We start from the raw sequence: 67,058 nt of genomic DNA, 5'->3' as shown, positions 1-67,058 counted from the left end.
ATCTATTATGATTCACTGAAATAAACAGTGTTGGTGGGTAATTATTACGCCAAGAATTATGACAGGAAAACAAATGAAGTCAAAATAATGAGAGGGTTCATGGACTACTTTTGCATGGTGTACAATTCATGAATTCGATGAGAGGGCGCTATATCGACTAACACCAATCGTTATTCTGCTGGTGAATTTTCAAAGTAAAATTTGTGATTTTTTCAACTTTTATATAATTTCGGACTCATTGTATCAAACTATTTGGTTGGAGTAACCCTACAACATACTTCGAGAGAAATTTTGGATATCAGCATGTATCCTAGAAGTGCGAGTCAACGTCACAAAAAGAAGCGAGGATCATCCAAAAAAAGACCATGATGTCATGGGCAGCCCAGTGGCCCGGGGGCAGCTCACATGTCCGAAGAGGATGACCACTCTCCTTCTTTTGCTGGTCAGCCACCCAAATCGCCGTCAACTCCAGGGCCTATTCATCTTGAAGACTTGAATGAAACTCTCCATGAACGCATTGTTAAAGCCCTTGGTAATCAGAAAGTGATTGATACAATAACAAAGACTGTAACAAAAGCTATCCTGGATACAGTGACCCAAAGGGTGTATCAATCACTGGACCACGACGTCCAAGCGAAACTTTCAAAGATCCAAAAACTCGAAAAAGAAATAGATGATCTACAGAGAAAAATAGCAATTTCGGCAGCAGAAATCGAAGAGCAGGAAAGTTATAGTCGACGGAACTGTCTTCTCATTCAAGGATTAAAAGAATCAGCCAACGAAGATACCAACGAAATGATTGTGAAACTTGCGAAAGAGAAGCTGCGAATCAACATGGTCGTCGAGGACATCGACAGATCCCATCGTCTTTACCCAAGGAACCCTGATGGGCAACGCATAACCCGAAATTTGCGCGATACAAAGTGTAAGATGATTTCTACAGGTCTCGCACAAAACTGAGAGGGAGCAAGATCTTCATCAACGAGCATCTAACTAAGAAAAGGCAAATACTTTTCAACAAAGCTCGCAAGTGTGAAAAGGTGACGAAAATCTGGACAAATGACTGTAAAATCACTGTTCTCACGAGGGATGACAAAAAGGTGAGGATCTCATCTGAACGTGATATTGAACAGTTATTAACACCTGTGTCCCGTACGTTCTCCCATCCGACTAAAAACCCACTGACTAGAACTTATGTCCCCAAAATATCCTCGCCTCGAATGTTCGAAATCTGTCAAGAATAACCAAAATGCTATTCTTTGTGTGAGTTGCTCACATTGGATTCACCTCTCGTGTTCATCGGTTGATCATGACTTTTTTCATTCTTCATTGGGTTGGGTATGTAACAAATGTATCTATGGTTGACGATCCTGGTAGTACTGTGACCAGAGACACAATAAGCAATTTTTCTGGAAAAGGATTGATAAGTAAAAATATTAGTATTGGTAAAGGGTTTGTACTATCTCATTTGAATGTACGAAGTCTCCGAAACAAAGCAGACCATATCTGTATTTTTTTATCGCAGAATATGATTGAAGTATTTACAATGTCTGAGACCTGGTTAGATGAAACATTCGATGACCAGCAGGTGAATATTGAGGGATATATTTTAGAACGAAAAGATCGCAATGCTAGTGGTGGTGGAATAGGATGCTATATCAAAGAATCAATTTCTTACACTAGGAGGTATGATATTGAACAAGGAAATTTAGAAGTGTTATGGATAGAGATTAAGATGAAGCAATCGCAACCATGGCTTGTATGTATTGTATACAGGCCTCCTAACAGTAGGCCTACTATGGATTTCTTTGAAAAGTTGGAAAATAATATTGAAAGGGCTCATGATATTACATCCAAAATAATTGTTCTAGGTGACTTAAATTGTAATATGTTGGTAAAAAACGTCTTTTCTACAAAGATTCAGAATATGTGTGATTATTTCAACTTCCATCAGCTCATTAATGAACCAACGAGAGTAACACCCACCACTCGATCCTGTATTGATCTTATTTTCGTACCGTCCATTGAAAGTAATTTCAATTCAGACGTAATCCCTTTGGGGATTAGTGATCACTCCTTGGTATATGTCAATTTGAAGAAAGATTGTAATAGGAATAAGCCAGCGGTCAGTAAGTTCAGATCTTTCCGCAATTTCGACCGAACCAGGTTTTTGAGTGATGGGGAAAAACTAAATTGGTCCTTTTTTATAGCATTTCGGATGTTGAATATTTATGGCAATATTTCAAAACGTGTTTTAATGAGATATGCAATACGCATGCACCCTTTGTAAGTGTTCGTAGAAAAATCAACGGGTCTCCTTGGATATCTGACGATTATTTGAAATTAGCAAGGGAACGAGATTTCTTGAAGGCAAAATTTGATAAATCTGGTATGGACTGTGATAGGAATATACAAAAAGAAAAGAAACTCTGTAAATAATTTAAATAAAAAGTTAAAAAGAGATTACTATTTTTCTGAATTTAATGAGAACGTTGGTGACCCTCGCAAAACGTGGAAAACATTGAAGAAAGTTTCGTTCAAGAAAAGTTCGGGAGGCGTTATCGAGTTGATCCAAGATGGACAGGTGATTGATGAATCTAAGCGTGTTGTATCTATATTCAACGAATATTTCACTCAAACTCCGGGTCGATTAAACATTGAACCCAACTCGGAGGAATTACATGAACTGACTGATAAAACCTTTGCATACGTTCCAATAACTCTCAAAATTATCTGTTTTTAAATCTAGTGGCATTGATAATTTACATCCACGTCTTTTGAAGCTTGCTTCACCATTCATAGCAAAGCCTCTTACCCATTTGTTTAATTGTTCAATCTCAAGTGGTATTGTTTCGGCTGAATGGAAGAGTGCACGAGTAACGCCCATTTTTAAGGACGGTGACAAGAAAATCTCTTCTAATTATCGGCCGATTTCGGTTCTTTCACATATTGTAAAAATCTTAGAAAAAGCAGTACACTCGCAATTGTATGATTATCTCAATGATAATGGCCTTCTAAGTGACAGGCAATCGGGCTTCCGCCCACTCCACTCGACAGGAACAGCACTAGTTGATGTAAATGACTTCTTACTGAGGGGAATCGATAAAGGACTTATCTCTGGTGCTTTATTCCTAGACTTAAAACGCGCATTTGATTCAGTAAATGATAAAAGTTTGCTGTATGAATTAAGAAAATATGGTATAAAGGACAGAGAATTGGAATGGTTTGAAAGCTATCTAAGTGATCGAGTACAATGTGTTGTAGTTAATGGTGCTCAGTCTGGCTTTCGATCTATTAATTCTGGAATCCCACAGGGATCAATATTAGGGCCCCTTTTGTTTACAATTTTTATCAATGACCTTTGTAATTTGCCCTACTGTGAAAATACTAAAATTTGTTTGTATGCTGATGATGCAGTAATATTTTTCCAAGGCAAGGAAATTGCAACTGTTGAAAAAACACTTAAACATGAGTTCAAAAAGATAGCTGATCACATTGAAAAGGATGATTTAACATTGAATATAAAAAAGTGCAAGCTTATGCTATTTGGAACTAGAAATCGCATAAGAAATAAAACTGTTTCTCTGACCTATAGAGAAAGTATTATTGAGGTTGTAAATGAATTTAAATATCTTGGTGTTGTATTTGATAATTGTCTAAAGTGGGATTCACATATATCGAAAATTGTCTCTACAATATCGAGAACCATATCATGTATAAAACGCATTAGATTTTATTTACCAAAAAGAATTTTAAAATTGCTATATGATAGTTTGATATTATCACATATTGATTATGGTATAATTTTATGGGGCTGCATGTTCAGCAAAGTGCCATCTGGATAAATTACAAAAGCTTCAAAACCGCTATGCTCGTCTGATACTTAACGCACATTATTTAACTCCCCGAATTACATTATTATCATCTTTAGGATGGCAATCCGTCACAGATAGAGTTGATTACCAATTTAAAATATGGATGTATAAAGTGATGCACAATATAACCCCAAATATATTCAGGATATAGTGCGCCATAGAACAATACATTTCGAAACTAGATATTCAATTAACTGTCCCCTTTTTATTGAAAAACCTCAAACCGAATATTAAAAAAGATCGTTTTGTTATCATGGCTCTAAAATATGGAATACGTTATCCCCTTCTCTCCGTTTGGCAAATTCACTTAATTCTTTTAAAAAACAATGCAAAACGATATCCCTCACACAAATATGTTTTTAAGATTTCCATGAATACTTTTTGTTACTTTCTGTTATTATAAGTTAATTAGTGATTTTTATTTTTTTTTACTTTTATGTATTACATTTTTCTTTCTCATTGATTATTATGTTCATTTGTTGACGATTTTTATGTGATATTGTTTTGTTATGTTTTTAATTTCTGTTGATACAGGGCCCCTTGGTCGAGCAGTTCTTGTAACTGAAAGGGCTACCTTGTTAAAATAAAACGACAAAAAAATAAATAAATAATAAACCCATTGGTCAAAATGTTATCAAATAAAACAGCATTTCTGCATACCGGTAATCAATATTGGCAATTGATTCATACTTCAATATCAAACATGTACAAATAATAAACATGCTTGCTTACTCGTTCAGTCCCCTTTGCCTTCCCGAACAAGATGACATGGTTTTCCCTGATGAACTCGCAGAAAAACTGGATCTGCTCATCTGACATTGGTGCTCTTTTCTGTTTCCTCTCATTCTGTTAAAAAAATGGAATTGACAGTCAGATGTATGTTTGGATCACATTTGCCTAATTTTAAGTAATTCAATTTATTTCGGACTTATTTATGTTATCAATACCAGTGATGGGTTCTTATAGATCTAACAAACTTGCATACACTATCAAAAATCATGAAATGCACATGCCTGGAGTAGATTTGTACTTGAGAACATACAGAACTTTTCCTGTGTTCTAATTATATTAGACAATAATCACTATGTGTACATTATTTCAAAGACAACAACTCTGCTATCCCTCTGCTATTTTCTTTGCTTTAAAAAAAAGTTTTTGTATGGATAAAGTCCATGCGCTTGCGTACTCTTATTCCAGAGACGCAAGTCATAAATATTCATATTGGCTTCCGGAACTACGTTGGAAAATTATTATTTGTTAAAACTACATGTAGATTAAATAAATAATAATGAATGATGTTGACTGATGGGTTGTGTAATATAAACATTCTTTGGACCGCCGGATTTATATTTTCCCGAAGCGCGCAGCGCAGAGTGAAAATATGATCACAATCGAGGGAAAATATAATCCTTGAGGCAGTCCAAATAATGTATTTTTACACACCCCATCAGTCAATATCTGTTAATTAGATAGCCTTGAGTGATGCAGATAGATCTAACGTTAAATTTGAACTTAAAGTTAGCCTACATGTAGGTCTATGGAGCGTGCAATATATCAATCAGTTGTGTATGGTATTCACACTGACTAGAGTCTAAGTAATGATAGTCTAACGCATTGAATGCCCATTTTCTAATCAAAATCAAGCTTGTTTAGGCTTAACTTGTTAGATCTAATTTATAGTCCGGTCCAGGTCCAAGACCCAAGTCAGATCGAGAATACCGGATGAGCCATGATCAGGTGCAAATTCTGATCTTATTTGAGATGAGATAAACATGACAAGTTCAATCTAGATCAATGTCAGACTACTGTTGGTGGTGGTCCTGATCTTTCTGCTGTCGAACCATGCAGGTGAAGGACCGAATCTAACTAGAAAAACTGTTAACATGCACTAACTTACGTTGTCGCTAGCAAGATTTTAACATTGGATTTCTCTTACTTTTAGACTCTGGCCTAGATCTATACAGTAACATGTTAAAAAGTCAGACCTAACTTAGATCTAGACCTAAATATAACGTTAGATCATGTAGATCTACCCAATTTTATCGTCCAAAAGCTGATCTTATTCCTCATCAGACATCACCACAAATCTTTGACGTTGGACCAAATCCAAAACTAAGCTAAGGCCTAAGCTTCAGTCTCTATCTGCTAAACTAATTCATTGTCTCCACTAACCAATACCCCGACCAATACCGTACACATCCAGAAATTGTTAAATAAATCCCCAGAATGTCATAAATAATGGTTATTCCTGTCTACATAATTCTATAGGCTCCTTTTTAGTAACCGAAGAAGGCCTAACGTTAGATCTAAACCTAACTAGGCTCCTCGTCGTCGTCGGACTTAAATTCCGCGATCCGTTAGGTTCAAAGTGTGTTTATTGATTGCAAACGATCGCTACTTCAGTCCCACATACATTATTTCTGTGTAATTGGTAACATCTAATCCACAAGAGGGCACCATACATGTAGAAAATTATATTCATGGACCAGCTGGTCATATTCATCGAAGGTGGACCAGCTGGGAAAATACATATCACATGGTGCGCTATGGACCTATCATGCTTGGCTAGAATAAATGGACATATTAGACCAAGTGTGAATTACATGTAGACCAAATAACAATTAGACCAAGTGACGATTAGCCCAACTGGGCATTAGACCAATTGGCAACTACACCAAGTGGTAATTAGACTGTTTGGCTATTATGAGACCAAGTAAAAATGGTCATTAGACCAATTGGATATTAGACCAAGTGGAAATTAGACTAAATGGAAATTAGACCAAGTGTAAATTAGAACATGCAAATGGTCATTAGACCATATGACAATTATACAAAATGAAACTAAGACCAATTGGAAATTTGCCGAAGTGGAAATTAGACCAAGTGGTGTTAGACCAACTGGAAATTAGACTAAATTGTTTTAGCCCAACTGCTCAGTAGATGAATTGGATAGTAGATCAAGTGGGAATTAGACAACTTGGAATTTAAGTTAGATCTAACATTAGACCACGTGAGAAATAGCCCAACTGCATAATTTAGCCCAAATGGAAATTAGACGAATTGGAAACCAAGAAGGAATTAGACGAACTGGGTCCCGTAATACAAAGGTTAGCGATTAATTTTTATGCTTGATTTTCACGGTTGATTGTACATTGTAGTCTATGCCATGGAATCAATCGTAGAAAAATGTTAGTACATTTACGATCATAAGCTTTTTTGTGTTACGGGGCCCTGGTTGAATGTGTAGACACAATGGGTAGACTTGCTTGGCCTAAATCTATGTCTATGATAATTTAGTATGTATGTGAAGCTGGACGAACTGATAACACTACCACTAACAGTGATAAATGTAGCCTAAGTTAGATCTAACGTTAGGCAGAGAAGGCTAAGTAACTTAGTCTTAGACAGATATATAGACCCATCCATCCAATTCCAAGACCAAGCAATTATATTATAATTCACCACTGCTCTGGCACTGTCTCACACTGACTCAGCTCACTGCACAGTTACGTTAGACTTCGAGACTTTGAACATCGATCATCTGAGTTTGATTCTAGATCTAGATTATGTCAAGAGAAATGATATAGAATGTACATTTATGCACCGTCGTCGATTTTCGTGTAATTTGTTCGATAATGCAGATTTACACGGCGCAGTGCAGTTCACATCATACATGCAGATCGTCGCATGGTGTAGCGGGGCGCGATGCACCTCGATGCCCGGATTTTAGGAGGCAATTGTGCTCGAGACTCCGCTCAGCACCACTAGATCTAGATCAAATTCTACCACGATCTTTACGAATGAGACATCGCAAATAAATCAAGAAAAAGGGGACATTTTTACCGAAGTAATATTAATGAATTACATACAAGTCATTTTCATAACATCATACTTTCGGTCAATAATATATGAAAATGTATTATAAACGGAAAATGATAATTATTCCTTACCTCATTTGTTGGAAGAGCCATGCTGAAATATGATGTGTCGCGGTCGAGTCGCTCCACTTCTCGCGGGAAATTTGTTGCACAAAAATTCAATCAATTAATGCGCGCTTCCTCGTACCAGTATATTCACAGATTAAAATAAATTCAAAACCGCGCTTCCAACCATTAAAAAAATATATTCGGGTTGGTTTCAACCCAAATTTTTCAAGGTTGGCAACCTGAGCTTTTATGTAAACGATTTTACAAACTAAGGTTAATTACATGCAACCTTATAAAAGATTTAGGTTGGGGTATGCCCAACCTAAATTTTCTAAGGTTGGTAAAAAAGTTTTATGCAACGGGCCCCATATCACCTCTTTTAAAACCCAAACCGTCAGCAGTTTGTATCTTGCCTGGATGGAAAATGTGATACTCCGGTAGCCTTGATAAATGTTAATATCATGAAAGTGAAGAGCAGGTTCTAACCATCTGGGAATTGCGGTTAAAGGACTGTCACATCTGAAGGATAATATAGTCTGCTGTCCAAACCCTTCACTCGAGTTAGGTAGTTTAAATCTGCAGCCATAATGACTTGTTTATTGAAGGCCCCTAAACAGTATTTGTGTGAAGACCCGTTTGTTGATCAAAGTTTCATTCAGGGTCGGTGCCTGAAGACTAGATTTAGCAAGTGTATTCCGATGTTATTGTATGGCAAGCAGCTTATTCGAAACGGAGGGAGGGGGCGTTTCATAAAGCTGTTCTTAAGTTAAGAGTGACTTTAAGAGCGAATTGTTTTCGTTTCTTGTGGTAAATGATATTCACCATTAAAAGGTTCATAAATTAGGTGATTATCTAGCGCGTAAGAAAGGTTCACCAGTCGTTCTTAGAGTCACTCTTAACTTACGAACAGCTTTACGAAACACCCGCCAGAGGTGGTATCATTTTGATATAGTGAGAGACGACCTTATTTTTTTCTGAACTTCAGGTGTGATATAGATTTGCACGACCGATAACTCTCTTTCTTTTTTTTTCTTCATCTTTCTTCGTGTTTTTACTACTTAAAAATCACGGGGTCTGTAGCAATCTTGCTCCCTGTAACGCCCACTATAATTGTATTCCAATAAATCATAAACGCAATACTGAAAGTAAGAAATAAACTATTAAAATCATTGTCTTAAGTCACAATTTATCTTATCTTGGATTTAAATTTCAAATTGATAATTATTTAGCTATTCGATGGATGATGTTAGGAGAATCATTTTTCTTAAGAGCTTATATAACTTGAATGCCTTTCAAAGAAATCACATCCATTATTTTATTTTGTAATCATATGATATTTACCTATATGCATTTCATCTTTTGAGTAAGTGATAACATTTCCATTTATCATTAGTCGCAGCATATCACCCGGACTTCATCTCAATCCTATACAGGGAATTCATTAAAGATGCAGGAACGCTTAAGGGCATGTTGTGATAAGCCCGCCCGCCTTTACAAGGATATCTTGTAAACGACATTATTTGATCCAAATTATTGTAAGAGAAAATATACAAGTAATTACTAATGGGCAATGGATTTGTTTTGCAGTATCAAAATAATTCTATATCTGCTGTGGGGCATATAGCAGATGCAATACATGTATCTCTTGACGAAGATCATTTTATTTGGTTCGATGTGATGGTATATGGTTACAAGGAAGACTGAGTAGGACACACGAGGGAATTCGCATCTACCACTCCTTCTGGTTAAACTTGGCAGAGACTGAGGATTTTAAATTATTATTGTAATCCGAAGCTGTGCATAAGATTTGAAGGATTTAGTTGAATCTGCTTCCCTAAAGATTCATGGAGTGTAAGCTCGATAGCTATCAGTAATTTGGAATTGATTTTCATCTGAGATGATATAGTTTGAGCATCGAAATCGGCAATGAATATCCCCTGGCAAAATGTAACCGTATCCAAAATCGTATAGATATCGTCGACATTAGGAAAAAATAAAGATATTGGTCAGTATTAGTTCATAAATCATCATCATATCGAAACCATGATGATTTGGAGGTTTTTTTATCATGACCAGCCGTCATCGGTTAGCATAATCTGAGAAATTGAGTGAAATACTGCAAAAAAAAAATAAATGGTTGTGACCGACTGACCAGGCATGGTGGCTCAGTGGTAGAGCGCCAGCCACATAAATGGGTGGTCATGGGTTGGATCCCTGGCTGAGTCATACCAAAGACTTACAAAATGTGACCTTTTGCCTTATTGCTGACTGTTACACTGTTACATAATATCAAACCATTTTATCATTCTTGATTATGAATAATTGTAAAATTTTCAGATAATGCACCAATGATTATATTTCGTGAAAGATCTAGATACAAATCATGAAAATAAAGGGATACAAGTCAATTACAAATAGTGATGATAATAATGATAGTTATGATGATGAAACTAATAACAATAATAATTCATCGGATTTATTGAGAGTTTTCCATTTCGATCAAATGCTCAAGGCGCTTAGAAAAGAGAAAAAACAAAAAAGTAAAGAGACTTGAGAGGTACAAGAAAAGGCACATTGAAAATAAAGAAAAATGTCTGTCTTTAAACCTAATACCTGCATGCTGGTGAACAAAATGCAATTTTAGGTTGCCCTTAGAGGATGTTGCAGAGTTGAGTTCTTCAGCTCCTTTGGAAGTGAATTCCACAGGGCATTGGCGGCGGAGGCATACAAATTTTGAGGGGGGGCGGACAAAATATTTTCACCCGTATTTTCACAGTCGGCTGCTAAAAGCTTCTTTTTTTTTACGGCCGGGGTAGTCTACACTAAATAAAGCCTGTAGTTTTAAGTACATCTTAGTTTTTCTTACAAACATCATGAGATATCTAACAAGGCAGGCGCATTTACAGGATTTTGCACCCCGTGGGCCCTACCTGATTTTGGTGCCATTGTGTACTTTTCGAAAAATGGCGCCCCCATGAACGTGAATGATGATCAGAATAGTATCTAAATGCTAGTAAACCTTTTATGCGAGCACGAAGCGGGAGCTGAACATTTTTGATAACCTGACCTAAATTTTTGACATTTTGAGCACTTTGGGTCATCAAGCAGGATGGGTATCTTACTAAACATTTTATGCGAACGCGTAGCGCAAGCTGAAATTTTGTTATATTTCAACACAAAACTGGACATTCTATTAAAGCACTTAAGTGACCATGAACGCGATGGGTATCTATTTAAACAATTGATGTGAATTTTTTTTATATTTTGACCTAAAATTAGACATTCTAAGCACTTTTGATAATCATGAACAGAATGGGTGTCTAAACTAAACATTTTATGCGAGTGCGTAGTGCGAGCTGAACTTTTTTGATATTCCGACCCAAAATTTGATATTCTAAAGCACTTTTTGTTACCATGAACGGGATAAGTATCTATCTAAACAATTGATGTGAGCGCGAAGCCTGAGCTAAAAAATAACTTGATTTTCTGACCTAAAATTTTGACATTCTCAGCACTTTTGGTCATCATGAGTAGGATGGGCATCTAACTAAACAATTGATGCGAGCGCGAAGCGCGGGCTGAAATTTTTTGGTAATCTGACTTTAAATTTGGACATTCTGAGCACTTTTGGTTATCATGGCTATCTATTAAACTAAACATTTTATGTGAGAGCGAAGCGCGAGCTGAACATTTTTGACATTCCGACCCATACCTTAAATTTTAATACACTTATTGTGACCATGAACAGGAAATTGATATTCTGACCCTAAACCTCGGTCATGTTACTAAATAGTTGATGCGATGAGCGGGATTAAAATAAGTGATAAACTGACTTAAAACGGTAAAACTTGAATTACTGTTTTTTTGTAATACATGAAGAGAATACATATCTCACTAAATTTGCCTGTCAAATAATGCCAGCGCGTAGCGCTAGCTGATTTTATTTTTATATTCAGTACTTTTTGTAAACATGAACAGAATGCAACGAATCGCGAACAAAATAATTTGTGCATATTGACTTTAAAATTGGATATATCAAAGCTCCATGGTATCCTAGTGAGCAGATTATCTCACTTAACGGAATGCGAGCGAGAAGTGTAAGCGAAATTTTCATTTTTATGTTATGACCCTATATATATATATTTTTTCCAATTATCCCCTCGCATTATTTATTCTCCCTCTTCTTCTTTTTTGTACAAATTTTCTTCTTCGTGTAGCGCGAAGCCCGCGGTGGGTTGGGTTCAGGAAGCAAAGCCCATGGCAGCTTCAGAATTGTGATATCTCCAGAGGGCATTTTGTAAAAAAAAATATGTATATATTTATATGAAATCAAAATCCTAAAATTACCAAGTTAATTCCATTATAATATTTTGTTTGTTTAAAGATATAGGACCAGGCAACAACCAATAAGATTTAAAGAAAAATAACTTATTCATCACTGACGATGTATATAAACCTGAATTGAAATATTTAATAGTACTCTTCATAGTTTTGTTATTTCTTATTTGTTTATTTCATGTATTTTGCTATATTCTGTGAACTTTGTATGTGCCAATCTCCGGACTGTTTAACAAAGTCTTATGATTAGCAATAACCGAATTGAAATAAAACTGTCAATTTTGGAAATTAGGGGGTTTTAGAAGGGAAAATGAGGAAATGCGAGCTAGCGTAGAGTGTGAGCTTGGAAATTTGCGCGCATTTTCAGACTCAAATCTATTTCTTTCAATATTTTTGCGCAGTCTTTTCACTACTATTCGTTAAATTTCTTGTAACATTGCACAGAAGGGTAATTAACAAATCCCCGTTCGCCCCGGGAAGCATGGGTGTAGAGTCACCGCCAAGATGTTTATTGAAATGGGTACTAATTATCATGGAGAGATTTGTCCTAAATTTTGGTGCAAAAATACTTTTTTGTTGGTTGTCAAGTTTTTCTGAACAAAATCGCATTTGGAGCGAGTTTAAAATGTGTGTATTTTCCATAGTAAAATCTCTAATTTTTCTCTATTCTATAATGTTTTTATATTTCTTTGTGTCAGTTGTTCAGTTTACTTGTTATCTTTTCCTCTCCCATCCTTCTTTTCTTTTTTTTTTTTTTTTTCTTTCTTCCTTCTTCCTTTTCTCTCTTTCTTTCTTTCTTCTTCCGTTCTTCCTCCTTCTTTTCTTCCTTCTTTTTTTTTCTTTCTCTCTTTCTTTTTTAGGGGGGGGGGGGAACCGTCCCCTCTTCCTGAAATTTAGGGGGACATGTCCCCCCTGTCCCCCCCGCTCATCTTCCGCCGCCTATGCCACAGGGCTGGTCCGGCATGAGCAAAGGCTCAAATACCCTTTCCCTAGAAAATTTACTCCTGTATTTACTTTTGTCCCCAAACGTAAAAAAAATCATACTTCCAGTGCTGCAGGCAGCTGGATACCCTACAAAACAAAGTAGGCCTAAATAACTGATATCAATGTCCCAATAAAGAAATAAGAAGGAATGAGCCTGTGGATAGAGGATGAACTGGATGATGTTTTCATTTTGTGTGTGTGTTTTTGGGTGTGTGTGTGCGTAATTTATTTTTGGATATTAGCCTAGTTCGCTTCAGGCGCAGCGGAGAATGGGATAGTATCCTCATTTTTCTCTCCCTCTATCAGTCTTTTGATCTCTCTCCTCCCCTCCTTTTTTTTACTCGCTTTCTCTTTCTACCCATCTTACTCTTTCTCTGCCTCGCTCTCTCTCTCTCTCCCTCACCCGAGTAAGTTTCTTTTCTGTTTTATTTATAGTAATATCCAATAAAGAATAACATAATCCAACAAAATGCACCACTATTTGAAATGTACGCAAGATGAAAATGAAGGGAAATACTAAGATGGTGAACTTGAATGTAATATATATCTCGTATGAGAACAAGAAGATTACGCAATACTGTCCAAAATTCCCTTTCGGCAAGTGGAATATCAGGCGAGGCTTATATAAATTGTTCCAATACTATACTGGTATTTGAGACCGACCAAGCTTATTATTGCAACTACGAACGAAAAAAGGGGACGAGATTCCTTTGTCCCGCAATCACCTAAAGATGAATTTTAATGTTTTATTTATAGTTATAATCCATTCAACAAGTAATAAACATATAAACTTAATTATGGTATTGTTGCTTAATTCAAATCCTTGCGTGTATATGGACATGCTAGATAATGATTTTACTGGCGAAAACACGTGTGAAATGGTTACTACAGTCCTCTTTTCTTTAACTGGGTCACTATGCTTGAAAAAAAATCGACCTACTCAGGGGTCATGTACAAATAAGAATAATAATCACATAATAGGTTCATATCTTCATACGAAAGCAATCAGAATTGGAAAGGGTTAAATTCTCACCAGCGACTGGCTTCGTGCATGGTATAGTGTACTGGTACAGTGGTTTTGACTCATAGACTGTGTATTTCTAATAACGTTGATAATAGTGCATCCATTATTATCATGAATATGGTCTTTCAGAGGATTTGGGGTTCGAATTTCAGTCAAAGCGTTTTCTTCAGAAAATCATCCACTCTATGATGGACTCGACACATTTGAGGTAAATTGGCACCACACCTTATCCGTGCAATGCTTCTCTGTACTCAATATCTTTTGAAATTTAGAATAAATAAATAAATTTTAGAAACATGTTCATATCTTCACAAGACAGCATTCAGAATAAATGCAGAATTCGCACGATAAACATGATACATTGGCTTTAATGGTATATTTATGGCCTATTGGTTTGAATCTCGACGTTAGATAGAGAATTATGGGTTCGAATGCTAGAAATTGCTTTAATATACGCATCAGCAAATTATTTTATGTGTCGCTAGACGGGGTGTGTGGGTGTGACACCTCCCCCCCACCCCCACCCCCGATTAGTTATATCTTGTTGCTAATGTCATAAATGCCGTCGGGATTCCGTCGGTAAAAGAACAAGAAAGAAGGGGGATGGGGACCGAAGAAGAAAAAGGCAAGAAAACTAATCCTTTTTCCTTTTTTTCTTGGTTCCATTTTATTTTTGTCTCGTTTTTCTACCAGGGGCAATGGCAGTTCTGCCAACAATAATTTACACTGAAAGAAAAACATACAAGCTCAGCAGTGCCCACTCACTTTGTTCGTTTGCATTGTTTCTTGATAATGCAATGTCGGATATACATATATTTTTGTCATAACAGAATTGTGTCATCACCAATACACTACCATTATATCTAACAAACTTCAGTCATGTTCTACTCATATAATATTAACAGCTTCAATGTTAACTTATTATACTGAGGATGGGAGAATAAAACGAGATTTTGGCTATTAATATTGTCAGATTGTTGCTGATAAATCGTCTTCCTATCCGAAACATTTTTTTTCGCTATAATAGAGTTATAGAAAGAATAATGTTTAAAACAGCAACAGTCTCGCTAACTCTAGCTGAGAGATGCCCCAAATTTAGAAATGTATACATTTTTAAAGAAAAGTAATGAATTTTGGTGCTCGCTTTGTTCGTAGGCTGAAGTAGAATAGCTTCGAAGCAGCAAAGGCGAGGTTACCAAATCTAGTTTATATTGGGAGATAAAATATTAATGTATAACCTCTATTTCCCTTGAACCACCGGAAATGGCTATGGCGGCAGCGAGAGTTCAAGAAGTGTCATCCATATAAATGTTATCTGTTCAGACTCGCAAATCATTACCCTGGGGGAATAATTTGCGACCTGGAATTATACAAGGAATATATTTAAACGCCATTTATATAATGTTATATTTTTAGTATAGTAGAGAAATTGTAATAGTAGTACAGTAGTAATATAGTAAATGTAATACTATGCTATTTTGTAGAAGTGGTATATAGTATTTTATTATTGCTATATTTATCATCATCTTCATTAATTATAATAACTACTAGTACTCTTGTTGCTGCTGTTGATCTTAACTTTATTGCCAGAATAGTCATGGTGTTTTATTTAGCATGCTTTACAGAGAGATGTTTTAGGTTTGAAAGTGACATGTCATTTCTATATTATTTTTTTTAATTTATTCATTCATTACTTTCTTATTTTTTCCTCTTTATCACTTTGATTCATTCAATTTCCCTCATCCTTCTCCATCTTTCTCTTTAATCTTTCTGTTCATCTCACGATTCCTTCCATTCGGGATATTACATATTTCCACTATCATTTTCTTCTTTCCCCCTTCCTAACACCTACTTTCTGTTTTTCTTTCGATCTCCTGTTTTTCTGTCATTCTGATAAAAATCATTACCATGCACCCCTCTTCACTCCGACATCCGAGCTCATCTTCACATTTTTATTTCTCTTAAATATCTCAATCCAGACACATGCTGCGAACCTATCACACACGCCGCTAAATCTGACGTCATGAGACAGCAAACCAATCACAATTCACTGATGAATTATGCAAGATCGGATCAAGAATGCGATGGCCAGAAGATGATAAAGCTTTCAGGTATTACACTATCGAATAAGGAATCGTTCTCGATGGAAGATGGTTTGCTGCCCAAATCCTCGCGATACGTATTAGCATTGTCATGATCGCTCACAATAATCGCTCGCGATTCACCCAGTAATTCCTTCGCAGTTAACGAATTAGATGGTTTTCCGTCGAATAATTTCATCCTTGGAAAGGGATTTTCTCTCTAAAGGCATGTTTCTTTGTTTCCTCTCCGCATTGCGCACGATTCAAGGAAGCCGAATAAGATTTTTGAGAGGCGGAAGCTCCAAACTTGAAGGAATATTTCGATTTTGTCCTCAGTTCGAGCTTTTCAACTGTGAAAGACAAGCAGAAAGTTTGCTCAAACAAACTGTTTGGTAATATTGTTAAAAACAGTTGAAAAACAATTGCTATTAAGAAAACTGTGTATTTTTATGCATGTTTGCTCTTATCTTGTTTACTTCTTAACGATGGATGGTTGCAATATCTACTTGGAAGGAAAACGTATCTCTAAAACTTGAAAAACTCTTTTTCAGAGTGCTCATTGAATTAAGTGCACGAATTTATACTTTTTGGAGAGGTCTAGACTTGGATGTGTTGAAAGTGATACTTACTGGAACGGACCGAATGAAACTTATTTGGTTATTTGTTTAGTAGACCCAATTGCACTTTAAACCGTCCAACTGCATTCCTGAGTTTTTCCTTTCGATGATTTGGTCATGAGGCCAACACGAATGTTTTGCTCAAGTATGCTAAAAAAAAACTTCGAGGGATATTCAAAGCGGAAAATGCTAATCGATATTTAAAGAGTATTTTACTTGCATGACCCTGACTGCATTTGAAATATTCGTGCTGTATTTCGTTGACATTTGAAACATTCTTTTCACCTTCGAGGAAGAATCATAAATAACTTAAACGCCAGTCGATATTGCGGAGTCTTCGGGTCAACACCAATGCTTTTTTACAATTCGAGACTTTTTTTGGAATAAGTATATATAGGGCTTACCCGCATCCTTTGTATCTTTTTGAGGAGATAGCGCATGCTGCAACGATGGAAGGAGGTGAAACTTTTCTTTATCCGGGTACATACTCATTCCAAGGCGAATTGAAAAATAAAAGTCTTGATTACCTTCTTGCTCTGCTAAACCTGAGCGATGCCAAAGACTTTCTGGACTTCTATGACTATGACTTCCATTCCATCGCACACGATCTATCACCCACAGCTGATATCATCTTAATCACCTGCTACACCATTATCTTCGTGCTTGCATTGGGCGGGAATCTTCTGGTGATCTTCGTGGTGGCGCGAAAGAAGTACATGCAGACAGCCATCAATATCTTCTTTGCTTCGTTAGCCATATCTGATCTTCTAATCGCTGTATTCTGCGTCCCTTTCACGCTAATTGAAGCCATCACCGTGGATTGGGTGCTAGGATCATTCATGTGTAAGGCTCTCAACTTTGTCACATCTGTTGGGGTTGTCTCAAGTATCCTTGCCATGATGTCCATTGCGGTAGAGCGCCACCAAGCGATCTGCCATCCTTTGCGCTCCAGAGTCATACAGACACCTCGTCGTGCTGTCTTTTTGCTGACCTTCCTCTGGATCATGTCAATGACCTTTGTCTCGCCATTTCTCTTCGTACTTCAACTCGAAATCAAGTTCGACCCCATGACTGCGACACGGTACCGATTCTGCAGAGAACAGTGGTACAACCCCCAACAGCAGAAGAACTACACTCTGCTACTTGTCCTCCTGCTCTACGTATCACCCTTAGTTATCATGATAGTTCTTTATCTACAGGTTGTCCACAAACTCTGGATCCGGAAGCCGATCGCTCCTGCTGATTCAGTCCTGACGCAGAACCCAGGAATCAACACGGCTACATCCCTTCGGTACAAGAAACGAGCCATCAAGATGATCCTCATGGTGGTCGGTCTCTTCACTGTCTGTTGGCTTCCATATCACGTCGTCCTTCTAATGCGGGAGTTCTCCTTCATGGCGGACGGTGAAAGGAACCGACTTCTGTTCGCCGCTGTTCAGTTGGTGGGTCTAAGCAATAGCTGCAACAACCCCATCGTGTATGCGTTTCTCAATGACAATTTCAAGAGAAATTTCGCAAAAGTACTTTGTCGTCGTCGAAAATTTGCCATTTTCAAAGGTTCAACAAACAATAACGTCCATGTCAAACCATTTGCGTTGGCCACCATATAACTGAATGAAGTTTCTTGTTGATTTTGAATGACACTACATGTATTATTGCACAGTGGAGTCTTCTGATAAACCCATGCCCTGTATACTATTCTTGATCGATATACTTTATGATGAACAAATATGTATTGATATGTTTTGTATGAATAATACTGCCCAATTGATCTTCATCAGAAAAGTATAATGCTTGGAGGAAATCTATGATCCTTTTGCTTATTAGCAAAGTAAATATGCGACGCGCGAAATGGAAAAAAAATTGCACTTTATCGTCAAGACATTAATAGACTGCGTCATCATAGTGCATTCTGGGTAGTAAACCGGCGACAGTTTGAACATTTCAGGACTCAAGATGATGCTATTCAATCAATTTGGATGTGACATATTGCCTTTAATGGCCAAAGTAAGAATAAATTATGGCGATGCAGCAAATGCGCCAGAGCAGTACTTCGAAATCAATATAATTGGTGATAATTCTATTAAAGACATTCGGATGTTTTTTTTATATTATGCATTTTGTGTAATATGCAAAATCCAACGTTTTGCCATAATTTTGGGTTTATATCATAGAATTAATGTTGACAAACTGTGATGGTGTTACACATAATCCCGCTTTCCAGTTATTATAAAGTTATGAAGGTACGAGAATGTCTAATTAGGGAAATAGATATTGTCAGTAATATTGAATTGTGTGAATCACTTATTTTGCTCGACTAAACACGATAACATAACTGTACATTCGTCAAAATATTTCGGTCAGAAGGATTGTTCTACACCCTCCCTTTCCAGGAAAAGGACGCTATGCAATAAATAACTAATTAATTATTATAATTATAAGTTAATGATATCATTCGACTTCAATATGAATTCAAGATTTTATTTTCTCCATTAACTTATTATTTATTTTATGATTGTGCATTTTTTTCTTACTGGGGTAATGCCATGGTTGCTAAATGTTTTTTGTGTTGTTTCATTTTTTTAGTGTTACTTATTTCATAGTTAGTTGATTACAGACTTTATCGATTTTTCGAGGGGTATAGGTTTGGGGAGAGACTTGAGGCTTTAAAGGACAAGTCCCCCCCCCCCCCACACAAAAAGTTGATTTGAATTTAAAAAAATCCAACGAGCATAACACTGTAAATTTCAAAATCGGTTGTAAAATAAGAAAAACTTCAAAATGTCATAACTTTATTTTACATCCGATTTTGGTGAAATTTTCAGCGTTATGCTAATTTGACTTTTTATTTATTCAAATCAACATTTTTGGTGGGTAGACCTTTTCTCGTTTACCCTGTATGAATTCGTTTTCTAATCACGTCAAAAAAAAATGAAAGATTGTTTAGAAAAAAGTAACCAGCTCATGATAGAGGAGTTTCGTAAAACATGTAAGATTACCTTATTTTCACACTTCTCGGGGAATAAACTAAATCTAGGACAGCTTCTCGGAATCATTACAATCTAGGTCATAATCGCACAATACTCTGACTATGTAAATTACATAGGCTCTATTTTCTCAGTTGCTTAAGAACAAGGTTTATGAACCTTGAAATGATTGTTTGATAACTCTTTGGAGACTCTCCCGAAGGCGCCGCGGGGGTGGATAGAGGGGGCTGGGCAGTTGCTTCAATGCAATTAAGTTCACAGGTTTTCTAGGTTTTTCACACGTTGTTGCACTCAATGTGCGCAAGCTCTTCTCTGCCCACATTTTGCGCCATGAAGTAACCTATTGCCTGCTGCATACAGAGAGGCCCTATTCTTAAATAGGGCAGTGAATTGTTGATTTTGTGTGTATTCCAGATACCAGTATTCTGAAAAGACTGATATGGTGCAGATTACTCCATGCTGAGATCAATACCACAGTCAAAAAACGCTTTTGAAGATAAAAATAGCAGAAATCATGCGCAAGGGCAGATACTCACTTCGAAATTAATAATTTATGAATTGTTATTCTATTTGCATCTCCTTTAATGTCCTTAAGAATTCAGTCAGAAGTATGCATTTCGGACATTTGATTTTTTTTTTATTTGCGTTTGTACGTAAATTCAATTCAATTCAATTTATTTTTCATTCTTCAACATAATACAAAAAATTACAGGATAAATGAATTCAATTTCAATAAAAGCATGAACACAAATGTTATTCTGTAAAGGAGTCCAGGACAAGAAAAATTGCTAAAATCACAAATGATTGTAAAAACGTAAAAAAAAACCATATTAAATATATATCCCAAGATGTCGGATCAGTGCTGCCAAGCTAGCCATGTAACGTAGTCACCGCTCCTGACCAAGAACATAGTACAATCTCCCCAGCTCTATACCATAACGCAAGTACACTAAATATCTATTAGACACATTATTCGTTAGTTATGCCATCTTGTCAGCATACGTGGGCTTAAAATTTTCCGGTTTTCTTATTCAAATCACGTGTCATGTTAATAAATTTTGTTTAGTTTATTGCCAATATAGTACAACATAATCTATGGTTTGTCAATCGTTTTAAAGGGGTGGGGGCGTCGTGATCTAGTGGTTACGACTCTCTTCGTTCAGTCAGAAGGACGTGGGTTCGAATCCAAGCCATGGCGTGTTTTCCTTCAGAACGAAATTTACCTACATTGTGCTGCACTCGACCCGGGTGAGAAGTATGGGTACCCGGTAGGATTTATTCCTTGACGCTTAAGCGCTGATATGGCGGCTCAGCTAGGGCCGGTGTAATAAAATGATACCAAGTGTCAAAGCGCAGTTGAGTATATGCACATAGTAACTTCGCTATATAAATTTTTGTATTAAATTTAATAGTTTTTCTGTTTTCATTCTTGGTAAGGTGTTTTGTAGCTAAATAATAATAATAATAATAGCCAATTTTTATATAGCGCTTTTCCCTGAATGGCTCAAAGCGCGTTACAGCATATTATTACCCCGGTCATTGGATTCATTTCAATCCCGCACGAAAAGTGCACAATTTCCACTCCCTGGGGAGCATTCCTTGCATTCATCGCAGCCTCATTATGGCGCTGGCAAAATCAAACATACAATATCTTTCGCATCCTACCGGGTACCCATTTAGCACCTGGGTCGAGAGTGGCAAAGTGTGGATTAACGCCTTGCCAAAGGACGCTAGACCGCGGTGGGATTCGAACACACGACCCTCTGTTTACAAGGCGAGAGTCAGAACCACTACACCACGGCTCTTCCACATAAATAGCTTTCCAATAAATTTGCTTCTCTTGACCCAGGTGTATTTAATGGATAGCTGCCAATAATTTTGATTTATATGCCTCAATTTCATGAACACACCGAGCGCGTACTAGTATGTGCTAAATCCTTAAAACTACAATGATTTGGATGAGACAAAGATAGCATTTTTTAGTTGGTGCAGTTTTCGACTTTGCGTGAATCTTGTTTTTTATCCGGTATCAATCAAATATCATTATTTACGTTTGAGACCGATCTTCAACGTCCCCATCCGAAAGACATGGCTAAAGGCTCGAAATACTTTTCAAATTCGTACCTTTCCACATTTTTATATCTTGGATTACAGGCGATCAATTAAAGTTATTTTAAAGGGTCTTTTTTTAAATAATAAATAAAAACAGTACCGAAAGAATGATGTAGATATTCAAACATTCACATTTGAATTTTTAGAAAGAATCAACGTCTATTATACTTTTGTAATGTCATAATTATTCCTGACCATTTGCCAAAGCTGTTCTTGTTTTTTTTAGATGGGTTTAAAACAATGTGTACCAAGGTGACTGCCAGGCTACAACCATGTTAGGCTTAATAATTGCAATTAGAGCCTGTCCTTTCCTTTTATCATCATTATCATCGTTTTTTGTTCAATAGTTTTTTTATTTTGTTTTTATATTGATTTTGTTTATTCCTTCATAAGTTTATTTATATGATGTAAGAAAAGTAAGAAAGCAGTTGCTTTTATGATGGGGGGGGGGGGGGGGCGGGGGTTAATGGTATTAGATGGTTTTTCATTTGATCAATAAGTGAAGACGCGCAATATTCTTACAGCTCCACGTCTCGATGAATTTGTCTTTATTACTCATTACTCGTTCCTTGAACATGAATAGTATTTGGAATTTGAGTAAGCTTTTGTCGGCTTCTTGATAATAAATTCATTACGCTGTTGCCTTGAAATATATTACCATTTTCTAATGCGTCGTGCGTAGAATTAAGGAAGTCAATAAGCATGATGGTGATCATGGTGAGAATGTTGGAAGTGATGATAATTACGGTAATGATATTTAAGGTGATGATGATTGTGGTAATGATGATAATGGTGGTTGTGTTGATATTTAAAGTGATGTTGATTTTGTGAAGATGATGATTGATGATGAAGAAGAAGAAGAAGATGATAATGATGTTAATGGTGATAATGGTAGTGATTTCGATGATGTTGGCCATAATGGTGATGACAATGTAAATGGTGATGATGATTATGGTGATGATGATTAGGGGGAAGATGATGATGACGATGATGATAATAATGATGCTGATTATCATGATGATACTGATGATGATGATGATGATGACTGAATACCGAATACCTAAGAATATAACCTGACAAAAAAGTATTCGAGTTGCTTTTGAGATATTGATTCAGGAAGATCTCCACACAATGACAATTATCCGTTGGGAATAACTTCTTCTGATATCGATACTTCCTCCAATGTAGCTTTAAAAGGAAATGGGGTCGTGCTGTCAGCACTCTCCAATTCTAGAAATGGAATTCGATCCTTTTAGCATCGATCTAGTTTGGTCTCATATTTACCGAGGCCCAGCTGCAGTTGAAAAACAGAAAAAAACGGGTGATCAACTTGGAAGTGAGATAGGGCAGGCAGAAGACGCCCCCATTTATCCATTATATTTAACCGAGAAAAAGAGAAAACCTGCAATATTTTTTTCCACATGAATCCCATTACTTAATGCTATAGTCACCCCAACGAAATTGATTCCAAATCGACCGATTATATTCCATTCGGAATAACGTAATAGCTTTGATCGGTCTGGAGATGGTTTCGTTGTTGTAACTGTCGCATAACTCTATTGCAAGAGTCCCCCCTTTACTTCTTTTCTACCGTTATTTCACCCGACTACGCCATACCCCATATCGTGCTGAGATACGGAGGTGAAAAGCACTCGGGGTCGTAAAACGAGACCACTTAAAACACGATGGATTCGAATAACAGAATCAAATGGCGACGAAGTGTGATGTGAATCAAGTAGCTTGGAGTGTCTATCATAAAAGGTGGTGTATGTAAGTATGTTATCATGAATAACCGATGGGTGCAGCTATCGCCCAGACAGGAAGTCGGACGAAATTGCACTTCACGCATTCATTAAAATAATTAAATTCAATGAGGGAATATAAAAATCACAATTACAAATATTTATTTCAATAACATTGCTGAATAATTAATTGTAAATATATATTGCAATTCTTCTTCCGGATTTCTAACATGAATATAAACTTTCCAAAAAATGATTACCGCATCTTGAAATGGTTGGTCAATGTTTTGACTAATCCTTATCTAGCAAGATTGAGAGGTAATTGCCCAAACTATTCGGTTCACGACACTAGAACTTACTGTAGAATGACCTACCGGAGCATCCTGAGTGAATATTTCGAGGTGTTGGGGGAAAAATTCTAATAAACAATGTGTTGCCGCCCAACGAGAGCTACCCAAAATTTTAAAAGGGCATCTGTGAAATGCTAGGAATGACGCATCGGAAAGTAGAGAATATGGCATTTTCCAGATTACATGTCCATTAAACCCTTTTACAAAAATCCTAAAATTAGAGCAAAACCTAGAAAATTTTATCAAAATAGGCAATGTTGTATCGATCCTTGTTAGTTTTAATGTTTATTGAAGTGATTTAAATGAAAAAGTTGCGAATGTTGCAAGCTAATCATATATTATGTATGTTTTCTCTTATTTGCGAAGACGCGCTTGAATAAATATCTAACTCCATATGCAAGAAAATACCACTTTCAATTCAATAGATTCCTAGTACTGATCATAGTAATGAGATCATTTCCAAATCTTTTAACATAAATACTTGGCGTTGATTGAATATACGACCTCAGTGGATTTTGTTTAGCTCACCATTTCTAAGAACTCTGCAATCAATCATGTGGTTTCAATGGTAGTGAGTGACTAGATTCCCTGACATCGATACGGGGAGGCAGTCTCAAGCCCTCGAATTCGATTTTTTTTTCATTAATCCAATTTATTTGCAAAGGATATGGGATAGAGTGTCTACACTATTCGGATGAGCACACTGGCATATTTTCAATAAGGGGAGGGGGGTGACTATGACAAAGATTTAAACAAAATATATATTCATTTTTTTCAGAATATCTGAATTGCTTCTAGATTGGAGACATGTATTTTATATACATGACGAAGATTTTCTATTTTTTTTAATTTTTTTTGTTGGCTAAATACAACTCGTGACCTCAATATCCGAAAAACCGTTTGCTCCAAATTATTATTATTATCATTTTATTTTATTTTTTTTTCTCCAAATTATTCAAATTCATCACGGGCAAACGAAGGCGAATGCCCTAAATATACTCACATGATGTCTTCATCGGTTTGTTTTTGTTTTATATATTGCAAATTTTTCAAATCCTGATGAGTTAATGTCTTTGCCCGTGTGTAATATATATGGAAATAAACCTTGGGCGATAATCCGTAAAAGACATTTGATACGCCATCAATGTAAATAAGTATTTTTAACGAGTTTGGCCTTGGTCCGAGCACTGGGAAACGTCAGCATGAAAATAGATTCTTCGACGGAGCACGTACAAATTAAAATTATGTTTTTGATTGGCGGACACCTTAAAACAATTTTTCCTGAAACATAACATTTCTTGACAAAGCGTCGCAGAGACAGCTCTATAAACAGTGACGTCTAATAGCCACACAGTATACCAAAGTCACCTTAACTAACATTATTATATCAACTTCATGTGCATCATAGGCCTGCTTCGTATAGAAATAAACAGTTACATTAACAAACCATCAACAAATTAATTTGAATAAGATCTAGCTTTTACAACATTGAAGTTGATTTCGAGTTTCTAATAATTTGAAGAGAATCTAGTTGCCTGCGGAGCTGCTGGTGAAACTGAAAACATAGAAATTGTTCATACACTAAAGGAGACGGTAAAATATCTTTAATTCTAAAAGACTGGTTGTAGACAATTACTATGTAGCGATGTCTACAATTAGTCATTATGATATATAGGCAGATAATCATATGAGTTCAAATGGAGTTGTAAATGTATTTCATATCTGCGGGATAAGAAAACTATACTGTGCTTACGTCTACCCACGTTGCATCTTTCATTCTTTAAAAAGGGCTCTGTCATATTAACTCGAAATAACCAGGATTTATCCGGAACATGCAGTAATAAAGATGTTTTAAAAATTCATAAGACATTCTACAGGAAATTCCAACTCATTGATACCATGTTCCGTTCAAGCTAGGAACAACAGCCCCGCGTTTTGAAGAAGATTGTTACGGGATTGTTGTCCGTAAGTAATCCTGATGTTCCTCGAATATGACCAATATCGTTCTTCTGTTCTTAAAATACCTAAGTGTAAAGAATCTTCCAATTCCAATGCATGTTAAAAAAAGGTTTTGTTTTCAAATAGATCCAGATATAGATATTTAAATATTTCCCCACAAATCTACCGGAAGATTGTTTGGAATATACAGTGCGTATCAAAAAAAAGTTTACACTTAGAAAAAATCCTGTTAAATTATACATTGGTAATATCCTGGTGATTTTTCCACATTTTAACATTGCTACAGATCCATTTAAGCGAATGACGATAATACTGTCGAAAAAATATTTCCGCTGCAGAGTGAGCACTACTTAGTTTTGAAAAGTTAGTGAAAAATTATTTGCGCAGAACTTTGAAATAGTTATGCGAATAAAAGTAGACCTTAATCATGAAGAACATGTGGAATTTAGCTAGTAAAATTAATTTGAAGATATCTTTTACCTGTTTTACTTGTTTCCTTGCTCAAACAGTGCATTGCGCCCCACCCCGCTCCCCCACACACCGAGGCCATCGTGTTGATAATTGCTTTACACTGAGCTGTGATTTACATGAAATGGCTTAGGCTTGATTTTCATTTTGTTAATCATTGTCAAGCTTGGGAAAAGTGTGGAGAAACAAGTATTAAATAAGAAATGAAATGTAAACCCACTTTAAATGATAAAAAGGCTGGAGATGTCTAATATAAACTTTTGTTCAGATTCAGTTATGTCCTCAGATCCAGCTGACACAAAAAGGGTAAAGGTTGTGCTTACTAAGTGTTGAAATTTCAGTTTAGGTGGCAAAATTGTTACAAAATGCTTGAATGTATTCGTTTTATATCAATATTGACTAAAAGTGCAAGGGAAATGTATGAAAAATGTTTCGCAGGGTAAGTTTGATTTCACCCTTTCCCTTTGACACAGCGTGAAAACGAGCATTTCTGCGCAAACAGATTTCTGCGAGCTTTACAAAAATGGACAGTGCTCACTCAAGTGTAACATTCTGTCAAAACTTTTTCTTCCTTTGGATAGATGAGACCCAAACCCAAGAATATATGTGAAAAGCTTACCCACATTTTGTATACTTTTCAATTCCCAGGGGTTTTTCAAAGTGTAAACTCTTATTTGATACGCACTGTATACTTGTTATGTTTGCGACCAGTTGTGAAACTTGTTAAGACTTTCAGTTTTCCAGCGATATACGATTGGACAGGAATGGCCCAAGCATCGTTATTCAGACTATGTTATTGATGATGATTGATGATCTCATTAGACTGATATTCGAAATAAGAATAACAATGATGACAAATGATAATGATATTAATAAATTATTACATTGATCACAAGGATAACAAAAGCAAAGGCAACGCAATTCCCTCCCACACACACACACACTACCTAACACACCGTAGATTATGACATTGATCACAATGATAACAAACAAGCAAAGAAAGCCATCTCCCTCACACACACACACCCACACCCTACACTGTAACATTAATCAGAATGATTGCAATAACATGAATAAGAGAAAATAACCACCCCCTCACACACATACACACACCCTCAACATTGATCACAATGATAATAACAAAAGCAAAGTGTACCCTCTCCCTCCAACAAACACACACACACCCTACATTAGAACACTGATCAGAATGATAGCAATAAGATCAAAGAAAATCATATCCTTCCCCCCCCACACACACACACACCCACCCTCACCCTCCCTAAATCATAACATTTATCATAATGATAACAACACAAAGCAAAGACAATCCTCCCCCCACACACCCACAATCCCTCCAAATATTATATCAGTGATCATAATGATAACAAAACCAAAGAGAACCCTCTTCCACACACTCACACCTACTCACCCTCACATACGCATACTCAGTGCACGACTCATTAGGTTAATTAAATTCAGCATTAGGGATTTGATACATCTGTATGCACTGGCGGATCCAGGGGGGCACTGCCGCCCCGTGCCAACCCCCCCCCCCCCCCTTTGAGAAGTAAATTAAAAATTTGTAATGTAAACCTGCCGTTAAAACAGAAGTGTAAAAATGTAAAGTGAAGACCTTTTTGAGCGTGTTTTTTTTTTGCTCGTTAATTTTTTGTGGGGACGCCATATTTTTATTTTTTTGTTAAAAACCTTTTTTTTTTTGCTTTTTCAATTTTGGGGGACAAAATATCCTGAATTTTTGGTTAAAAACCTTAATTTTTCCTCGGAAAATTTTGCCCTCCCCCCCTTTGGAAAATCCTGGATCCGCCCCTGTCTGTATGGGTTCATGATTCTTACAATACCGAGTTTTTACACATCCACACGTAACGAAGTCTAAAACTTAGTAAATTTATTGAGAATGCAAGTCAGATCAAAATGAACAGCTGAGGGGTTTTGACGGAAATTGGCGAACCAAAACCGTCGGTCGTCATGAGTTTCGGAGCTGACTAAAAATTGCAAATTATGTCGTGTGTCCAGAGCCCAGGATAGTCTGCAAGCAAAGACTCACATTTGACACCTTAACCAATAGAGTGAGGACAAGACGCTGTTGAAAATTCTATATAACATGAACTCTACAGTAGTTTTACAGTTTAAACAACAATGCTTAATCTATTGAATTTCGAATATTAAAAACTAACCTTTGTTGTTTAAGATTTCAAAACACTTGTTTAAATTGTAAACAACTGCTGGGAAGTTTATATGGTAAACAGCGCTTTTACTTTGAATGTACATTACATATCATATTAGGCTGACATACAGTACTGAGATACAATTAGTTAAAAGAAACGAAACTCATATGCCTTCCGTTAATGAGAATATATTTGTCATTCGGTATTGTGCACTTTGGACTTGCTATCCGTGGAAACTTAAAGGGTAGATTAATGTTGAGAGAAAAGGGTGTATAAGGCCGGACCACTAGGAGGTGTGTGACATTGTATTGAATAAGTTGTCAATCCATTTTTTTTTCATTTTTGGTGGAATTTTAATAAATGTGATTTCATATGATAAAATACAAAAGAAAAAATTGGGTTATGACATCCTCAGCTTGCTCATTGCTTATTCATGCAGACATGCATTAACTGTTTCACAGAAAGAATGTAAAGTTTGATATGTCATAACTTTGTCATATTCAGTAAATTAAGAGGCTTTTTTTTTATAGGAGGAAATTATAATTTGTTAACAAATTTTCGACATTACTCCTATTTGTTTAAGATCAGTATGATCGATCTGTAATGAAAATCACAAGATCAGTATGCTCGATCTGTAATGAAAATCATAAGATCAGTATGCTCGATCTGTAATGAAAATCATAAGATCAGTATGATCGATCTGTAATGAAAATTACAGATCGATCATACTGATCTTAAACAAATAGGAGTAATGCCGAAAATTTGTTAACAAATTTGTCATATTCGTTGTCCGATATTGATGAAATTTTCACTGTTCTGTTTATCTGATTATGCTTAACCTGTTTATGTTCAGCCTGGGGTAGCCCCCCCCCCCCCCCTTTAAGGTAAAGTGAAGCCAAGCCATGAGTCATACTGGAATGAAATTGTATTTCTCGATTTGCTCAAACTTAAATGGTAATCATAATTTAAAAAAAATGTTTATCCTTGCATACATGCGTGGCCTTGAAAATAAAGACATATACGCGTTCATTTGCATTACCCGCATCTATTTCCTGTGTAGTTTGATGGCAAAAAAGAATAAATCAAAGGTTTTACTGACTCGCTCAAACTTAAATGGTTAAGGTTGCGAGTAAAACCAAATGTTTAAAGAATGGCCCTGGACGCATTAAAAGTACTGATTTATTTGTAAATATACTAGAAATGTAATTTGCAGTGTGTTTTGAAGATTAAAATAAGTTAATCCATGCATCCATCGTTCACACTTAAATGTTCATGGTCGCGAGTAAAACCAAATGTTTAGCTTTTCAAAGAATGGCCCTCAATGTATTGAAAAATTGATTCATTTGTAAATATCATATACCAGTATCAATTTGCTGAGTATTTTGAAGGTAAAAGAACATTTAATCCACGCATTCAAGCATTCAGAGTGATCAAAGCCCAAGCATATCATTTACATGGTCACGTGACCCCAAAGATAGAATATATATTGCAGAACTACGCAGATGCAGATAGGAGAGTATAATTCTAAAGCTCCTAAAGTTACAACAGTCTATAAAAGTACAATTCATATTGATATCCGCATTACAATATGAAATCGAACTCACGCACTGTATTCATGGTATATAGCTGTACAATATTCAATAAACACACAATCATTGTAAGCATGGTAAAATGAACATGTCGTAGACTTAGGCATGGACAACTTAGGCTACTTTACGAGTCTATTTTAAGTAGAAGAAAATGTTTTGAGACGGAAATGGACGTCGGAATGAATGACACCGCTTATGATGCCAATACTACACAATTCATGGACGTTGATTACGACTTCGAAGCCGTGAATGGTTGCGGGAAGATTGCTTTCAAAGCTCTCAACCACGCGTCCGGGGTCGTTCCCGCCATCGGGATCGTTCTCACGATCTGCACGATGATCATTATCGCCCGTAATCATCGACTTCGCAGGAAACGCAACGTTTTCCCATTCAACATCGTTCTCGCTGATTTCGTGCTTGATGCTGTCTTGTTTGCAGACTATGTGAAATGGGAATTGGGTGTGATGGTAAGATAGAGGACTGCAGTTAAATTTTCGAAAATGTAAATTGATCCGGATTGGCCCTTGAAATCCTTAAAGGTCAAGCCCAATTCAGAAATATGTTGATTTAAATCAATAGAGAAAAATCAGACTAGCATAAAGCTGGAAATTTCATCAAAATCGGATGTAAAATAAGGAAGTTATGACATTTTGAAGTTTCGCTTATTTTCAATTCAATTCAATTCAATTCAATTATTTATTCAACCATCAAAAGGATAAAAACAGTACAATATACAGTATTAACAAAGTATCAGAAAAAAAAAAAAGATAGATGGTTCGGAGACCCCGGAGAAGCAATGCTTATAAAAGGGGTCACCACGATACATTAATACATTACAAATGACAAAATTAAAGAGTAAAAATCCTAGATCAAAATTAAAAGAAACACTCCTGCAGCCAAAAAAAAAAAGAAGAATGAGGTAAAAAAAAAAAGGGGGGGGGTGAAGCACTAATGTAAGATGTGAGATCACATGCATTCGATCAATAAACGGAAAAAAAAATTTCCTGCATAAAGATCTAAATCTTGATAAAGTAGAACTATTTTTTATATCATTTGGAATTTCATTCCATAGTTTGGGGAAGTAAGTCTTAAATGAATTAAAAGCAATTGATGTTCGAACGTGTGGAGGGCGTAGGCATTTGCTGTGACGGGTAAAGTAAGAATGGATTTGAGAATTTGAAACAAAAATGTCACTGAAGAGAGGTGGTAAGATTTTGGCATTAAGCTTGTACATAAAAACTAGTGAATTTAATGATATCATATCTTTTAAAGTTAATAAATTTGATTGTAAAAGCAAAGGCTTTGTATGACTACTAAAAGGAGCATTTGAGATAAGTCTTATTGCTTTCTTTTGTAAAATTGTCAATTTATCCAAGTGTGTTTTGAATGTATGACCCCATACAATGTTACAGTAATTTAAGTGAGGAAGTATGATACTGTTATAAAGAGTAATTAAAATTGAATGGGGAACAAAATGTCTAATTTTAGAAATAACTCCAATAGATCTTGAAACTTTGGTACATATTGAATTGAGATGTGGTTTCCAAGAGAGGTGTTCATTAAAAATTACTCCTAAAAATTGAAAATGTTTTACTTGTTTTATATTATGTACACCAAGAAAAATATTTAGAGAATGAGGAGGGTCCCTCCTGCCTCGAGTTCGAAAAATGATATACTTTGTTTTGTCTAAATTTAAAAACAGTTTGTTGCAAACGAACCAATCATTTAATTTTCTTAATTCATTGTTTGCTGATGAGACAAGATTATTTATTTTTTTATGAGATAATGTGACTGTTGTGTCATCAGCAAACAATGAAAAGTTTAGAATTGGAAAGCTATTAATTATATCATTAATGTAAACAAGAAACAGGAGGGGGCCCAACACAGAGCCCTGAGGAATTCCACAAGATATGTCTCTGTGTTGAGATTTGACACCATCAATCACCACATGTTGGTTTCTATTAAATAAATAATTAAGAAACCACTGAAGGGGAATTCCTCGAACTCCATAATATTCTAATTTTTTTAACAATATGTGGTGATCAATGGTGTCAAAAGCCTTAGACAGATCCATAAAGACACCAAGGCAAAAATTACCATCATCTATTTCTTTTGAAATTATGTTAAATAAATTTAGGACACCAAGGTCAGTAGAAAAGTTCTTCCTAAATCCAAATTGTTGTGGTATTAAAACATGATTAACTGTTAGAAATTTGTACAACCTGGTATATACTAACTTTTCTAATAACTTGGAAAAGAATGGTAATAAAGCAATTGGACGGTAGTTTACAATGTCATGTCGATCACCCCTTTTAAAGATGGGAACAACTAAAGCAGTCTTAAGCTTATCTGGCACTATTCCTTGTGATAAAGATTCATTTAAGATATAACAAAGAGGGTTTACAATGGAATGAATACACTTCTTTATAACACGACCAGCAATAGAGTCAGGACCTGGTGAAGCAGATGTTTTCATGGACGACAGAACATTAATTATTTCAGTATTAGAAGTGGGATTAAAGAATAAAGAAGAAGGTACAGGGTTTGATAAATAGTCAGTGAAATGAGAGACGGGATTGGGAATCTTTTCTTGCGTAGTTTTACCAACATTAACAAAATACTTGTTAAAAGCTTCACTGATTGATGTTTTACTAAAAATCTTTTCTTGGTTAAAATACATATGAGATGGAAGTGAGTCTTTCTTTTTACCTAATATATTATTTATTTCAGACCAGGTTTTTTTCATATCGCCTTTTGTTTTGCTAAATAGGTTTTCATAAAAGATTTTTTTTACACTGACGAATAGTACAGGTTAATGTATTTTTATACTCAATATACTTATTTCGACTTTGAGAGTCTCTTTTTTTGATATAGCAACAATAAAGTCTATGTTTTCTTTTGATAGATTTCATGATACCATGAGTAATCCAAGGTTTATTATACTTTTTTTATTTTTATTTTGGTTAAAGGAAAATATTCAGAGTAAAGGGAAGTGAGTTTGTGAATAAATAGGTCATATGAGACATTAACATCTGAATTACTATAAATTGGAGACCAGTCGATTGATAGAAGCTTTCTCTGAAATGTCAATATTTTTTACTTCAGTTATAATACGTGACTTACAATGATGCAAATGAATTGGAATAGACTTGGTGTCAGTAATATGAAAAATTGGAAAGTGATCCGAAAGATCAGAATAAATTATACCATACTTATTGTTCATATCAATACAGTTAGTAAAAATGTTATCTATTAACGTAGCAGAGTGCCTTGTCACACGTGTAGGTTTGTTAATAGATGGAAAAAGGCCACATGAAAAAAGAGTATTTAAGAATTCATTTGTCTTGTTGTCAATGTTATAATTGATTAAGTTAATATTGAAATCACCTAATAGATAAATGTCCTTTTTTGAGTAGTTAATGTCAGTAAGAATATTTGAAAGTGTTTCGTTGAATAAAGTTATATCAGTATTGGGTACTCTGTAAATGCAACCAACTACAAGAGATTTCTTTTTTGGTTGATTAATTTCTACAAAAACAGTATCACAGTGATCTTTACTTAAAGGGGAATCCAGCCATGGCCATAAAATGTTGTGTTGGAAAGGAAAAAAATAAATTAAACAGAATGGTGAAAGTTTGAAAGAAATCGGACAAGCAATAAGAAAGTTGTAGCTGCTTTAAAATTGAGATCTCTAATACTATGTAGATTTCAAATTGGCAACTGGGTAAGTAAATTATGACAAGGGGCAAGGACATCTTTCCCATAGGCCATGTACTTTATTATCAGGGATTTGTGGTTTTCTCATAAGTACCCATTCCCCTGGGGCAGTAATCTATATATAACCCAGGTAGTATAATGTTTTATGTCCTCATGAAAGAAAAATATAATTTGAAATAAAACTTTTATGAAAAAATGACATTTTAGCCATAATATGTATTGGAGTACATGGAAGAGTAGTCCTTGCCTTACATCACTATGACATCCCATATGTGGCCAATTTGAAGTCTCCATGGGTATAGTGATTACCAATATATACAACTTTTAAAAATTCATAACTTTCTTGTTGTTTGTCCAATATCGTTCAAACTTTCACCTATCATCTTGTCTCATTTTTCTTTTCCTTATAAAAACAAGTTTTTATTTGGGTTGGATTCCCCTTTAATGATATCATATTGCACAAGTTATAATCAATGCCATCTCTTATATACAATGCTACTCCTCCTCCATTTCTACCAACTCTATCAGTGTGAACAAGGGAATATCCATCAATATTATACATATCAATTGAAATATTATCACGAAACCATGTTTCAGAAATCCCGACAGCGGTAAATTTATAATCTAGAGATTTCAGAAGAAGCTGTAAGTCGTCAAAATTACGAACAAGACTTCTGGAATTAACATGTAATAAAGAAAAGTTGTCACAAGTAGAATGATACTTAGGGATAAAATCATCAGAAAATATATATTTACAGGAAACATTGTTTGCATTGTTTACATTAAATGGAGATTGAAAGCTACTTATATCATTATAGTCATTCTCAGATTCATTCAAAGTAAAAGGAATAATAGCCAAGGCATGAAAATTGTCCTCATCGATAGACTTATCTAAATGAAAGAAAGTAAAAATTGAGAAAACAAATTCTTCATTGCTTACATAATGGTTAAAAGGGAATAATATAGTATTGCAGGAATCACAATATGCATTTTCATGATGAGATTGAGGTTTGGAACAGTTACTGCAGGTGAATAAATTACTAATCATAAAAAGCGTTCAATAACAAGGAATACAAATACAATCAAATACATGGGAAAGAAATACTCTATAGACAGAGAGAAAAAAAAATTGAAATCGGGGGAGGGTGGGGAGCTGCAGAGAGTGTAAAAAACAAACAAAAAAAACTTAACAATCAAAGTACAACAAATCAATAACAGTTTTAGACTTCAACAGTAAAAACAGTGTAGTAAGCTTTAGAGGTGAGTCAATGCAGGCAAAGTTTGTTTCAAGTAAGCCTGGATAAGTGTGCGTTGAGTTCAATGAGCTGCTCAAGTTCAGTTTTGTTCTTTATTAGATGTTTCTTTTTGGTGGTACCATTTGACACAAGTACAAAGATTCGTCCATCCCCTTATTTTTTTTATTTACAAAAAATAGTTGTATATGCACAATTTAGTCACATGCAAACGAGAGAATCGATGATGTCCCTCACTCACTATATCTTTTTTTATTGTTTGAATTATACAATATTTCAATTTTTACAGATTTGATAGTAAGGACCAACTTGACTGAACCATAAAATGTTAAACAATGGTAACTCCACATGTTCAGGGAGAAATAAGAAGAGAAAAAAATCAAGGGAGAAAATTAGAATATTTCATATTTCACATAATAAAGTACAAAAAATAGTGAGTGAGTGATGTCATCGATTCCCTCATTTGCATACCGACCGGGATGTGCATATAACTATTTTGTGAAATTAAGCGAAACTGTCATAACTTTCTTGTTTTGCATCCGATTGTGATGACATTTTCAGTGACAGTGCTTGCAGGCCAAACACCTCACACCTACTGTGCTCAAATGAATTATTACGTTATTTGATTAAAGCTCCCTGAGCAACCAGTCTCGCTCTGGAGGGCATTCTTTTGTTCGAAGTAGCATGCTGGAGGTTATAATATTCAATAATGACTTTGATGGTTCGACCAACGTGGACTAAATATTGTGTTTTACTGAAATGTCATCGCGAATCCCAACGAAATGTGATGCTATTATCATTATTATGCTAGAAACAATCTACCATTTTCTTTATTTGTTTAATGATTCCCACCCGGATCGGCAAAGTCTGTTAAAGCAAGGGTTAAACCAAAACCGGAGTCTCCCGAATATGGCCTGATTCGGATGGATTCGGTGGTTTCGAAACCTATTCGTCTCTGATTCGGCGAGCTCCCCGAATAGAGACGAATGGGTCCGGAATAGGTCCCGATTCAGCGCAGAATCGCCAAGAATTGACCCGAATCAATTTTGGCCATCCCGAATAAAGCCGAATTCCCCCCTAATAGTGGCATGAATCGAGCCAAAGGTGCCCAGAATCGAGCCCACTGTGACCCGATTGCTCCGAATATGGCCAAATACTTCGAGATCGGACCGTTACTCCCCGAAAGGTCCGAATCTTCCCAGAATACTCCGAATGCCTACCCTCATCCAACCGAATACCATCCGAATACAATGAATTTTCCCTGGAATCTACGTTTTAAAATTTATACTGTTTAATTGGTACAATGTCTTGTTTTGATCTTGTCTTCCTATTTGTCAATATCGTTTTTTTTATAATTAGGCCACCATTACAAATAATTTTCCTTTTCAGTGGTCCAAACTCCAAACCATAACTTTGAATAGTGACTCTTTTCTATGGTTTTATAGGTATATACTGCTCTATGTTTGAATAAAACTGAATTGAACTGACTTTAATATTTCACGTCATTCCATGTCTTTGTCTAACAATAATTATTATTTGTGTATGTTTAAGATATTTCATACAATGGGAAATATTATGATAAACTAGATCAAATTAATGAGCCATGGTAGAATTTCTTATATTTCTATGTTCATGATGTCCATAGTCAGATCAAGAAATAAATTTCTGGGGGTTTTATGCAACACATAAAGCAATTTTATCCTATTTTATAAGTTATCAGTTAACACAGAAATTTTCTCAAAATACGATGCACATATGACAAAATTAGATCCGACTTCCCAGATATTAAGTCAGTAAGGAATTATAATCTAATCCCATGTTAAAAAAGTCTGATTCTACATCTTCTAGGGAGAAAACATAATTGTAGCACTTCTAATAAAAAAATAAATGAGTAAAAGTACTGGTTATTTTTTTCATGTTATTTCAATCCATTACAGAGTAATAATGACGCATGGAAATACGCAATAGGAATACCATATCGGGCTACACACATGGTATCGACCGGAAGTATCTTCCTGGTGGCCATTGATCAGCTAATAGCCTTCAAGATCGACTCCTTCGGCTCCAGAAACATCCTGAATAAATGCCGCTGTATCTTCCTTTGTGTCGCCCTCTGGGTGGTAATGCTTGTGGTGTCGACGTGCATTAATGTCTGGGCTACCGACCCAAAGAGTGTGCGGTTTGTCCTGTCCAACCTTGCCCTAGTCCTAACCGGTGTCTGCTACTTCTTGGTCTACAAGACAATCTCCAAGTCACAACTGGGTGGAGGACACCAGCTCCAGGAACGGAGGAAGGAGAACCAGCGCGTCCTGACGACGTATATTCTTATCTTAGGAACAACGTTGCTCTTGTTCACGTTACCAGATTTGGTGTTTTTCCTGCTCTACGATTTAGAGAATAAGTTCTTCCCTTCGTGTGTTTTCTTTGGTTGGTACATCCTGCAGACCCTCAATACGATTACCAATTGTTTTATATACTGGTGGCGTTTAAAGGACTTCCGCGCCATTATCGCACAGAAGATACGCCACATGCAGGGGATAGGCAGGTTCAAGACGTCTCTGCAATTGAACACTATTGATGGATGCAGAGTGAACATTCTGTCCAAGCAGTTTAGCAATAATAACATGAATAGTGAGCAAAGCACTTCTAAGACAAATGTGTATGACATTTCGGAGAAAAGAGCTAGTACTCTTGGGAAGATTGAGGGACAGTTTGACAGTCATTTCGAGCAGATTGACTGTTCATCTGCACAAATGAACGGAATGTGGGGTCAAACAGAAGGCGAGTCTCGAGGAATACACCCTGAAAAGCAAACCAACAGTTCACCTAGGCAAATCGAAAATCCTTCGGCACGAACTGCCTCCCAGCCTCTACAGACCCGTGCATATGATGAAGTGGACAACTCGGTTGGGCAAGTGAACAGTCCATCTGGGTCAGCAGACAATGTGTCAGCACATGTGGACACTCTTGGTGATTAAATACACAGTCCGTCTGGACAAATGGACAATATGTCTGGACACTTAAAGAATCCTGATGATGAATCCGACAAACTTTCCGGGCAACTAGACAACCTTTTGGATGAAATTAGTCTTCAAGAAAAAGAGAATGAGCTAATTGCCAGACTGTCTAGACACTTGGGCAATCCTGATGACGAAATCCACATTCCGTCTGGGCAATTGCAAAGACTGTCTAAAGAAATCGGGCTTCCGGAGAAGGAGACCAGTCAGTCCGGTCTTACATATAGTGGGTCTGGACACTTAGACAGCCCTGATGCTGAATCCGACAATCTTTCTTGGCAAGTATAGACAACCGTTCTGAAAAAAATCACTCTTCCAGAGAAAGTGACCAGTCAGTCTGGAGACTTAAGGAAACCTAATGATGAATTTGACAATCTGTACGGGCAAATAAACAACCGTTCTGAAAAATAAGTCTTCCAGAGAAAGTGACCAATCAGCCGTGCAGGGCCAACAGATGATGTGTCTGGACAGTTGAGCAATCGTGATGACGAAGTCCTTCTGAAATGAGTATTCTGGAGTTTGTATAAACAGTCAGTCTGGACAAACTGACAGTGTGTCTGGATAATATCATGGTGATAAAAATTCGCAGTCCGTCAGGGCAAATGGAAAAGTCCTTTCGAGGAAATAGATCCAATTATGGACAATCCGAATTAGAAAATAGACAGTCCTGATGAAGAAATGAGCACTTGGTTTTACTTTTATCTTGATAACCTTATTCATTTAAACTCATTTAGGCCTATTTATTTAACATATTTATACAAGATAAAAAATAGATTCAATTAGCAAAGTTGTTTTCCATCGAATTCCTGTTGACATATCTTGACATATCTTAACAAATCTAGAAAAAAATATGCACCTGAAGATTGATTCGAAGATCCAAAAAATTCAAAAGGACGTGTCATATTAGTGTACGTCAAACACGCTTTAGAGACTACCTTTATCATGTCGTTCTATAAAGACCACAAGTTTGATTTCTCTATGAAAATTGTCTCCATTGAAACATATGCACAAAAATGGACGTCTTATAGCAAATAATTTTTTCTGTTTGAGCAGAAGTTAAAAAAACTATTAAAATAAATCAAGTCTTGTCACATAAACAGTCGGCATCTAGGCCTACATAGCCCCCCCCCCCCCCCCGCGACACAGGAATTTTGAAGAAATTGGAGAGCCGGTTTGGGTAAATGAGCAATTATTTGAGGAGATTGAACGATATGCTTTGTGATTTATCAGTGACAAATGCATTTGGAAATGTGGAAAGTGTAAAAATGAATGTGCAGAATGTTATTCATAATATTGACAAATGGGCAGTCAAAACTGGTCACATTTGATTTCCATACGAGAATTAAAAAAAAGTGTTTCAGTTAAAAGACTTTTCAGTAAAGTAATTCCTTCTTGGCGGGAAAATTCTGAGAAAGGATTAAAAAAAATCAACTTTAATAATATTGGGGGAAAATGTGGTAATCCTCACCTACGTTGGAGAATGAATTTCATTACTAACTAAATAAATTGTTCTTCCATGATTGTGTTGTATAGTAAGGAACTACTCGTTTTGATGAGAATCATCATGATCATTTGTTTAATACGCCTACATTTTAAATTGCTAATGATTTGAGCCGTTTTCATGATATTGACGTTTCTACAATATGCAATGATCAAGGACGCATTAAAATGTCAATTCCTAATAAACAATCAATTGTTCATTTAATGTGAATAATGATTGTTAAGGGTATAAGAGTGCTGCCGTAAAACGTACCCGCATTTTTTCGAAAATAATATTTTATTATTTACTTTTATTATAATATACATGTATAGTTCTTGTCTTTCGCTAAATGCTCACCATTTCGCACAATAGTTTTGATATTTAAGACATTCGATCGACATGATCGTGAATCTGTGAATATTTATTTGAATTTCCAAACACGTACAGTTATATTCGAAGATGTGGTTTATGTGTGAAAGTGTTGGTGAGTGTAATGTGTAAACAGGATAGTGCGAGTCTGAAAGAAAAAAAAATGAATGCGAGGGGTTATTTTCTAACGGGTAGTTACAGAAAAGCTACTGGTTTTTATATTTCTATATCATTGATTATCTAATATGATTGTAGTCATTTCTAGTTTTGTGAATTTATGACAAGAAATAAACCACTATTGTTCTTTTAAATGGGTATTGGGTTTGTTTCTGTGTGATTGTGCTTGACTTTAATATTTTTTTAGCAAGTGGAGCGCCTCTGGCAGTCTCACCTGCTTTACGCGATTCAATATACTATAGCAGCAGTGCTAACTTTGAAAACTACAATGAAATAATTATTCACAAAAAACATTCACATAATGTTACAATACTACGTTCATTGACCCTAAATGACATTTGACCGTGATCATGTGACCTAAGACTTGCCAGTGATACTTGATTACCTCTATGTCCACATTTCATAAACTATATCCATAATCTTTGACATTAATGACCTTTGACCTTGGTCATGTGACCTGAAACTCGCACAGGATGTTCAGTGATACTTGATTACTCTTAAATGTCCAAGTTTTATGAACTTAACATTGCGCTACTGACACAAGTCTCTTTAAATATTTCTTTTTAGTGAATCTCATGCTGTTGTTTAAAGGTCAAGTCCACCTCAGAAAAAACATTTTATTTTAATCAATAGAGAAAAATCAGACAATAATAATGCTGAAAATTTCATCAAAATCGGATGTAAAATAAGAAAGTTGACATTTTAAAGTTTCGCTTATTTTTCACAAAATAGTTATATTCACAATTTTGTCACATGCAAATGAGAGAATCGATGATGTCCCTCACTTACTATTTCTTTTGTTTTTTATTATTTTGAATTATACAATATTTCAATTTTTACAGATTTCACAATAAGGACAAACTTGACTAAACCATTAAATGTTAAACAATGTTAATTCCACATGTTCAGGGAGAAATAAAACTTTGTTTCACAGGACAATGATGATAAAATTAGAATATTTCATATTTCATATAATGAAATACAAAAGAAATAGTGATGTCATCAGTTCCCTCAGTTGCATACCGACTGGGATGCGCATATAACTGTTTTGTGAAATTACAAAACCTAAAACTGTCACAACTTGGTTAATATACATCCGATTTTGATGAAATTTTCAGTATTTTGCTTGTTGGATTTTTCTTTTTTTATTCAAATCAACTCTTTGTTGGAGTGGACTTGTCCTTGAACTTGTGATCATGAATGATAGAGGAAGACCAAAATGTATGGTTATATGTTCATTGGAAAAAAAGGACATCAAATTTTCTAGGTACGAAATGGGGAATGTACAGTGGAAATGAAATGAAATCCAAATTCTGAGTAAGAAGGAAATCCCAGCGTGGAAATATCCTTTTTTAAATACCAGCAGAATAATCAAATGAAGGGCCTATGAATTTGATACGCGATCATTTGATTCAGTTTTCTTCCTGTCTGTGTCTCTCTCCCTTTGTTACTTCCTCTCTCTCTCTCTTTCTGGACAGATAACCAGTATCATAAATGTACTACTAGCACAAATACCCCTCCCCTTATGTAGCCATAGACAGATTTTTGTTACAGATACATCACGCAAAATACACATTCTATTCTTGAAAAGGGACAATAATGTACAATTTATTCATACAAAACAAGTGATAAAGTTATCATAAAATCAAAACCTAATTTCAATATATTCCATTCCATTAGATATCAAACACAAAGTAGGCCTTGGTCTATGCATTCAATCAGGATTTATCAAAGAAATGGGGGGGGGGGGAGGTCACAAAGAACAACACTGACTGAAATTACACAGAGCTGTGGCAGGCAACTGATAAATCTTATAATTTGTAATGACAATCAGACTTTTATATAGAGACCTGCAATTTCAGGACATTTTTGTTATCTTCAAAATAAATTAAAATTTTATGACAATTTTTTCTTTAATGCACCAACATTTGCATATTCTTAAGGAAATCAATTTCTTAGAATGATCCAAGCAACTATTGGTACAGATGGCTTTCCATACACTGAAAGTAAATGTATTTGCAGTCAAAGTAGTCTAAATAACCCCCTCCCCATTTCTTTTTCACTTGCTAAGTGAATGAAATATGGATGGGGTATACTATTGTCTAAGACATGCATACATGAAACAAAAAAAAAGTACTCAAAATTTCAAGAAATGGATATGATTTATGAATAATTCAGTCTCAGCATCTTGACTATTCTACACAATGTGAAATAAAATACTACACCTCATAATTACAACTTTGAAGAAGAAAAATGAAAAAGTGAATTTCATGTTAACAAATCACTGAAAGTGTTAACAATAATTCAATAATGTATACGGCATCAAGAAGAACAAGACATATTTGGCTTTGACATGTGTGTGGCGCAAAATGTCCATCAATTAGAGCAAATTGGGCCTTGTTTTAATATGGTGCAAGAAAGTAAAATATATATAGAGTGCTCAGATGATGTCACAATAGAAAACATACAGAGAACCTGTGCATTAGAGATAATACAAACAATGATTTATTATGGTTTGATGCACAGGATTTTATGGATAGTCCTCCAACATGGCTCCTTGTAGAAACCCTGTATTGTGAGGAATTTATGCTTATAACCAAATTAAGAAAAAATATGAATAACTTCAGTTTCAAGATTTGTCTCAATCAATATTTTAGCCAACTACTGAGAAATTCAGCAACAATTACACATACAATCCAAATATACGATGGTACATCTTCCATTTGAAATGGGTGAAAAGTTGCATTGCTTGAAAAGGTGATCAATACTATAGATATGCATGAACCAACATGATAATACTTTCATATTATATGGTGAAGGTGATCACCTGACATTTTGTGACATAACATCATTTTTAAAAAGAATTATAACGCCATAATACATAATCAAAATCATGTACAATTACATATATGGATCTAGTAAATTCTAAAAATTTATGTCAACCAACCCCTGGGATTTCGATAAACTTAAGGAGTCATAATCCTTAAAAATGCTAACTAAACATACCGGATGTCAGTCAGTATTTTGATGTACACATTTTGCCTTACTTTTCCCAGGTTTATGAAACCAAAACAAACTAAAAATGGCCAATAATATATCAAGGCCCCATAACACAAAGCTTAGCGATTGATTCTGGGAATTACTTTTACCATTGATCGTATACAATAATCATTGCAATCAATTGTAGAAATCATCTTCATGATCAATCGCTAAGCTTTATGTTACAGGGCCTTGGTCATAGATTCTAAAGTGGTATCAGTCAATACCAATTATCAAAACAAACAAAAAACAGAAAAAAAAATTGAGGCAAATGAAACATTATGATTGACAATAAAAGAGAAAATGACTTAACATAACACCTAAAATAATCTCATAATACATGTAAAAACACACGTATCTATATAAAATGAATAAATATAAACTTTACTGTTGATTAATAAACAAACATAGACAGATGTGATTGAAAGTTTGTTTTTTAACAGGATAAGTCAAATCTGTTACAAAATTGTCAGCAACAGATATAAGTGATTCAATATTTACATTCTGATAAATTTCATGCAATGCTACAATTACATGACAAATACATATGAACCTGATAGCAAAACATGTTTCATAAAAGTCAGTTTGTTTCAACTTATCAGGGATAAAGTAGAATAACAAAAATCCCAGGAATGTTGCAAGAAAATTATGCTTGAAAATATTTTGTCATGAGATATCAATAAAGCCTCTTCACGTGTATTTTTTATTTTGTTGAGACTTGTTATTTCTCTCTTTTTTTAATCATTATCTCCCGAGAGGCTTTCTTAAATAGATATCAGGGAAATCTGAGACCAAATCTGTATAGAACTTCAAACAGAATTGATGAGAAAAGTCATCTTGCAGAAATAAATATCTTTGTAATCTAACAAAATCATTTCATTGCATCATATATTGGAAATTTATCTAGTAAGTCCATTGTGTATACAGATACTCACATGAAGAATAATGTTCAAGTATGGTCATACATTTATATTCATATATCATATATTTACATTACACTGAATACATAACATGTATATAATGATAAAGATATACATGTATATACTGTACAAATTGTATTACAATTATATGATCTTTTACATATATGTGCATTGATTCCTGCACGGAAGTTGAAATCTGTTACATATTTAAAGGGAAATCCAACTTAAATAAAATAATTTCTCTGAAAAAAACACCAAATATTTCTAAGCACACTGGCGATAATTCAGAAAAATAATGAAAATGAAAGCTATACTGGGTGAACAAATAAACTTCGTAAGTCATGAATGGGAAATAACTGGTAAAGAAACATATATGAGCTGAAAGTAAAGTCTAGTACAATCATCATACATCTTGTGATCGTCAGAATCATTATTTTCATGAGGTTTAGTTATTAACAAATTTCACATTCGCTCCCACTTACCACAAAGTGATAAAATTGCAATTTTCTCAAGCAAGATATTGTTGTTTTAAATCAAGATTAAGCCATAATCTCATGTATATTTATAGAATAATCCCTTTGGGAGATAGAAACTGAAAAAAAAATATTTATGGCATCAGCCTCTACAAAGGAGAAATTACAAGGATAATAAAGTAATTTCCACTTCTATGGGAGTAAAGAAAGGTCGTACATCTTTTACAAGGCAAGTCAGAATCTAACGACCAGTGTAATAATATTTATGGAAAGCAATTTTAGACATTTTCTTGATGTATGAAGTGCTGCAGAAACATGAAATATTATCTGTTTATCATTGTTATGATCTTTTCCGCCATGAACTTATGTTTTGTCTAAAAATCAAAGAGTATTTATTTATTTTCAGCAGATATAACTTAAGCAAGATTGTCTGTTTTCACAATTTTTGCCCACTTTCTTCAGACTTTGATACATTTTTTTTAAAATTTATTATCATTATTTTTTTTTTGGGGGGGGGGGGCATAAAAAAAGGTGTTACAGAAGTTGGATTTCCCTTGAAATTCTCAAAACAAGTTCATGAGTTCATAATATAGGCACACATACATTATCCTGAAGAATTCTCATCATATAATTGCAATGGTAGTTATAATTTCATTATCAAGTAAATATACATCACATGTACATGTAGGTGTCTATCAGCTAACATGTTAAAAGTTTGAATTGTAAATGAATTTTGAATGAGTAAACTGAGAAAATCTATTCTTTGACATAGCTCATGTTCAGACTTACCAGAGGGATAACTGACCTATCAACAATTTGATGCAGCTCTAATGGCAACCACACAGGATATAAGAATGGTACTCACAAAGAGCTAGATAACGAATGATATTCATATACAACTCATAGAGTATGAATAACAAGTTTCACTAGTGGTTAAGTCCTGACACTGATGAAAATACATTTACTTCCTATCTGGTCAGTATCCAAAGAGCCATTTCAAGACGGTTATAAATCCATATGAAATAAAAATTGAATATATCACATTGCATCATCATTCAGGCAAAGACGTGTCTTTCAATATCAGTTTCAATCTTGATTTTGAATGCAACCACATGAAAATGCATTTTGCGACATCACTTTTCCACTTAAGCTCATATATAAAAAAAGGTAAACAGGAGTTTTGCTCTAAAGCAGTAAAGAAGGATATACCACCTATTGGAATTAAAGACTTCATAATCATCATATCTTTGCACGGAAAAGTACTTGTAGTTTCATATAAAATAACAAAAGAAAAGCAAAAGGCACTTTCAGAAGGTCAACACTTGAATGGGTGATATTTGGTTACGTCTCTTATTATAGAAACTTATTAAATCTGGATTAAGTACAAGCATCAACATTTGATGAAATCTTCAAGAGCTTTTCTGATTGCAACACCAAATGACAAAGAGAATTTTTACCAAATCAAATAAAAAGTTATGAAACACTATATATCTAAGAAAAAATGTAATATTGAAATGCTTGTGGAAACTTCATCTGATGAAAATGGCAAAATGAAAATTTGATAAGTTATTATCTCTTAGATTTCAACTTGTGGTTGGAAAATACAATTTCATTTTATTATAGTGGTAAAAAAAGATATGTTAATTTGCTTTTAGGGAGCACAGCTTGAAGCAAAGTAATCTCATCTATGTGGAATCGAACTCATACAAATCGCAAAGTGTGAATGACACAATGGCATGTACATCATATGAAACTTTCTCAGGCAATGAGGCCCTTTCCACACTTGAAAAAACCTAGCTGTAAACTTGATCAAAAGATTAACCTATCCTAATGTAATGCTTCAATTCTCAATGATAGTAATGGCTTACATATTTTCTCATTTATTATTCATCAAAGATTCGCTACTGAATCCAACAACATGATGTAATATTAATTTTGTAATATTACAAATGAAATTATGAACACACTCAAATATTGGCAACTGACATTTTACAATTAGTAAGGTAAGTACAACAATACTTCAGGAATATTACATTAATCATTCAGACAGCATATTAATGCAGGAAATCTACAATACAAGTGACTTGCTTGGTGTGAATGATGGTCCATTCAGACCGATAAAGTGAAAAACGTCTATCAATCATCTTTATGTTACACCCCAATGAGAAGAAAACCTCTAGATATTAAATTTCACGAGATACGCTTACCCTTAAACTGATAAAACGATGATGAAAATGATAATGAACAATATGAAAGTTTGTTCACTGTTAAAAGTTGGCCAGGGGTTGAACAACCACAAAGAAGAGGGTCTTTCACAAAGATGTTCAAAGCAACTTTACGAACAAAATTATGAACAACTTTTTGGATGACTGGTGACACTTCCTTAGGAGCTAAATCAAAACCAATTGAAATTAATGTATATCATTTACCACAAGGATCACCAGTCGTTCGTAACCTACAAACAGTTTTATGAAACTACACCATGGTATTCTATGGGGAGAAAATATAAAAGAAAAGCCTTGAATAGTGTGTCTAAAATCCTGAAACAGTGTTAATGTACCTGACGATACTACCTAGAGTTTATTGGAATGTCTGTTAGTGTTAAGTATACTACCCTTCCAAGAAACAATCTTTTGTATGGTTATTATATTAACACCAAACTAATGTTACTCATGTAAAAAATGCATAAGCAAGCATCCTGTTAATAATGAAAATAATAATTAAACTTGCTCCGATAGCGCTCAACACATATTTTATCAGAAGTCTCTAAGCGCTCTACAGAAATGCAGCATAATTACCCTGGCCAAAAACGAAAAAAAAAAAAGAGTAAAATTCAACTTCGGCATGTCATCAGACACAGTTCAGCCTGGCTATCCTGCGACCAAATACATAAACATAAGTATTTCAGAAAGACTAGCATATCACAAACTCTAGTAAAACGTACCTATTGATAAAGAAAGACACAAATTCATACACGTACCTGTGACAATACATAGTATTCAGCCAGTACCCCCTCCCCCCTTTCCTTCCCCTACCCCTCCTCAACCCACTAAACAGACATAGAAGAAACTTCAATAATCAAAACAAGGTTAATTTATTCTCTATCCCTTTCTTTCTACCTCCAAACATTTTTCAGGGGGGGGGGGGGGGCATCACATGACACTGCAATTTATTAAACTAAATAGTATAATTTTAATTAGAGCAAATAATATATTGTCTTCATAATTGGTGCTATTCATTTTACATTATAGCATTCTAAAAAATTATGTTTCATAGTAATATTTGAGGAAATCAACATATTAAGATAAAGAAAGCATTGTATCCTGTGCTATTGAGTTGGTGCAGATCAGTTGATGCTAAATACAAACTAAATGAATTTCAAAATAATTTATCATCTTATAAATCATATAGCCATAAAACTTATATTGAGTAGGATCATACAATTATACATATTTATTTACAGTTTTATTTCCTTAATGCATGGTACAGTACTTTAAATTATGATTGATTGTAAACAACTTTCTCAAAGTTTTTTTTTCATTAGGCAACTTATTAAAACAAAGGTTCATTAAAAAATCTTTTGGGCAATTCCTAAAATAGTCAACCTTTTTGTACATTCAACCCCCGGGGGGGCCACTTACATTGACGAGTGGATACCATGCGCGACCAAAAAAACACGTAAAAAGGATATCTTTTTCAAGATAGGACACGTTACGTACGTAACGTGATAAGGGTGTCAAAAACACAAAAATAAGGGAAAAAGGGTATCTATTTCGCGAGGAAAAATACGTGTTTAGGGTTAAATTTGCGGAGATGATAAAACAAAATTAAAATGTTGTATGAAGGATGTCCTTTTTGCCCCAAAACTACGTGTTTAGAGTCCGATTTGCGCGAGGTGAGGAAGGTGGGGCCGTACTAAACCAAATGGGGTGTATAAAAGGCAAAACCGAGGACAGATCGACGGACCCGTGACACAACAATAAAATATCGCTGTACTTGTTTAGGGGTTCATTTCAGGGAATACTTACCAAGAGTATCGTTTCGTTTCCAATACTCGTTAAGGGTAGGGTTTCAGACGCCAATACTTGTTAAGGGGTGCATTTTCAGAATAAGGAAAATACGTGTTTAGGGTGCTTTTCGAGACCCCATGGTCGCGCATGGTATCCACTCGTCAATGGAAGTGGCCCCCCCGGTATTCAACCCCCATTTTTCTCTCAAGTTTTACTTCACTTCATAAACTGACCAAGCCATGGTCCTTTGAAAATATTACAGATTATAAAAAAAAAACAGAAATTAGAGACAGAAAATTTCATGAAGGACTCACATACATGGGGTCGGATGTACCTATTTAATGGAATTGCCCCCTTTTTATATCAGCTTTGCTGAACCTGTGATTCACATCAGGGAAGTATGTAACAAGCAAACAGTCTGTGATTTTCACTATTTGTTATAAGCTACTAAAATCCTAGCCTCTGATTGGCTGAGAGTAGATACGTCCAAATAAATTTGAATTAAAAATAAATGGATACCTGTGTTTTGTCATGTCACAGAACCCTGAAAGCAACATCATGGTTTCAGAAAATTCACTATTACACGGAGTATCACTCAAAATTTGTACTACAGTATGGGTAATATATCTAGAAAAGTGATTAAGAAAGGGAAACAAATATAAAAGGTAGATTCTTGTTCAAAAGGATCAATAACAATATTTTCATTTCTCATAAAATGTATCAATGTTGAAGTCAAAGTGTGAGCATGAGGCTAAAATCTGGTGAAACATTCCCTAGAGTTTAGCTTCAAACATGCTGAGTATAAAAGGTTGTCAGCCAAATAGTTTCTACAAGAGGGAACTTTGGTCAGCCCAATCAGAAGGCCGTTTGCTTCATACGGTCGGCCCAGTATTTGACATCCCAGACAAAGCGAGGTTTCATACGTTAATGTCGTCGCCATCTTGACATCTGACGTCTGATGTCGCTTGTGAGGGAAGTTGCAAAGCAGAATCCAAAAATCTAATGACGGGGAGAAAAGAATGGATAATGATATCAAAAACAAAAGTTGTATTCATAATACATGCCTTATGGCATATCAATCATGGCATTTAAACTGTGTCCCTGATTAAACAAAAATTAGAAATCACACTAAAATGTTAACTGAAGAATGTTTAACGATGGGTCAACAAGACTACAAGAAATTTATTAAATAACAAAGGATGTATTAGAATGGATTCAAATTTGATGGCGAATATAAGGCTCCTATAAGCATGATGGCATGAACTTAAATTGATAGCGTGGGCATTTTTCTTCCCCATCGTCTCCTCAACAGAGATTTCATAATAAAATCTCTATCAAGCAGGCATATTTTAAAGAAAGGGTAACACAAAAAAATGAATAAATTTCAAAATGTAGATTTTCCGTTAATAATGAGCTTTAAAAATGATTACATTTTACTCAGACTTGACAAAAATATTGTGAAACAGTTGCTGGAAATGAGCTACAAAATGGCAATACTGTGAACAATTGTTTAAAACGAGATGCAAAGTGGATAAATCTTGCCCATTCCGAATAAACCCTTGTGAAACCCCAGAGGAAATCACCAACTTCATGATAAAGAATAGAGGCCAGGTATCAAGGGAAATTTACCTTGCAGTGAAGAGATGCAAAGATGCAAGATTGAAGATCTTCTTCCAAATACTTAGCACATTGTTCATGCAAGGCAGATAAAATAAGCAATAATTCTGGGGCATGCAGGAACACTTTGCAAAGAAACTCATCTGTAAATCTGAGTCCACTCTCATTGGGAGATTAATTACAGGAATTTAACAAAGAATATAAATGAAATGCTAATGAGCCATCCCTTTCTTTCTACAAGGATCTTGTATCCTTAACATTTTTTACCCATTTTCCTATGCAATTTGGTCATGGCATTGAGATTTCAAACTATTCTTGCTCATCTATGCGTGATCTCTTCATATCATAGTATAATCATGTTGGTATCAAAATGAAAATGAAATATTGAATTTCATGCCAATGTATATTAAATACCATAAATCATTTTTCCTCTGATAGAAAAGTGTGTTACGAATCCCAGTTTTCCTTTTTTGAGGGTATTTTTTTATGCAAATGTATATTAAACACCATAAATGATTTCAACTGTGTTAGAAAAAATAGTGGAGAGTCCCAGTTTCTTTTTTATGGGACACACTGTATAGGCTTGCAAATGCTTCGCGCCTCACCTGTACAAGTAGTATGGCACCAGCACCGACTGCTACCACGACAAGATTGGTGGAAAGCCACGCCTTCAGGGCAGAGATACAACCCTGTTCATAGATCTTCTCTGATACGCTGTTACGCTAGAGGGATAACAATCAAATCAAGAGATACAGATTAGAGGGATACATGAATAATTATAATAATAATAAAATTAACGATAATAATAATGAAATGCATAAAGCACTCATATCCACTCTGATGAGGGCTAGAGGAGCCAATTCTCATTATTATTCTGAAAAAATTATCATTATTATTATGAAAAAATAAATTGGGTTTTTAAAATTTCCCTTTTGCAAGAATCATGATTAACCTCAACCAAGTGATTATTTTCCACATAATGGGTCAGAAATACAACACTTTCCACTTCACATATATGTACCAATGGGTACTCTCTAAAAGCAGTTCCAAGATGTGAAAATAAAGTATCACCAGCCGAGTTTACGAAACCTAAACAAGATTTGTCACATTAGACTTTGGTTTACAAGGTACATGGCTATACATTTATTCATGAATGTCAAAGAAGCCTGAGCATCAAATTGTCTTCCCTCATCTTTATTCTGTGCATTCCCTAAACTGCATAGTGAGTGAGTGCAATAAAAAGTACTTTAATTGGTCCAGTACCACAAAAGCTAAGCACCTGCTTGCACAACTGATTTCAATGATCTACTATCAGTTGCTAGGCTTTGTGTTTGTGAATCCTTGGGGAGCATTTCATAGAACAAGCAGTTAATTTTTACTGACAACTGTTATAAGCTACCAAAATCCTTGCATCTGATTGGCTCAGAGCACATTTGCCAGTAGTCCAGTTTGGCCCCTAGTGAAAGGGAAGCTATACTTTCGTCAATAGAGGGAGACTCACACAAGTTACATTACCCCCCCCCCTGATTATGTGACTTGGGGACCTCTCCCTCTACAGATGAAAGCATAGCTTCCCTCACAAGGATCCACACTGGATAGTTTGGCAGTGAAAATCACCATACTCCCTCAGTTGAATCTAAACCCTGCGGTAGGAAGAGCTTCTGACCATATATATCCCTGCAAGGATTTGCAATCAATTGCACATTTGAAACAACCATTTTGAATGGATCTCAATCAGGCTTCTGATCAAAATACACATGGATTAATGAGCTCATTAGGTCTTTGCCATTTTATAATCAATTGCATAACCTTGTGATACAGGGCAAAAACATGTTAAATCTATTGGATCTTGAAGTGGGTTGTTTACAAATATCCTTGATGAATGCTGCCCTCTATGGCTGTATACCAGAGAGGTATGATAGTGCTTACCTGATCCGGTGATCTTACATTATAGCCACACTGCGTATTAACAACATCAGTAGTATCCTAATACAGAGAAAGAGAAAAGAGGAAAAAGCAATTACCAAAATTATTTTTAAACAAGTGGAATGCCTCTGGCCGTCTCACCTGCATCACGCGATTCAATATAGCAGCAGTGCTGATTTTGAAAACTACTATAACTCGCACAAGATGTTCAGTGATACTTGGTTACTCTTATTTCCACGTTTTATGAACTAGACCAATACACTTATAGAGATATGATGGCAATTCAACAAATACCCCCAACGTGGCCAAAGTTCTTTGACCTTACATGACCTTTGACCTTGATCATGTGACCTGAAACTCGCACAGGATGTTCAGTGATACTTGATTACTATTATGTCCAAGTTTCATGAATCAGATCCATAAACTTTCAAAGTTATGATGGTAATTCAACAGATACCCCCAATTCGGCCAAAGTTCATTGACCCTAAATGACCTTTGACCTTGGTCATGTGACGTGAAACTCATGCAGGATGTTCAGTGATACTTGATTAACCTTATGTATAAGTTTCATGAACTAGGTCCATATATTTTCTAAGTTATGATGACATTTCAAAAACTTAACCTTAGGTTAAGATTTTGATGTTGATTCCCCCAACATGGTCTAAGTTCATTGACCCTAAATGACCTTTGACCTTGGTCATGTGACATGAAACTCAGGCAGGATGTTCAGTAATACTTGATTAACCTTATGGCCAAGTTTCATGAAATAGGTCCATATACTTTCTAAGTTATGCTGTCATTTCAAAAACTTAACCTCAGGTTAAGATTTGGTGTTGACGCCGCCGCCGCCGTCGCCGTCGGAAAAGCGGCGCCTATAGTCTCACTCTGCTATGCAGGTGAGACAAAAAAACTATTTTTTGATGCAAGAATAAGCTATATTTATTATTTAATATCATTTATTCAGTCATTCATTTTTCTTTATTCATTCAGTTCATAAGCACACATAATGATATCATTCGAAGGTCCAAGGACCAAAACTGAACATGTTTACAAATATTACATTATAATCGAACATGAAAGTAAAAAGGCATTTTGTGATTTCATTCAAGATTCTTTTGGTTACTTATAAGGATGCTCCACAGTAAAAATAAAGTCCATTTCATTTTCACCAAACTTGGAACAGAGTTACTTTAATACCAGTGTAGGTAAAGTATGCAACCCCCCCCCCCCCCCAAACATATATTCAGGTTGATGTGCTTATATTCATAGTTCTCAAAATTTGTTTTCACACCATCCATGCAAAAATTTGTCGTAATTTTGACAAGTACCTACACATGTACAGGCGTTTTCATCAGAGATACTAGTACACTGCTTTCACACATCCAAAATACATGGCAATTTTTTGTTGGGAGGGTGCAAAAGGACCTGAAGAAGAAGGAATTTGTTGATACTTACAGCAGGATCTGGCACACAGCAAGAGAAAGGTACTCCACAAGCCTCTGGGTTGTACCGGCCGACCACTGTCGTGCAGTTGAAGTAGATGTTCAGGTCCCAGTCATCAAAGCCGTTAACACCGCAACATTTCAACTATTCGGATGCAAGGAGAAATTATTCATTATAACATAACGTAACATCCATCATAATAGAAAATCAATGCAACTGGTTGGTTAAATGCGTATCATGTGATTGAATTTACATGAAATTTGTTTGATAAACACTTTCTAGTATCCATTCTCATGATAATTTAATTGAAAATATATTTTGTCCCTTATGTATTTATATTTGTTTTGATTATCATACAGTTGAAATGTCTTTTTTCAGAGACTATCCCTTAAACGGCTTCTTTTGGCTTTATTGTAAGTCCTTCTATTGCATTTCTTGTTCTTTATTTTTTATACAGACCAAATTGTTCTAATTTCTATTCATCGATTTTTTCTTTCTTTCACATACGTTTTTTTCCCAGTTGTCTACAACTGATGAATGTACATGTATCTACTCCTTGTTTTTAGAGATGAAATGAATCAATGAACTGAGATGAACTGGAAAGCTATTTCATCATGACTTTTAATGCAACTTAAAGTATCATGACTTCATGGATATCTGGGGAATGCTTCATCAACATTTTTGTCCGGCAAGACCACTTTCCCTGATTTTCATTGGCTGAGAAGCACTGTTACTATGGTAACTGTTGGATAAAAGTGGACTTGACAGAAAAAAACGTCTGACAAATCTTTTCATGAACGACTCCCTTGGATTTCTGCTCATTACATTAACTTCACTGTATGTCTATGGCACAAATAAAATTTTACATCCTACTTACCCCTTTCTGGAACCCATCAATAATATCTTGAAAATCAGGGTTGTCTCTGTAGTTTACAATGGCTACATCATCTATCTTTTCTGTTACAAATGTCTCAATCTGTAAAATAAAAAGAAAATGAACAGGAAAATGAATTGGTGACATTCTTTTTCAACAAAGGATGCCTTAAATGAGTTTCACATAAAAGAGGTCTGCTTTATAATACGAGCAAGTAAATCTAATATCGTGAACAAAGAATGGTCAAAATGAGAAAGATTGAATTGAGCAACTTCAATTCAAGCAAAGCCTTGTAACAGATAAAAAAAGTTAGAGCATTTAAAGAGGGGGGGTGGTTAGAATAACAATGAATTGGAATTCGTGGAAATTCATAAGGTGTGCTATATTTCCCTAATCATTTGGAGTTCAAATAACAAGAAATATTACAAGTATCATGTTCCCTACATTCTTTTTCTTGGAGACTCTTTCACCTTTCACCATCAGATGGCAGTATTTACTTTTGGAAAAACTGTGGGGTTGATGACAAAACCCTGACAGTGCTCTCTCCCTCTCTCTTTCTCTCTCTCTCTAAAATAAATAAATAAATAAATAAAGGAAGAAGAATGGGCTCAAAGTTTTATTGTGGTTTGCTGGATTCAGTCTGCGACCTGTGAATAAGATGGTCAGAGGAATGAAACCCATCACAGCACTTGCATCCTTTGAAAAGGATGGTAATCTTTATACTCACCGTCAGGGAGTAATTACATTTCTAAGGGACTACTTTTTAAATCATCTGATGCCCTGAGGGAGACACTGCTAAATTCTCATAATAGAACTCGAGAAAAGAGGAAAGACAGGTATTACAAAAATCTGTGAAGGCCAGAAATCATTTCCCTTTTTATTTTATTTTATGAGACAATGTGACTAATTTTTTAGGTGCTTGTCCAACTTTTTGACAATCTTTTGATGAATTAGGAGTGATAACCACTTTTTTTGTGGGGGGTGTAAAAAAAAATTCTGCCCCACCTCCCCTTCTAAATTACTGTGTCCTTTAAAAAAATCTATTTAGAAATGTCTAAAGATGAATGGATCAGCTGGGAGCAACTGTCGATGCAATCATATTTGAAAATTTTCTGGTCAAATTTCATTAAAACAGTCATTTCTGACTGGGATTTTTTTTGGAAAAAATATGACTTGACGTACATGTATGAGCTAAACCCAGCTGACTAAATAAGGTAGTTATTTAAAAAACTCTTTAGCTTTTAGAATGTGCATGGATCTGCCTCTGCATTGTTTGAACTTGAAGATTCAAGCTGTTTCCAAACATACATGTACACTGTACAATATCAAGGACAAAGCAGTTACATGTTGTCTTCATCCGATAGCACAAAATTCCCCTGACTCCATGCAGCTTCGGAAAACATTTCCTAATAAAACCCAAAACGTCTTGGCATTAAACCAAGAATGGTTGAACTTGATGTAAAAACAAGATAAACTTTGTTCAGCAGGGTTGATTTAAAGGCAATTAAAATATGAACACATATTTGTATTAATACTCAATAATGCATATTAATTAGATAAAGTTATGATATACTGCCCAGATAAAATGAGTCACATAATATTGTGTACTGATTCAGTGACATATCTGACAAACTTTGTCTGGGCCAATTTAACTACTATTTTTGAAAAGATGTACTTAGGCTGCGTTTATGCGACCTCAATCCAGAATCATGATTTGAATCATGATTTGAATCATGATTCAAAACACAAACATGAATCACGATATCACAGAATCAGCGTTTAGACGACCTTCATTCCAATGCCGTTTCTCCTCAGATTCGGGCCAATCCAGTGCGCATCACTAGTGCGCAGTTTGACAGAGGAAGTTTTTCGCACGTGTTTCGGCTCTCGAAAAATCTTTTGCTTCCAGAATTCAGTCTATACCTAATTTTGTTTAATTCTATCATATAGGGTCCATATGCTTCTATTCATCTTGTTAGTTTATCCAAAATGGTGTTCGGAAGTGAATTTCAGCGTAGATCCAATTTAATATTGACACTCTATACTCAACAACAACTGAGATCATTGTCTGTCCAGTTAATTAATTTACTAGAACTTGAAGTTGAAGACATGACCAAAAAATGAAAAGTAGTGGACGATGCGATGACCAACACAGAACTTGAACATGACAAGAAATGCATGCAGAGTAATCATGTACATACAATGAGCATATAGAGAGCCTTGAGCTTGGCAAGAGTCAAACCGAAAGTAGCCCGACACAGTGAGGTCATATAATCATGATTCAAATCACGATATCGTTTATTCGAAAATTTTCGTACGTGATTCTGCAGAAACGTCTTTCCAAACGCCCCTTTTTTCGTGTTTCATGTTTGTGATTCTAATCATGATTATATTCAATTTCGACTAAACGCAATCGTGATTCTGCAGAATCATGATTTGAATCATGATTCAGATCATGATTCTAGGGTGAAAAAGTGGCGGATAAACGCACCCTTAGTTGACAAGTTCTGATGAGATGACAGAAATAAGGAAACCTGTAAGGCAACACTCTGTGTCCCCTCCCTAGTGGACCACACCTAAAGTGTTAAAATTACACCTTGAGAATGAACATAACACCAAAGAGTGTTAAAGCACAAAAAATGTGTTGTAATGACACACATAGGTGTTGAACATCAAAATTTTAACACCATAGTATAAAAAAATGACTGGTGTGGTGTAGTAAGTGGTGTGTACAATCAACCTCACAGTTTTTGCTGTGAATTGATCCAAGTAGCTTTCTTGTAACATCACCATTCAATTTTTTTTAGGTATTATGTATTTTTATGTAACATTTTTTTATGCAACATGTATATTTTTTCATGTAACACACAGTTTTATCAATGTTCTCTGTAATTGAAGTGCAATGAATTTTTTGGTATATTTTGATTGTTTTTGTGATGAATAATAAGTGCAAAGATAAAAGAAAAACACATCACCATTTACATGTACATGTAACTTTGACTTTTGCAATTTTATACTGCTGCACTATGAAGTAAGAAAAAAAAAGGTGAAGACTATTTTGAATGTAATGATGCAACTTATGTTGCTGGGCCCACACTATTCTGATTGAGAGTATCTGAGGGTGAATTAATGAAAGGGGTATCATTGGCTAGTCAATCGCTTTCCAATACATTTCACATCACCTTCCACCCCGCAAAATTGGCCACACGAAGAACCAAATGATGGTAATTTACTGATTAAGTTTATATCTCCAGCATTCCAACAGCCCGGCCAGCTGTTGGAAAGATTTTCTACTCGGGCACATACGAGCAAAATACTGGCACATGTACATGTAGCTGCCAGAGTTTTAAGAATGCCTGACACTGCAGTGACCTTTCACTAGTTCAACTTGGAAAGAAAAATTAGAGGGGAAAACAAGAAAGATTCAATTTCCTCCTGTTTCTTTACAGTGATGTGAGTCATTAATTGTGGCATTTGAAGACTTTAAAAGAGATATATTTGAGTTATAAAGCGATAACATTGGATCATATGACATGAATTATAGACTAGTGTAATCTCTTAATAATCGTTGATTGGTTTCGTTTGGGAATATTTTGCAGGAAGTAATCATGAGCTTCCAACTACCATAAACTATAAACACAACTTTGAAGAGGAATACACCTATACCATGTACATGTAGTAATAAGTGTTTGGGTTTGACCGTTAAAAAAAAGGAAATTTTATTGAAAAATATAGGGCCTATTGGGTTTAGGTATAAAGCAAGTGAGATATGCAAATTAATTGAAAATTAATCCCTTACCCCAAACAAAACCCAGATAGGTTCTAGGGCCTATATGTACATACATGTACTTTCTGTGTAGTCTTAATCTGTCTTTTGATTTGTATCACCAAGCCCTGTTTGCATGAATGCTGATTTTTTTTTATATGAATCTAATTCTAAACAGTATCAGGCACTTTTCTTTGATTTTGTCAATTTACATGCCTGAATAACTCATTAATATTTGGGGAAAAAATATATATATATCCTGTTTTATCATCAAGTATTTGTCCATGGTGCCATGACTCATTGCATTTCCACTGGAAATCGACAACATTGGTTTTTTAAGGTCAAACTCTACTTTAAACCGTACATGTACAATGAAAACAATGCAAAGCCAACAAACCAAAATACATACACAAAGTCAGCATGATTTCCTTTTGCGCCCACTGCAATTTATGTTGAGAATGTTTCAGAGGGCTACATGTACAAATGATATCGAATTTGTGCAAATTTCCAATGGGGAAAAGTTATGTTTTCTCAAAATTTGAATGTTAAAAACATTCCCATATCTCTATTTAAAACTAGAAAAAAATATTTCACACAAAATAGATTCAGTCTGTTTCAGGAAAAAAAGAAATTTCATTAAAGACTGACTGCTACAACTCTTCAGACAAATGTCAATGTTACATAATACAATGAAGTGATATGATATGAATTTTGTTGATGTAAAAACTTGTATCTTTTGATATTTTTATGGACAATAAAGTACCTCAATTGAGGATAAATAGAAAAAAATATATAATACAATGACACAATATCAGCACTAAATATTTCTGTAGCTATAGACTCGAGAACTGAGCAAGATTGAGAAGGAACTCGCGACAAACATGGGCATATCAGATCTGAATTTGTTGATGAAGCACATAAAAAACTAAGATCAACATGAGAGTGCATTATTATTATATGCACACTAGAACCATGTGATATACAGTGAGTCACTCCCTCGCTCATCCGAGCCGGCGCTTACGTACAAGATTTGACTCCTTTACACTTTATCTCTGCATGTGCCCCGTTTTCTGACGTTTTCACCCAAAGTTCCTTTCCGGCTTTTTTAAAGAGGTACGTAGTAGTACCTGCCTGGACTTAGCTTCGTCTATCTAATGAGGACCTAGATTTTTATTTCATTTGACTGTCTGGGGGTACCATCACCTCGGCACAGCATATAGAATCTATACATTAAAATCAATCTACTCCAATTATCATAAATGTACAGTACCTTATATCAGAGGGCATGCAGTTGATCAAATTTCTACCTTTTTTTTAATTGTCAAAAACACCTGTATCTTGTAATTTTTAGTTTAATATGTCAATTTCTTTTTATTTTATTCAATTGTTTGGGGATACATGCACAACTCATAACTCTGAAAGGAAATAACACAACACTAATGATATGCAAATTAATGGGGTTTAAACATCAATGTCATTTCAATTTAAATAGTAGCGAGAACTCTTAAAGCAAAAATGTAGGAGAAGGTGCGTAGTGTGACAGCTGGATAAAATTTAGATAGGGAAGTGAAAGTGGTTTAATTATTTGGATTAATGGGCCTCAATCTGATAGATAGAGCTAAAAATTAATGCATCAAGAACAACACCACACCAGTCCATATCCTCAGGTGTTAAGAATGCACTATGCATTTTAAACACAGCATCAAATAGAGTGATAACACCAAAGACAATGTGTTACAATAACACCAATGGGTGTTGAACTGACACCAAGAATTTAACACTGGTGTTAACTGTTTGGTGTGGTATTCTCTTCTCCTCTGTATATAGCATTGGTGCTGGTGTAGTTTGCACAGCACTGTTTTAGAACTGTATCACAAAAGAAACTGTAGTGTTTGGTATACATACATGTACCACACCAGTCACTTCACTCTGGTGTTTAAAGTGTTAGTTCATCATGTATGGGTGTACTTAAAACACCTTTGGATATTACTCTTACACTCTTTAGTGTTGTGTTCAATCTCTAGGATGTAATTGTTACACCTGAGGGTGTGGTCCTCTCGGGACATCAAGTGCTATCAGTTTTAACACCCTAGTTTTTAGAGTGTACATGTATGATTAAACTCAAGTGTAAAATGATTTGTATGGTCATCTGTAAACACTGGTGTAGTTTTAACATTCAATTATCACATCATTTCATAAAATGACATGGTGTACATTGTAGATTTGACACTTGTCAGTCCTTTGTTTTGTCCCTGCCCATCGAGGTGACTGCCTTCTGATTCAGATATGATCCTAAGCCTACGCAAAAGCTCCTCGGGATGACGTCAAAACCTCGTCATACAACTTCCTCCCTTAAACCCATCAAGGAAAAGTCCAAACTACATGTACATGGAGAACCTTATATACAAATATCTTTAGAACCTCTTTGTTCAAAGTCATCTACATACATTGCACACAATGAAATAAATTTCTTTTTTATGATGGATGTCTTTCGATTCAAATGTAAAAACTGTACTGAATGGTTTTAACAATCCCTGGTGAAACAGTAAAAGATTTTATATGTACCTTTAAACGACAACATTTAAAATGAAATTTTTGACATCAAATGAAACTCTAAACATTATTAATTTTATATAACTTTCTGATTTTTCATCCAATTTGCATCAAAATTTTCAGTACCATGTTTTCTTGGTATTTCTCTATTCATGATAAAAAATCATTGTTTTGTGAACTTTACCTATAAAAGCTGTAATGAAAATAAAACTATCTTTCTGTCCTTCTATGAACTTCTTTATACGTCATCATAATGAAACTGTAAATATATCAGTGGTATCATGTGTCAAATAGTAAAGCTTCCCAGTTCCTTTTTGCCTTTAATTTTTTGTGTATCATACTATACAGTGTACATGTACATGTATGAAGATTTGAGGGTTTTGTTTATTTTTGTTGTTGTAGTCAGATCCTCAACAATAATTACAGAGTATAGGATGGCACTCTTTCCTGAAACTCTTAAAGCCTATTGTAAGTTTTGGTAAATATTCCCCCAAAAGAGCATCATCACCATTCCACTTCAAAGTGCCTTATTTGTGGTTTTAGGTTGAGAAAATCAAATAAAATGTTGAACAAATGTTGCAATTTTGTATACCAGTAAAAATTCATTTTGGTAGGGTGCCCCTTCTCAGGCATGGAATAGGCTGAAAATGTTTCAAGATAAAATCTTGGGTGAAGCTTCATTATCCAATTACTAAATTTGTATTAAAGATAAGTGCTCAAAGGGGCCAAAGGGGGCCGTTATAAAGATGTGCCCAAAAAGAACACATTATCCCTCTATTTACCACAGAAACTAAAGTCATGTTGTCATTATACTTTCTAAAACTAGTTAACTGGAAACCAATTCAGGAAACCAGTTTGGAAGATCGCTTTGTTAGTGTTCCCATCTTGGTTTTCAAAACCACTTTCAATTGCTATGGGAATGCCCTTTAGTGGGGGTGACATGTTTCGCGCAAAATTTGAAACTGCAGCATAGTCATTACTACAAACAGTGTGTGGAGTAGCGCGCTCAAAATGTATGCAGATCGCTTCCTGAAGAACGATTGTGTCCTCAATTACACGAAAACAAGTTTAACAAGGCAAAGCAATCTTGAAAACTACATTGCGAGGTGGTTTCCTGAACTGGTATGGGAGATCATGACCATTTCAACCATTCTCATTACACGTTAAAATACTTTCCAGTAAACTAGTTTTAGGACGGTAATGAGAACAGGGTCTTATATGTAGCAGGCCTGATATGTAGGCTTCAAGCACTCACTTCTCTCCCGAGTCCCCGCCCTCATTTAAGTCATATTTCACTCTTCAGGTAATGAGATCAGGAGGGACAAGTGAAAGTCAAGATTAACATGTTCAATAAATCTTCCTTGACATTTCATATGATCAGCTCATCTGCAATACAGCCTACCTGGGTTCAAAAGATTATAACAGAAAGGCTCGGGTAAAATGCGGGGGGAAAATTGAAATATATGTGAATCTGTTGAACTTGCTCATTCTCTAGCCTACATGTACAGTGTAAATGTATAATACTGTACACTGTACATGTATTTTGCTAGAGCTGTCATCTTTACGTTAAATTTCATACACTTTCATCTTCTGACTTTCTGTGTTGGTTGTTACTGGTGATGACGACATGATTTCCTTGGCTTCATTTGTTGATTGTATAAAGGAAAAATGAACTGACAACAATATGTATACATTGATATGCTACAATCTGTATGAGGCTGCCCCCCCCCCCCCCAATGAATTGCCCTAAATGTTAATTGATGTTCATGATAATCATCATTTTTTCATAGATGGAAAGAAAAAATAAAGTATGAAATAATTTAATGCCTGATTATTAATTCACACATAAAATGATTCAAAATTCTACATATAATTGTAATTTACTTGGAACCTATCACATGATAATATGAGTACCTCCCCCCCCCCCAAAAAAAAAAAACATACACATAGGGTACCACATTCATGCTTGATTGACCACATCACTCTAAAATGCTTCATAAATTTCTGAGTATTAATCAGCCTCCACCCAACAATTCAATTACCCAATTACTTCATTTTCTCTCTGATCATTCAACAAAACTCATCATAAATAATAGACAAGTCATACGTATGCACTTCAGACTCAGAGACGCCATAAAGTGAAGTGTAGAGATCTAAAGTAAATGTACATACATACAGTAGGCCCAGGATGCACTGCAGAAGACAACATTAGGAATCGCTTTTCAAGAGATCACTTCACCTAGACACTGCAGGGGCTGTGGAACATTTTTTTTCTAAGGGTGCTTAACATGTATGATTATAAAAATCACAATTTGATGGTAATTTTCATGTTTTACTATTTTGACGTGTGGGGGTGAAGCCTCACCCCCCCCCCCCTTTCCGCACTGTGAGAGCAAGGTACAAAAAACATTCTATTTGCTTATTTTCACATCACCCGTATATTTACATGTATATGAATGTAAGTTCACACTTCGCAAGAGCATAAAATTAGTCATTTTCCTTTGCAATGAAATGACAAAGCAGATATTTGTAAGACAATTCAACACAGCTGCAAGGACAATCTCCATGTTCACACACAAAAGATTCCATCTCTTTCAAATAGATTTGAAATGCTTTTTTTTGTCTTTCAAAATAAAACTTTGACAACATTAAATTGACTCAACCACAAACCCAGTTTCTTTAAAAAGATGTATGGGGAAATGCAGTGGTCATAAAATCAGACTCAAAACATGATAGGACGCTGCATAGTGTCCCACAAAATTGAAGCATCAATTCCCATTACAAAGTTCCTCAAAGACATGAAGCCAAATTCCTCTGACTTTTATACCTAATGCTTTTAATATAACTTCTTTTAAAAATTGCCTCAAATTAAGAGTAGAAAAAACAGTGGAATACTAAAAGTCACAATTTCTACATTTCCCCCGACATCATTATCCACACTCTTTCTTTCCAATGTTGGTTGGGGTTTTAAAGTATTTCTCAGCAGTGTATTATACTCATCCAAACCACAATATTACGTGCAAGCAAGCCAATTCAATGAATTGTTGGTTTTAAAATAATTACAATGTAAACTACATGTATCACCCTTTCCAGTAAAATGATAGGGGAGATTTTTGCAAGGCCTCAGTTGACGTACATGTATATCCTACCAATTTAATGATAAAAATAGAAATACATTGTATTTGTAGCATCTATCAATATACAAAAAAAAAAAGAGTTTATGAACATGGTTTAAATAAATCATTTGAATAATAGACAGAATAATTATAAACAGCTCTTTCTGTATAAATCCATGCATAACAACGGGTGTATATGTGCAAATACAGACAGGAGAAAAACTCATAACTTAATATATTATAAAACAAACTTTTGCTGGGGGCTGAATAAAAGAGCTATTAATTGGTTTGTTTAATTCAATGTTTTTCTAATCTTATATTTGGAGTTGTGTAATATTCACCCTGTTTGCACCCCCAGTCTGCAGGCACAGACCCTGATCGAAACTTTGACCAACAAGTGGGTCTCCACTGGAAGACTTACACAAACTAGCTGGTGAGAGGGCCTTCAGTACACAAGGCATTATAGACTGCACATTCAGACCCTGAACTCGAGTGAAGGGCTTGTACAGCAGAATACCCCCCCCCCCCCATCTTGAATAAAAATATGATATCATCTTTCTTTTATTACTTTACGTTATTCTGACACCAATCATGAACAAGCAGGTGAACGATTTTTGTTGTGTGAACACACGATGAGGCACATGAAAGATGCATATCTCTATGTAATCTACAATTCATATTTCCTAAAGCTCTAAAAATGGCCATAGAAAAAGGGAGAACTATAGTCCCTTTTTGCTCGCTCACTCTACTTCACACGGTGAAGGGAAAATCAAACTTCCTGAAATAATGAAAACTACCTTTCAACTTCCTGCAAAGGTAGTATGCTAAAAAAAAAGTCAAGAGGGTATTTTTGACTATGCTCCAAAACTGGGAATCTAATTCTGGCAAGGCTGACACTGAACTTTTATTTCATGAATCTGTTCTGCTTTACTTTTATTAGATTAATGAATGAATTAAGATATGAGCTATATGCCTTGGTGAAGTGCCAGATTATAAAATCAAGAAGCTGCCATATGCTCCTACCAAGATGAGAAGGAAACTATGTACTTCCATAAACAATGCCTTTAAAACACCAATGTTTTTGTCATCTTGGGGAGTGCCCAATCTCGATTTTTAAACTAAAACAGCAATAATGAATCGTGATTGAATTCAGGATCAACATTTCAAAGCTGATTATACGTCAATCGTCTTTAAATACCCCTACTCTCAAATACTAATATCAGCGCAGCTTAGTGCGCAGTTTGACCCATCATAACAAGGGTCAACTCTGGTGCACATTTTTTCAAAGTAATGTGCAATCTGCGACTGCAAGAGCAAATTTAAAGATGTTTGAAAACACAAGTGCGTTTATCATCACATTTTGCTACATTAGCGATGCTGAAGGTTATAATATTCACAGCTGCTCATATTTCGAAAAGCACCTTTTTTGGCTTTTAAATAATTCTTCCGAGTTGACATCTGAAATATGTTTACTTTTACGACCGGGAATGGGAGACAATAAACACAGACTAATAGAACTTTCGCTTTATATCTGCATTGTGTAATTATGTTTTACAGTAGGCCACCATCATGAAACATGTTGCTGTTCTAAAATCGACAATGCATACACCTTTGATCTACAAGACTATCCACCCCACCACCAAATAAAATTATACAACTGCATACCCAAACATTTGGGAAATTTAGTACATGTACTTCCTGAAAAAGAAAAAAATTATCAGAAGGAAGATGGCAGAAGTCTACGCCTTTCATGAATTTGTGGATGCGGATCATATTAGGACTGGATATGGATTATTCCTACGCTCTTAAAACACCAAGTAAACTTTTACCAAATATTGGGTAGAAAGGTAACATGCATGTTTGCTGGGTATTTTTTTTAACCCCATATTTGGCTATTTCAACGCAACATTGCGTAAAATTTACCCAACCAACATGCATGTTCCCATTTTACCCAATATTGGGTAAACCTTAATAGAGTGTAAGGTCAAGGACCTGAACAATCCGGATTTGAGGGTTGCTTTTTAAAACTGATCCACATTTAATCTCATCTAAAGGGAATCTTCTCAAATAGTGCTGCTTTTGCGGTCGATTATCACTTGTTTCCCATGCGCCGCAGCACTGTGCTGTGTGCACATGATCTGATCGAACTACAAAATCTATGCGCTATATCGATAAATTCATGAACACCATTTTGATCACTTATTAATTGCTAACAGGTTTGATCTTCAGTTGCTTCACAATTTCATTATAGCATGTTGCTTTGATATTCATGATTTTCACGCCATTTTTCATCATTTGACTTTTGTGGGCCTATAAAAAAAAGTAATGTTTTCTGTATTTTGGGACTTTCCACGAATAAAATGAAAAAGGGAAGGACTCACTTGATTTCTGTAGAAATAGATAGCAACTCCTCCTCCAATTTCTAGAAGCAACATTAGACCAAGAACTGTGCTGTACTGTAATGTAAACAAAATAAAAACAAAGAAAACTGGTTATCAATCAGCATCCGAATATCGTGCAATAATTACCTTACATAATAACCTCATCTGAATGATTCAACCGATGCATGCATGCATGCATTCATTCATCTATTCATTCATTCATTCATTCACTCACTCATTTATTAATTCATTTATGCATTCATATATTCGTTGTTGATGTTTTGTTTTATTTTTTTTACAAAAGATTATGTTCTCCAGTTTTGATTTGATTTTGATTAATTTAATCCATTTTCCAGCACAGAATTCAAGAGATTTTGATGTGTGCTACTTTTATAACCACTATGAAATTATAATAAATTTTAGCTGAACAGCAAGATCTCATTTAAATTGAAGAATACTTGAAACAATACTGAGAAAATTATCACTTAATACAATCCCTATTAAAATGAACATGGTATCAAAAGTTTTCAAAACCATGTTTTATTGCATGCACTTTGTCATAGAAGACTATTTCAGAATATTTACTAAAATGACATTATATTCGTGCGACCTAGATGGCAGTTTGGACTTCATCCAATCATAACAAAAAGACAATAATTACATTACAAGGTTAGTGCAGTATGGCACTA

At 35.2% G+C, this 67,058-nt stretch overlaps 3 protein-coding genes across 3 annotated transcripts; 2 read left to right on the top strand and 1 right to left on the bottom strand.

Annotated features, from left to right (window-relative positions):
- Window positions 1-17,294: 17,294 nt before the first annotated feature.
- Window positions 17,295-18,466, top strand: LOC129281834 (QRFP-like peptide receptor). The gene has a single exon (XM_054917759.2). It carries the CDS (start codon window positions 17,295-17,297, stop codon window positions 18,453-18,455), a length of 1,161 nt encoding a protein of 386 aa, XP_054773734.2. The 3' UTR covers window positions 18,456-18,466.
- An 11,822-nt stretch (window positions 18,467-30,288) lies between these two features.
- On the top strand, window positions 30,289-40,381 carry LOC129281468 (uncharacterized). Its single transcript, XM_054917401.2, has 2 exons — window positions 30,289-30,705; window positions 37,146-40,381. The coding sequence occupies exons 1-2, from the start codon at window positions 30,406-30,408 to the stop codon at window positions 38,184-38,186; spliced, it is 1,341 nt and encodes a 446-aa protein (XP_054773376.2). The 5' UTR covers window positions 30,289-30,405; the 3' UTR covers window positions 38,187-40,381.
- An 8,536-nt stretch (window positions 40,382-48,917) lies between these two features.
- On the bottom strand, window positions 48,918-66,423 carry LOC129281477 (tetraspanin-14-like). The gene is made up of 6 exons (XM_064113459.1): window positions 66,370-66,423; window positions 54,557-54,655; window positions 53,692-53,823; window positions 52,240-52,296; window positions 50,916-51,032; window positions 48,918-49,692 (listed from the first exon to the last, which is right to left on the bottom strand). Exons 1-6 carry the CDS (start codon window positions 66,421-66,423, stop codon window positions 49,618-49,620), a joined length of 534 nt encoding a protein of 177 aa, XP_063969529.1. The 3' UTR covers window positions 48,918-49,617.
- Between the last annotated feature and the right edge of the window lie 635 nt (window positions 66,424-67,058).

Source organism: Lytechinus pictus, chromosome 18 (assembly GCF_037042905.1).
Source record: "Lytechinus pictus isolate F3 Inbred chromosome 18, Lp3.0, whole genome shotgun sequence".
Classification (NCBI taxonomy): Eukaryota; Metazoa; Echinodermata; class Echinoidea; order Temnopleuroida; family Toxopneustidae; genus Lytechinus; species Lytechinus pictus.
Note: the sequence above shows the minus strand (reverse complement) of the source record. Positions and strands in the feature narration are given on the sequence as shown.

What these genes read in the sequence shown, in the direction of transcription:
- LOC129281834 (XM_054917759.2), top strand. Translation starts at nt 17,295, where the DNA reads ATGGAAGGAGGTGAAACTTTTCTTTATCCGGGTACATACTCATTCCAA.
- LOC129281468 (XM_054917401.2), top strand. Translation starts at nt 30,406, where the DNA reads ATGGACGTCGGAATGAATGACACCGCTTATGATGCCAATACTACACAA. An exon ending in AATGGGAATTGGGTGTGATG is followed by an intron (nt 30,706 to 37,145) that starts GTAAGATAGAGG and finishes AATCCATTACAG; the next exon opens with AGTAATAATGACGCATGGAA.
- LOC129281477 (XM_064113459.1), bottom strand. Translation starts at nt 66,423, where the DNA reads ATGTTGCTTCTAGAAATTGGAGGAGGAGTTGCTATCTATTTCTACAGA. An exon ending in TCTATTTCTACAGAAATCAA is followed by an intron (nt 54,656 to 66,369) that starts GTGAGTCCTTCC and finishes TTTATTTTACAG; the next exon opens with ATTGAGACATTTGTAACAGA. An exon ending in GTGCCATACTACTTGTACAG is followed by an intron (nt 49,693 to 50,915) that starts GTGAGGCGCGAA and finishes CCCCGTCATTAG; the next exon opens with ATTTTTGGATTCTGCTTTGC.